The sequence below is a fragment of the Budorcas taxicolor genome, chromosome 9 (assembly GCF_023091745.1).
Source record: "Budorcas taxicolor isolate Tak-1 chromosome 9, Takin1.1, whole genome shotgun sequence".
In the NCBI taxonomy this organism is placed as follows: domain Eukaryota; kingdom Metazoa; phylum Chordata; class Mammalia; order Artiodactyla; family Bovidae; genus Budorcas; species Budorcas taxicolor.
The window spans coordinates 69,548,869-69,620,957 of record NC_068918.1 but is presented as its reverse complement, the minus strand read 5'-3'; positions in this window follow the sequence as shown (position 1 = coordinate 69,620,957).

The following is a 72,089-nucleotide window of genomic DNA, read 5'->3' as shown; positions in this document are numbered from 1 at the left end:
TTCTTTTGTCAGAACTATAAGCAGGGTACTAATAAAATCTCTGAAAGCCTAAAGGAAAGTTGCACTTAATTATGGAATTGCATGTCAAGCTTTAAGAAATAACCATATAGTTTCCCATGTCTACAAAAAGTCTGACATGACTGAAGCAACCTCACATGCACTGTACATGTGCTTATGAACCTGTGAGTGCTTGCCTTCCTGTGTGCATGGTCAGTTGTGTCTGACTCTTTGTAACCCCATGAACTGTACCCTGACAGTCTCCTCTGTCCATCAGATTTTCCTGGCTAGAATACTGGCTTGGGTTGCCGTTTCTTCCTTCAGGGGATCTTCCCAATCTGCGGATCGAACCTGGGTCCTTTGAGTCCCCTACTTTGGCAGGCAGATTCTTTACCACTAGTGCCACCTGGTTATGAGTAGAATTGGTAAGTTTTTCCTCATATTAGAATGCTGGGAATAAAAGGCCCCAAGATTAACATGTAACACAAGACTTCAGGCAATTCAATAAGGCAAGAAAAAGAAGCAAGTTTTGTTGTTATAAATAATAACCATTGTCTTTAGATTCTTCGTCAAAGAAAATTGCATAAGATGGAAAAATGTAAGGAAGAAGGAAGGAAAGAAAGAGAGAGACAAAGACATGTGAGTTATGAGTTTATGAGGTAATCTATTTAAACAAAAACAGTGAACATATCTTAAGTAATATGGTAAGCATGACAAAAGTATAAACCTAGCAGGAAACAGGCATTGCATGTATAATGGAAAAGGTAATATTTCGTTAAGAAAGATGAAAGTGTAAATAGCATGAAGTATGTAGTATTTATAAAATTTGCCTAGTTTAAAGCTGTCAAATCTTTCAAAATTAATATATGTTTTAAAGTTTTAATGAAAATGCTATGGGAACTTTTTTATAATTTAATAAATATATTTAAAACAACCTGGAATGATGACAAAGAATAGAATATGGACAAAAACATTTTGAAATAATTATTAATTAGATACAACTTTCCTTAGTAGATAGCACAATATATTTTTAAAAAACAGCAAACAAAAATCAGTGGTACTAGAAGAGACAAAGCTATAAAAAGAACACAAGAGAAAAGATGATGTACTCAGCGTAATATGCTAGAACAGATGGGGAATTATCTTAAAATGAGGTCATTGCGACATGCTATATATCAGAATAACTTTTGGATAAATAATGTAATGTAGAAAGCTAAGTCATAAAGTTACTAGAATGAAAATATGGAGTATGTTTGTATAATTTTGCTATCATAACCATAAAGGTACACCTTCAGAAAATACAGCACTAGGTTTGACAATGTGAAAAATCAAAAATGGTTATATATCAGGAAGCACCATTAACTGCTTTAAAATGCAAATGAAAGAATAGATAGTACATTTGTAACATTTGCTGCAACTTAATTTTCATGCATAAGCAGTATTGCCAATCAATAAGAATTCAAATATTCAAATGGTCAATAGACACAGCAAATCATAAGTTAAAATGTATTTGGGTAATGATCATAACAAAATTTTCAATGTCATCATTAAAATATTCAGAAAGCATAATGATTCAGTGCCTGGGATTCAAATATGAGCAGTCATAAGTTTGAGTTCCAAGTTTGACATTTACTAGAGATGTCACCCAATTGAATTAAAAATGTATCTCTTTGAACTTCAGTTTCCTCAAATGTTTTATAAAGCTTAAATGATGTAACTGATGTGAGAGTCAATAAACTACTTTACACATTGCATATTTTTACTTTGTATTTATCATGTATTTATATATTCAATTATGTATTAATTATTTTTTTTTTAAAATGAGGTATCTTCATTTGTCAAACTGGTAAATATTTTATTGTATTGATAATGCATTACATTATTATATAAATTTCCAGTTGGTGTAGGCATGGGAATTCAGTATTCTCATATAGTGAGAAGGATTTTCATTTTCACACATTCCTCTTAAGAAATTATAAATTATGTCCACAAAAGTTTTAGCTATGAGAAAATAAAAAGCATTATTGTTTTCTTACAGTTGTTGCTGTTGTTCAGACACTCAGTCATGTCTGAATCTTTGCGACTCCAGAGACTGCAGCATGCCAGGCTTCCCTGTCCTTCACCATCTCCTGGAGATTGCTCAAACTCATACCCACTGAGCAAGTGATGCCATCCAACCATTTCGTCCTCTGTTGCCCCTTCTGCTCCTACCTTCAATCTTTCCCAGCATCAGGGTCTTTTCTAATGAGTCAGCTCTTCTCATCAGGTTGCCAAAATATTGGAGCTTCAGCTTCTGCATCAGTCTTTCTAATGAATATTCACAGTTCATTTCTTTTAGGGTTGACTGGTTGGATCTCCTTGCAGTCCAAGGGACTCTCAAGACGCTTCTCCAATACCACAGTTCAAAAGCATCAATTCTTCAGTGCTCAACCTTCTTTATGGTCCAAATCTCACATCCATACACGACTACTGGAAAAACCATAGCTTTGAGGATATGCACCTTTGTTGATAAAGTAATGTCTCTGCTTCTTTTTGACATGCTGTCTAGGTTTGTCATAACTTTTCTCCCAAGGAGCAAGCTTTTAATTTTATGACCTCAGTCACCAATCACTGCAGTGATTTTGGAGCCCAAGAAAATAAAGTCTCTCACTGTTTCCCCATTTATTTGCCATGAAGTGATGGGACTGAATGCCATGATCTTAATTTTTTGAATGTTGAGTTTTAAGCCAGCTTTTTCACTCTCCTCTTTCATTTTCATCAAGAGGGCTCTTCAGTGCCTCCTCACTCTCTGCCATAAAGGTAGTGTCATTTGCATATCTGAGGTCATTAATGTTTTTCCCAGCAAACAAACTGGTTTCCAGCTTGTGCTTCATCCATCCCGGCATTTTGCATGATGTACTCTGCATATTAGTTAAATAAGCAGGGGGACAATATACGACCTTGATGTTCTTTCCCAATTTGTAACCAGTTCATTGTTCATGTCTGGTTCTACCTGTTGCTTCTTGATCTGCATACACATTTCTCAGGAGGCAGGTAAAGTGGTCTGGTATTTCCATCTCTTGAACAATTTCCACACTTTGTTATGATCCACACAGTGAAAGGCCTTGGCATAGACAATAAAGGAGAAATAGATGTTTTTCTGGTATTCTCTAGATTTTTCTATGATCCAGTGGATGTTAGCAGTTTGACCTCTGGTTCCTCTGCCTTTTCTAAATTCAGCTTGAACATCTGGAAGTTCTCAGTCCATGTACCATTAAAGCCTATCCGGAGAATTTTGAGCATTACCTTGGTAGCATGTGAGATTAGTGCAATTGTGCAGTAGTTTGAATATTCTTCGGCATTGTCTTTCTTTGGGATTGGAATTAAAACTGACTTTTTCCAATCCTGTGGCCACTGCTGAATTTTCCAAATTTGCTTGCATTTTGAGTGCAGCACTGTCTTTATAGTGTTATTTGCTAAATGTGACTTCATGACATACTAAGTGTGTGATGTTAAACAAGTTAGTTACCTTTCTAAGCCATGAGTTCTTCATTTTCAGAGTAGGGGATAACAATCATGCTTTTTGAATAGAAATAATTTAGTTATTAGTTTTATTTTTAAGTGGTTAATAAACATTAGTTCTTATTTCTCTTTTCAATAATAATTATTTTCATCATTATTTTTATTATTTGTGAGTCTCCCAAATAGTTTTGGCTTCTTGAAATAACTTAAGGGATTTCCAACTTGTTGGAGGGCTCCCCAGGTAGTGCTAGTGGTAAAGAACCCACTTGCCAATGCAGGAGAGGTAAGAGATGTGGTTTGATCCCTGGGTTGGGAAAATCCCCTGGAGGAGGGCAGGGCAACCCACTCCAGGAATCTTTCCTGGAGAATCCCCATGGACAGAAAGCCTGGGGGGCTACAGTACATAAGGTCGCACATATTCAGACACTAATGAAGCCACTTAGAATGCACATGCATGCCTACAATTAGTTGGATCATAATCTATTACTAAACAAAATGATGAAGAAGAATTTTCAAAGAACTCTCATGCAATCCACAGAGGATGTTCAGGTAGCCATGGTGGGGAGAGGTAAGCAACACCTATGTCAAGGAACATGACTTTCCCCTTCCTCACTTCCTCCAGAACAGGTCTGTGTCTACTCTGGTACCTGTTAGAGTCCTCCTTCAGATTTGTTTGTACAAAGAATTCTACCAGTAAAATATAAAAGCTACTTGTTTAGAATATAAGTTGAGACAGAACATGTATATGACATATTATTAAGTTTTAAAGATCAGATTGTCAAACATGATAGAGCATGTGATAGAGGAAATAAATACTATGACTGTTCAACTGGGGGTTGTTATTGTTTTCTTCTTTGGGAGCATCACCTAATTTCTGATGGGTATTTTATTATATGAATAAGGCCTATGAAAATCATTATAAAGAAGTAAAGAAATAGTCTTTAGAAAATATTAAGAAACAAATTTCATGTTTCTTTTACAGTTACATGGGATAATTACTCAAAATCACAATCAGACTAGTAAAGATCTTTAATCTTTTTATATTGAACAATGATGGATAACGGCAAAGAAGAAAGCTTATATTTTCTGAGTTAAAACAGAAATACATATTGGGATAAAAATATTTTAGTGTTACAAATGTTATTTCTTATATTCTGAGGCAAACTTTATAATCATTCTGAGTTTTGGATTCCTTGGCTGTGAAATGTAATTAAATGACTGATTTATGGGGTTTGGAGATTGAAAATTATGTAGCAAAATGGCCAAGTTCATCATAATAGGCACAAAAGAGAGACCAGTTTTTACTTTACACCTTGTCTATCTTAAGAAATAGAAACTTTAATAATACTCAAATCTCAAAATTTAATTGTCTTTAAAAGTGTAAGGACAATGACTACTTTATAAGGTATTTGGCTTTCAGTTTATTGTAAGCTGCATACATGTACTCAGTATATCATGATGTTACAGTTTCAAAAAAGCTCTGTCAAATTACAAAATATTGGTAGAAAGAATCTCAAGAGCACTGATTGTTGATTTTCATGAATTTTCTCTTTCTGCTTGACTTACATTTTCATGGATAGCTGCCTATATTACTGAAAGATGGCTGTTTGTGTTTAGTATAGATTTGTTCTTGTTAATATTTTATTAGTTGCCATCTTTGGTTTTAGTGAAAGACTTCTAACTCTTTTATTTTCAGGCTTGAAACTTGAAATGCTTAGGGAAACTATTTGTTGTACACAATAGATTTGTAAAGTAAAGTATTGGGGCTCAAGCTTCCATGTGGCCACCAGCCTTGCGCAAAGTATGTTGGCAGAATCCTACACACCTGTTTGGCTCATTTGTGTTCTCTCTCACTATTTTCTCTCTCTTACTCTTGTTGGCCATCCCAACTGAATGGTGACATTTACTTTTTAACTTTTATTAGACAGAAAATAAACCTTACTTGAACAAAAGCTTCTTCTATGATTTTGAAATGTGGCTTAAAGAGAACTCACATTGGCACAGTAGTTCCAAACACATTTCACCAAGATTTAAAATTTATTTAAAAATTGTATATCATAAATTAAATCTGAGATGTCTCAATTTCTAAAGTGTGAAATAGTCTAGTATATATATGATCCACTGTGAAAACTGCCTACAAATTACATCGCATTGAAAAGGTGCCAGTGACTAGGTTAAAGTTTTCTCATGTGGCTATATTTTATCCCTACAACATCTTCATGATTTTGAACCCCTGTTTTATAGATCATAAAACTGAGATTCAAGACACATAACCATAGTTACACAGCTGGTGAATAACAAAGCTATATTTGAGTCAATATTTTATTACAGACGTAAAACAAATTTGAATATTGATCTTTTTCAAAGTATAAGATATTTGAAAGTGAAGATCATCAAATTAATGAAAGACCCAATCTTTGACTTCAAATTTGAGAAATGACATGTTTCTCATTCTCCTTAGTTGTTCAACTTCTGATGACAGAAATATATGTTAATGATGATGTTTGTGCAACTGTTCAACAAAGAGATATATTTTGGAAGTTCACTTCAATGACAGGAGTAAAAGAGTCACTATTTCTAAAAGAATAGAGAAAGGATTTTAAAATAGAAACTCGAGTTTTCATTTTTATAACAGAGAAACAGAGTGATTCGTTTCATCCCCTATCTGTATCTCTTGCTGCACAGGATGTCAACATTCCAAGACCTGGTACAGGAGGGAGCAGCAACTGACTAGCATCCTGGATTCACAGACGTATCCGGAGTGGGTGAGTTCAATGACAATTTGCAAAGTTATATTGTATTTATCATTTCATTTTTTATCAAAAATATCCCAAGTCTCATATTTAGGCAGGGTAATTCAGAGTGCTAAAGAGTTAACCAAATGAGATGGGAGACAGTTATGTTTGTAAGAGAGAACAGAGAAAGATAGTCTATTTTAGCTCTACAACTGGCATTTTGTATCCTGTAAAGCAGAATATGATTAGTTACCAGAAAATTTAGTGGGTGTTGCAAGCATTGCTAAAATTACATTTTAAGAAAAATCCTTTGATCTCTTGAAAGCAGTGATCTGTATAAAAATAAAGTCATTTGCATATTATATATGCAAAATTCACCTCTGAGGAAGAAAAGAATAAGACAATTAGTTTATTTCAATATTTTGGCTTGCAGTGAAGTGAATTTGTTCTGGGTAAAAGAGAACATGATCAACTATAATATTTGCAGTTTTAATAGCTTATATAATTCTGTTTAATTATTAATAGTATAATCGACTCCTGAGGACAGAGTTTGTAGCTCTTGAACTGGGTAAGCAAATAAAAACTCTTAGAAATGCATTTACATTTATCAGCAATATATTTACACCTAAGATAGTGGTTGAGACTTAGCCTCCTAGAAAACTTCCAAATGTAATCTGAAACCAGCCCCATACTTGGAGGAAAGGGAGACCAATGAAGGCGATAGACCACTCTAGGTTGGCAGGCTTAATAAGCAAAGGAATTTAGTTATAAGCTTGTCTTGGGTAAATGTAAGATAGATTTCCATATCCATACATCAAAATCTTAAAGTTCTGAGAACCTTTAACTGGGCTCAGTCATATATATCATCCAGATGATCGCACCCATGATTATCCCAAGGCTGTATCCTTGGGGCAGCTTCCAGGAGTAGGGAGAGCAAGTAGAAAGCACATTCTAAGGGCACTAATGAGTTTGAGGATCTTCCAATTGCCTGGGTTCAGACTGAGGATCAAATAAGAGTCAAATGTCTTGCTGACCTCTCCCAAAAACTACACAGCAACAAATCTTATTTTAAAGTTTATTGTGCTGATTCATTGTCTTCAAAATATGATTTTTGCAGTGCAAAAACAAGAACAGAGATTAGAGAATCTGTTTAATTTTGTTAAGTCACATAGGCCAATAAAATAACTCACTCTGTCTAAGATTAAGCAGATATTGGCATGAGTTATAAAGTTTGATTTCATTGTTTGATCAAATTAATTTGGAAATCACTACCCCCATTCTTTTTTATAACTGTCACTGTACATTTATGTCTGTACATTATTTCCTAAAGCATGGGTAATTTAAGTGGGGGGGGGGGGAAGGGGAGGGAGAGAAGTATGTTGACTATGTTAGTGTGCAAATTTGAAAAATCTTTAAATCAAATTGTTTACTTAAAGTTATGTTTCTTTGGAGCAATGGAGAGAGAATAGACCCCATTTTATATCACTGGATTGATTATTCACTAATAAATTTTAGTTTCATACAGTGTGGAAAAATCTTTCCATTCTGACTTTACAAACACCTTTGTGTTCGCACGTGCCATAAGGTTTACTAGAGACATAGTTTCTATAAGTCACTGAAGGCTGAAAGGCCTACAACTGAGGAAGGGTGAGAGGCAAATTTTAAGATAATGATGTAAACCTTAAAAGGCTGTATAGAGGGAAGGAGGGTGTAAAATGGTGGTCCTGAAGAAGCATCAACAATTAAATTCATCTAGAGGTTGAAATCTTTAGTACAACATACTGATTTATTGCTCAGATCCACCCTTTGTGACACCTCCCTTGCCATTGATGCACTTTCCACCAAACTTTAAAAGAAAATCTTGCTTTTAAGAAGCCATTTGAGAAACTCCCCTGATGGTCCAGTGGTCAAAAATCTATCTTGAAATGCAAGGATGTGGGTTGGATGGCTGATTTGGGAACTAAGGTCCCACATGTTGGTGGAGCAATGTATCCAGCGCATCACAATCATTGTGGCAGCACACAACGAAGACCTTACATGCTGCTGCTGAGGCAGCTAAATAAATACGTAGATAGATAGATAGGCAAACAGAAAAACTACTTGCTAAAGGACTTAATGTACACCTTAAATTCAGCAATATGTTAGCAACATAGTTTATAAATATGATCCATTCATTTTCTTTTACATGTCATTTTATTAAGACAAAAAGAAAAAAAAAAGAATGAAACAGCTAAACTAAAGTGGGTTACACAAGTAACTTACGTTTTATGGACTCCAAGATTAAATTTGTTCTTATCATCTAAAAAGGTCTGTTTAGTCAAGGCTAAGGTTTACAGTAGTCATGTATGGATGTGAGAATTGGACTATAAAGAAAGCTGAACACCGAAGAATTGATGCTTTTGAACTGTGTTGTTGGAGAAGACTCTTGAGAGTTCCTTGGACTGCAAGGTGCTCCAACCACTCCATCCTAAAGGAGATCAGTCCTGGGTGTTCATTGGAAGGACTGATGTTGAAGCTGAAACTCCAATACTTTGGCCACCTGATGCAAAGAGCTGACTCATTTGAAAAGACTCTGATGCTGGGAAAGATTGAGAGCAGGAGGAGGAGGAGACGACAGAAGATGAGATGGTTGGATGGCATCATTGACACAATGGACATGGGTTTGTGTGGACTCCAGGAGTTGGTGATGGACAGGGAGGCCTGGCATGCTGCGGTTCACGGAGTCACAAAGAGTTGGACATGACTGAGTGACTGAACTGAACTGAACTGATCATCTAAAAGTTCGCTATGTTTCAGACAATAAATGCTTCATTTTCGTGTTTTCATTGATATTGACAAATCTTACTAAAATTTTGCTTTTGGTCGTTTTTGTTTTAAGTGTGGAATTAAACAAAAAACACAGTGGCATTGTATTTCCTTTTCAAATTATTAAGTCAGAAGTTCATTTCATTGAAACAAAAATCCTCCAAAAGCATGAATTAAACAAGTCTGGGAGATAATGAGATGGATTGTAGCCACCATTTTCCAATGCTACTTTAAAAGTTGTTGCTCACAGGAATTACTTGATATAAAAAATAAGAATTTACTCTTCCTTTAACTTTACCCAATTTCTGTTCTTTTACCTTGCTCCTACATGCTTTATTTCACATACATATTATTATGTAGCCTCAGAACTTGAGAATTTCTATCATTTTTGATAAAGCATTACATCTAATTTTGTCTAGAAACTGTGTAGAATATACAATACCAAACTTCCATTTTTGACAACAATATTAGAATCACAGCCATATGATAGAGTTTGAGTAGAAACTAACTACTTTGTAGAAACAGGTTGCAGAAGATTAAAGGATCACTAACTTGTTAAAGTTTGATATAGCATGGGATAGTTGCATACATTATAGTATGGAACATAATGTATATAAAAAATGCTTTGGAAAAAATGCTTGTGTTTTTATGTTTACTCAAGTAATCTGTCCCATAATCTATAGTAGTGCTGTGAAGGGACAATTTTTTAGCCAATTAGGAAACTAAATTCCAATGGGATTAAGTCATAAAAAAAGTAAAATAGGATATTCTCCTCTACATTAATTTTAATTGGAAACCCCATGTTGTAATATTTATACATCTTGATCAATAAATCATGTATTGAGATTTATAGAGACTATCACTATCATTTGTTTTATCATTCATTGAAATATATAAAATATATTTTACCATTGAACATATATAGACTTTATAATGTATTGAAAAGAGGGTGAAACGATGAAAATATAGCATAAATAGAATTATATTATGTAGAACCTCACCAGTTTATTTCTTGTGTTGACATTTCCAGAGGTTTGAAAGCAAAATCAATGAAGATATATCATGACAAAATTGTCCCAGTGCATGTCACATGATAATCTAGCAACCTTTATTGTATATTTTGTTGATTAATTAGCAAATAATTCCAATTCAGCAGCAAGTCTTATGCTTCATTTCTCTTCCCCAAACCAACTTTTTCTACAGATATTTAAGATATATTTAGTTTACTTTGAATTGTGTAACTGCTAGGAAATGACCTAAGTAGATATTTCCTGTGGAAAACAGTAAAGCTCTTATTTTAATTTGGATCTAACTTAAGCTATAAATAACATTTGAATCTGGAGAAATCTTAAATGACTTAGCATTTTATACATAAATTTTGCCATAATAGGAGTAAGATAATGAGGAAGTGCCAAGGAGTGGATATATACGAAGGAATTACTATACATATTATTCCTAGAGACTTACTTGTTAGTTTTACAAATATTATTGAATTTTTAAAATTTATTTCTGAACATTTATATAGTCTGAAAATATATATAATCATATCACAGATTGTGTACATTGTCAAATTATGATCATGTTCTGCTGCTTTATTGCATTTCTAGAGTTTACATTTGCATTGGCCCCAAGTAAAGGACAAATTACCTCATGGCAAGCTGTGTAAATAAAGCTTTTGCAGCAATTTACATAAGGATGAGTAGTGGGGAAATTAAGTCATCAAATAGCACATAGTCTTTAAACTCTGCAAAACTCAATAGACCTGTTCTGTAGGTTTCATACCATAATCATTTCAATAGCAGATGTGTTGTTACATTTAATTTTATACAAGTAATGATGATATATGATAAAGGATTTCACACTGCAAAATTTTTATTGTATTTTATTGAATACAATTCAATTCACTGGATCTTCAAACACTTCCCTGATAGTTAAAACTATTGTTTTTTTAATGGCCAAAAACTGGCAGTGATAAAATTATACTCAAATTATAGGTCAACATGCTCAAAATGGGATGAGAAAGTGAAAAACCACCATTTCATAATTTAAAGTTCATTGGTATTTGTTCTTTTAAAAAAAAATCCAAAAATGTATACAAAGTTAATGTTGTTAACTTGAAATTTATTGGTTTAGTTGGAAGTTTTAGTATTTAATTTGAAATTGTGGTTTCATAGAGTTTCAGAGCTAGAAGTGAAATAAGTTTTATTTGTATATATTTAAGTAATAACATAAAACTTAACAACACTTGGAAGTAAAGAGTCCTTGGTTTTGTGTGTGCATGTGTGTGTGTTTAACTAAAAGGGCTTGAAGTTAATAAAGGTAAAAGAGAAAAGAGAGAGTTCTAATTATTTTGCCTTTCAAAGTAGACCAATATTTGCTAATTTTGTTACTTGTTTGTTTCAATTTTCATAATCAAAAGCAATAAAAGCCAATATATATTTTTAACATAAGTGCATATTCATTTCAAGGCTTCCCTGGTGGCTCAGATGGTAGAGAATCCACCTGTAATTCAGGAGACCCCGATTCAATCCCTGGGTCAGGAAGATCCTTGAAGAAGGGAATGTCTACCCACTCCAGTATTTGGTGGTCAGAGGAGACTGGTAGGCAGCAGTCCCTGCTCATTTCACAGATAACAGAGAAAAGCAGAGGAGACAATATTTTCTTCTCTCTGCAAGAAATTTAAGGGAACCCAGTAGGTAGGACAGAAGGTATCAGTACAAGTGGTAGAAGCAAGTCAAGTGACTTAACATTACTGGAATTAAAAGCAGAGATATATGTCCTGTGTGTATTAGAAACTTGTTCCTAAAAAATGAAATCAGTGGAAAACTATCATGCGTTCCCTAACCATACATACTATCTGAATTGCTATAACAGCCTGCTTTAATTGGAAAAGAGCAAAGCTCTTTAAGACAGGACTTTGACAAGATATTTTGTAATTCGCTTTGAATAGAGCATGTCCAGTCTCAGTAGCCCATAGACATATCTCCAGCATAAGCATCAAGACAATTCTTCCTTTCCCATGACTTTCATTCCCTTAGCTAGTTGTTCACTACCATTGCAGCAAATATCACACAATTTCAAAGAGCCAAAATTACTTTCTAATACAGAAATGGTAGACTAGAGAATGTTTTTCTGAGCCCTGCCCCTCAAATTCTGTATCTGTTGTTCAGTTCAATCACTCAGTTATGTCTGACTCTTTGCGACTCCATGGACTGCAGCACGCCAGGCTTCCCTGTCTATCACCAACTCCCAGAGCTTACTCAAACTCATGTCCATCGAGTCAGTGATGCCATCCAACCATCTCTTCCTCTGTCATCCCCTTCTCCTCTTGTGTTCAATCTTTCCCAGCATCAGGGTCTCTTCTAATGAGTCAGTTCTTCAAATCAGGTGACCAAAGTATTGAAGCTTCAGCTTCAGCATCAAACCTTCCAATGAATATTCAGGACTGATTTTCTTTAGGATGGACTGGTTGGATCTCCTTGCAGTCCAAGGGACTCTCAAGAGTCTTCTCCAACACCACAGTTCAAAAGCACCAAAACCTCGGGGCACAGCTTTATTTATAGTCCACCTCTTATATCCACACATACTGGAAAAGCCATAGCTGTGACTAGATGGACCTTTGTCGTCAAAGTAATGTCTCTGCTTTTTAATATGCTGTCTAGGTTGGTCATTCAAATGGGTATATCTTTTCCTTACCCCTTTGCTTTTTGCTTCCTTTCTTTTCACAGCTATTTGTAGGGCCTCCTCAGACAGCCATTTTGCTTTTTTGCATTTCTTTTTCTTGGGGATGGTCTTGATTCCTATCTACTGTACAATGTCACAAGCCTCCATCCATAGTTCATCAGGCACAATGTCTATCAGATCTAGTCCCTTAAATCTATTTCTCACTTCCACTGTATAGTCATGAGGGATTTGATATAGGTCATGCCTGAACGGTATAGTGGTTTACTCCATTTTCTTCAATTTCAGTCTGAATTTGTCAATAAGGAGTTCATGATCTGAGCCACAGTCAGCTCCTAGTCTTGTTTTTCCTGACTGTACAGAACTTCTCCATCTTGGGCTGCAAAAAATATAATCAATCTGACTTCGGTATTGGCTATCTGGTGATGTCCATGTGTAGAGTCTTCTCTTGTGTTATTGGAAGAGGATGTTTGCTATGACCAGTGCGTTCTCTTCATAGAACTCTATTAGCCTTTGCCCTGCTTCATTCTGTACTCCAAGGCCAAATTTGCCTGTTACTCCGGGTGTTTCTTGACTTCCTACTTTTGCATTCCTGTCCCCTATAATGAAAAGGATATCTTTTTAGGTGTTAGTTCTAGAAGGTCTTGTAGGTCTTCATAGAACTGTTCAACTTCAGCTTCTTCAGCATCACTGGTTGGGGCATAGACTTGGATTACCGTGATATTTAATGGTTTGCCTTAGAAATGAACAGAGATCATTCTGTCATTTTTGAGATTGCATCCAAGTACTGCATTTCAGACTGTTTTGTTGACTATGATGGTTACTCCATTTCTTCTAAGGGATTCTTGCCCACAGTAGTGGATATAATGGTTTTCATTCCAATCCCAAAGAAAAGCAATGCCAAAGAATGCTTAAACTACCACACAATTGCACTCATCTCACAAGCTAGTAAAATAATGCTCAAAATTCTCCAAGCAAGGATTCAGCAATAAGTGAACTGTGAACTTCCAGATGTTCAAGCTGATTTTAGAAAAGGCAGAGGAACCAGAGATCAAATTGCCAACATCTGCTGGATCATCGAAAAAACAAGAGAGTTCCAGAAAAACATCTATTTCTGCTTTATTGACTATGTCAAAGCCTTTGACTTTGTGGATCACTATAAATTGTGGAAAATTCTGAAAGAGATGTGAATACCAGACCACCTGACCTGCCTCTTGAAAAACCTATGTGTAGGTTGGGAAGCAACAGTTAGAACTGGACATGGAACTGGTTCCAAATAGGAAAAGGAGTACGTCAAGGCTGTATATTGTCACCCTGCTTATTTAACTTATACACAGAGTACATCATGAGAAACACTGGGCTGGAAGAAGCACAAGCTGGAATCAAGATTGCTGGGAGAAATATCAATAACCTCAGATATGCAGATGGCACCACCCTTATATCAGAAAGTGAAGAAGAACTAAAGAGCCTCTTGATGAAAGTGAAAGAGGAGAGTGAAAAAGTTGGCTTAAACCTCAACATTCAGAAAACGAAGATCATGGCATCTGGCCCCAACACTTCATACTAAATAGATGGGGAAACAATGAAAACAGTGGCTGATTTTATTTTGGGGGCTCCAAAATCACTGCAGATGGAGATTGCAGCCATGAAATTATGACACTTACTGCTTGGTAGGAAAGTTATGTCCAAACTAGACAGCCTATTAAAAAGCAGAAACATTACTATGCAAACAAAGGTCCATCTAGTCAGGTTATGGTTTTTCCAGTGGTCATGTATGGATGTGAGAGTTGGACTTTAAAGAAAGCTTAGTGCCAAAGAATTGATGATTTTGAAATGCGATGTTGGAGAAGACTCTTGAGATTCACTTGGGCTGCAAGGAGATCCAACCAGTCCATCCTAAAGGAGGTCAGTCCTGGGTGTTCATTGGAAGAACTGATGCTGAAGCTGAAACTCCAACTTTGGCCACGTGATGCAAAGAACTGACCCATTTGAAAAGACCCTGATCCTGGGAAAGACTGAAGGCAAGAGGAGAAGGGGACAGCAGAGGATGAGATGGTTAGATGGCATCACTGACTTGATGGACATGGGTTTGGGTAGACTTCGGGAGTTGAAGATGGACAGGGAGGGTTGGCATTCTGCGGTTCATGGGGGTCGCAAAGAGTCAGACACGACTGAGCGACTGAACTGAACTGAACTAGGCTGGTCATAGCTTTTCTTCTAAGGAGCAAGTGTCTTTTATTTTCATGGCTGCGGTCACCATCTGCAGTGTTTGAAGCTCAAAAAAATAACGTCTCTCACTGTTTCCAATGTTTCCATATTGATGGAATGCATGTGTGTAAGACTCTGTTTTATTTAACTTTTCTGTGTTTCATTTTGTGCCTGATACACACACACACATACACACACATGGGTTCTGTAATGATTTTTATGATACTAATGACAGAGCTTGTGACAACAAGCTCTTATAATTTACCACAAGAAAAAGATAGTACAAATATAAAATGTTTCAGTTCAGTTCAGTTCAGTCAATCAGTCGTGTCCAACTCTGCGACCCCATGAATCGCAGCACGCCAGGCCTCCCTGTCCATCACCAACTCCCGGAGTTCATTCAAACTCATGTCCATCAAGTCGGTGATGCCATCCAGCCATCTCATCCTCTGTTGTCCCCTTCTCCTGCTCCCAATCCCTCCCAGCATCAGAGTCTTTTCCAATGAGTCAACACTTCGCATGAGGTGGCCAAAGTATTGGAGCTTCAGCTTTAGCATCAGTCCTTCCAATGAATACCCAGGACTGATCTCCCTTAGAATGGACTAGCTGGATCTCCTTGCAGTCCAAGGGACTCTCAAGAGTCTTCTCCAACACCACAATTCAAAAGCATCAATTCTTTGGCACTCAGCTTTCCTCACAGTCCAACTCTCACATCCATACATGACCTCTGGAAAAACCATAGCCTTGAGTAGACGCACATTTGTTGACAAAGTAATGTCTCTGCTTTTTAATATGTTCTCTAGTTTGATCATAACTTACCTTCCAAGGAATAAGCATCTTTTAATTTCATGGCTGTTTAAAAATAGTTAATTGGCTAATAAAACATAAGAAAAACATTTCAAACAGATAGAAAATATCTGTTACTAAGTGAATTAAAAGCCCTATCAAGTAGGCTTGAGGTATAGCTAGAACATTGACAGATAAGTATGAAGTGAAGGAATTCCATATAGAAGGAACATGAGCAAAATCAGAAGAGGTAATATATGGACAATTATTAAATGAACTAGTTGGTCTAGAAAAGGTAAATGAATATATGTAATGTTCATTAGGTAATGAACTGATGAATAAATATATTTGAATGACCTTAAGTGTAAGGAGAAGGGCAGGGTCTTCACCTTGAGAGCAATAGACTGTTGATGAAGGATATTCTATGGGAGTAAAATACAGTTGAGCTTACCTTTCAGATGAGCATGTTGGGGAGACATAAAGGAAATGGGATAGGAAGAGAGAAGGTATAAGAAAATTGGAAACTGTACCTAAACAAAGAAAAATCATGAGAACATAATCTATGCAAAGTTAATGAAAATTTGAAAGATAGTACCAATGAAAAATACTATAGAGGCCAAGTGCATAATGTTGCATCTGGCCCTAAGTGATGAATGAAAAGGAGATGACACAGACGTCTGTGGGTTTTCAGAGTAAACAACTTAGAGAATGACACAAGAATTAATTTTTAAATGGTCAGGATATAAACTAAAAGGACAGATGAACTATCATTTGAACATGTCCTGTGTAAAATAGTATTGGTAAACCATCTGGAAATGTCTAGCAGGAAATTTGAAATGACAATCTAGAAATCAGGCAAATGTATTAGGATTTGATCACTATATCAAAGAATCAATTACTCAACATGATTCTTGAGATGGGGTAGTGCTTGTCCTCCCCAAGGGAAAGACAGAACCATAAAATATGGTTCAGCCCAGCATATTGAATACACCTTGCTCCATTTTTTATTTGCTTTCTGTGAGAAGAATCCCCCTCATTCATATTTTTACATACTTCCACACTTTCACTCAATACACACAAACGTGTTTCTGCACACAGGCAGACTCCTGCACACGTATGAATGTTTTCATCATCTTATTCCTGTTGGTTCAATAGGCAGCATGCTTTGTGCCTGAAGTTCTACAACATTCTGGAAGGCTGCGTAGTTCGATGGGGTCGGAATGTCAATTTAAATTAAACTCACAGATGAGTTGATGGACACTACCTCAACTGTCTCAGGCAGAATTTTGCTTCGCCAGAGAGAATCTGACAGCTGCTGTTTAAAAGAAGCCTCACTTCCACTCATTTCCTTATTGTGAAATGTGAATTTCCTTCCTGAGACTTTCTTCCAAGTTCTTGATCCCAACCCTAGAAATATGCATATCAAGTTCCCGGGGCAGCTATAGTATTGAAACAGCTGCATGATTAACCCAGCAATCATTCTTCCACCTTTCCATTCCTATAGCACCTGCACTTCTGCTCTTCTGGCAACTTTATGCTCATACTGTCTTGCAAAAGAGTTGCCTTTGGTCTTCATCTCTGCTGCTAATATTGTAAACACTGAAAAAACAGTAGACTTCCTAGTGCTTAACATACAGAAAGGGTTTAAAATAATACATACTTGACAGATGAATAAATGACTAAGTGAAAGGAAACCTTTGTGCATTTTTTAATTGTTTGACGTTAATGCCTTACATACATTGTTTATAGAGGTTCTCAAGGCAATAATACTGAAGTGGTTTGCCATTCCCTTCTCCAGTGGACCATGTTTTGTCAGGTGGGAGGAGAAGGGGACAACAGAGAATGAGGTGGTTGGATGGCATCACCGACTCAATGGACATGAGTTTGAGTAAACTCTGGGAGTTAGCGATGGACAGGGAGGCCTGATGTGCTGCAGTCATGGGGTCACAAAGAGTCAGACACAACTGAGTGACTGAACTGAACTGAGATATATTACTCTTAGCTCCATCAGGCTATTCAAAAGTCAGATGAGATTCATACATCCAAGAAACCTAACAAGAAAGAAATTGCTAAAACTTGCTTCTCTCTAGGGCAGCCTATTGAAAGGTACACTATATTCCTTTAAAGTTGAAAATAGATAGTGAAGAATATATATTTTCAAAATGTAATAAATGGTGAATAGAGTCAAAGTAATATTTTAAACTGGGGGTTTCCCTGGTGGCTCAGCAGTAAAAAATCTGCCTGACAAGGAGATGTAAGTTCGATCCCTGAGTTAGAAGATCCCCTGGAGAATGGAATGGCAACCCACTCCAGTATTCTTGCTAAGAAGTTCCACAAACAGAGGAGCCTGGCAGGATATAGTCCATTGGGTTGAAGAGTCAGGCACAACTTAGAGACTAAACAACAGAAGCAACAATATTTTAAACTCTGCATTGTATGATATAAAAAATAATGACAGAATGAATGTATGTGTACATGACAGTGAGGTGAGAGTTAAAAGGTGTGGGTATCACCCCTGTGGTTCCCAGAGAGTGCTTGCCCTCTTATCCTTTCCTTTCCCAGGACCCAGATTTTATGTCCATCATTTTCGCTTTTTTTCTGTGCTTTTAGCGCAAAAATTTGTATTTCTGAACAAATCCCACGTTGTTGTGAATAGTAAAGTAAAGGATTGTGCATTGTAAATTCTGTTCTAGTTTACTTTCTTCCCTAATCATTATGTTCCTAATATTCATCTACATAATTACATGCATGTATATCTATTTTTCTGATTTATGACTTTATCCTAATATATCTTCTTAGTAGTATTGCTAAGCATTTTGGTTGTTTTGAATAGTTGCCAGTATATCGTGCTGCTGATAAAATTTTTTTCACTTGTTTCCTGGTGCACATGTACAAGAGTGGAATTCTAAGATCATAGATTACGAACATTTTAAATGTTCTGTGAAAGTAAAAGTTAGCTGCACAGTCACGTCCCACTCTTTGTGATCCCATGGACTGTAGCCTGCCTGGCTCCTCTGTCCATGACATTCTCCTGGCAAAATACTGGGGTGGGTTACCATTTTCTTCTCCAGGAGATCTTCTCGACCAAGGGGTAGAACCCCGCTCTCCTGCACTGAAGATTCTTTACCAACTGAGTCATTAACCCAAAGGCAATGTTCTGTATGATGCCACATTTTATCCAAAGTGGCCCATGGATCTCCATTTCCAACAGTATTAGCTAAATGCTCCCCTTGCTCCAAATCCTCAGCATTTGTTATCTCCAGACTCTTGGTGTTTGCCAGTCCAGTGGGCACAGTGCCTCGTATTATGAATTTGCACATGTTCCTGATTACATATCAGATTGGAAATTTGCCCACAAGTTTATGGGTTATTTGTGTTTCCTATTATATGAAGTGCTTGCTTTTTACATTTTCACACTTTTATCTGACTGTGAATTTTCTCTTGATTCATAGGAGGTATTCACTCATTCTGGATACTTACACCGATTACTGCCGTGTGCTACGTACATTTTATCCCAGTTAGGAGCTTTACTTTTTACTCTACAGTGGTTGATACTTAATATAGTTGAAATCATCAGTGATGTTTGGTTTAATAAATTCTTCTTTATTTCAATTCATGATGATATTATCCTAAATCATCAACCAAAATATTGCTCTTTTCACCTTTCTGTCATAAATATGTATAGGTACAGTCAGAGGACAACTTTTATATTTTCTCCATATAGGCGACTAATTGTGTCAGCAGGATTTGTTGAAAAGTATATTCTTTTTTACAGATCTTGAGTGAAATAATGTCATAAATCAAGTATACATATATGTGTAGTTCAATGCCTTTGTTGGATTTTCCTATTTGTATCAATACCATACTGTATTATTAATTATAGACATAATAATTCTTCATAACTGGCAGGGCAAATTCCACCCACACCATCCCCATGTTATACTTTATCTTTAATATTTGGCCATTCCTTCTTATCAGTTTAGGATCATCCTCTTGAGTTTCATATGCAAAAAGAAGAGATAATAAGTGAAAAAAATGTAATTCTATGGGCTCTTTAATTATAATGGACTTGGATCTATAAATAACTGAGATTAGAAATGAGAGTTACAAGTTTTTAATAATGTTATGTATTTTTTCACATTTTTTAACTGAATGAGACAAGTATGTATAAACGCAATTGATTATTGTACTTTGATTTTGTAGCCCACATCTTTGAAAATTTTGCTAAAATTTCCTAGTCCCTTGTAATAACTTCTCAGGAATTTACTTTTGTTTTTATACATTGATAATCATATATTCATATAGTACCCTTCTATTTTAGTTTTGTTTGTTTTTCTTTACAATAGTATGTTGCCATTAATATGCTCACTTTCTCTCTCTCTCAAAGTTGCTCAATCATGTCCAACTCTTTGCGACCCCATGGACTGTAGCCCACCTGGTTCCTCTGTCCTTGGAGTTCTTCTGGCAAGACTGCGGTAGTGGGTAGTCATTCCCTTCTCCAGGGGATCTTCCTGATCCAGGGATCAAACTCCAGTCTCCTGCATTACAGGCAGATTCTCTACAATCTGAGTCATTAGGGAAGCACCATTAATTACTAGTTCTCAGCATTTGGTATAATGTTGAAGAAAATAGTGGGTCAAAAAATTTTGCCTAGTTTCCTGAAAGCTTTCAGTGCTGTTACATTACAAAAAGTGTGCTATATGCATTTCTTAAATAACTTTACAACATTAAGAAATATTCTTCTGTTCCTGCATATATAACTGATTTTATTATGATTAAACATTGCATTTTGACAAATATTAGTCATCTATTAAAATAGCCATAATAATCATTAAATTGTAATACATTAATTTAGTTTAAAAATGTTAAACCCAACTTGTAGGACTTGAACATAATGTATTACCTTTTATGCAATGCTTGCATTTGTTTTCCTAATAATTTGTTAAGAATTTTCATAATTATGCTGTACTAGCAAGAGGGATTAGAGTATACTTTATAAGTTTTAAGATAGGACAGCCTAGCCTTTATTTCCCATACTTATCTTATTGTATGTAGCTTTGATTTTAATGTTCCTTATTGATTCCTTTTATTTACAGGCTGGGCTTCCCAGGTGGCACACTGGTAAAGAATCTGCCTGCCAGTGCAGGAGACAGAGACGATGCAGGTTCAATCCCTGGGAAATGGCAGCCTCCTCCAGTATTCTTGCCTAGGAAATTCCATGAACAGAGGAGCCTGGCAGGCTACAATTCCATGAAGTCACAAAGAATCGAACATGGACGTGTCTGAGCCACTGAGCACCCACGCATACACCTACAGTCTAGCAGTTCACTGTATCTCATAAGGTTTGTTGTGTTCCATAACACTGGCATTGTTCAGTATTTAATTTTATCAGAGAGCATACCATATGACATCATTGACTGGTGAAATATTAGGTGCTTTTTGCTGAAAACAAAACAGAGATGGATTATAAGTGTTCTTCCACATGTGAGAATGTGTTCTATGTATTGCATGAATCTTTCAGACTCCTTGATGAGGCTGTGGCAGATGTGGCTTATTGTGATATAATTATATTACTATTGGGCTTCTCAGATGACTCCAAATCTGCCTACCAATGCAGGAGACTCAGGAGACATGAGTTCAGTTGCTGGGTTCAGAAGATCCCCTGGAGGAAGAAAAGGCAACCCGTCCAATATTCTTGCCTGGAAAACCCCATGGGCAGAGGAGTTTGGTGGGCCATGGGTGGTCTGCTACAGATCATAGAGTCAGACACAACTGAGTGACTGAGCACACTCACTACTATTAATTGTTAAATGAAAAACATAATAAACTGGAAAAATGTTGGACAAACTGGAATGTGTTGTCACCTTACTTTAATCCAACTTATTATGTGCCAGGAACTTTTCTAAGCAATTTTAATTTTATTTCTAAGTTTCTTGTGTTTCTAAGAACTTTGAATTCGATAACTGCCTTGTGAAAGATGCAGTATTATTTACTTTTTGTTTTTTTTTTTGGTAGATGGAGAAATTGAGTCATAGAAAGATAAAGTACCTTGCCCAAGATCTTAGTGATTGTAAATGATGGAACTGAGGATCAAGATGAGTCAAGTTTTGGACATTACACAGTTAATTCTTATTTTTTCCCTATATTTACTTCCCTCTGGTTCCCTTGAGTATATTTTTATTTTATTTTTTAGATTCTTATAATGGAAATTTAGATTACTGTTATGAGGACTTTCTTTTTTCCCCTAAAATAAACATGTAATACTCTGATGCCATAAATGTTCTCAAAATTACATAATATGTCACATTTAAAAAGAAAAAAAATTGTAAGGACAACTTTTTTTTTTAGTTGGTAAGTTGTGTCCTACCTTTTGTGACACCATGGAGTGTAACTCACCAGACTCCACTGTCCATGATATTCTCCAGGCAAGAATACTGGAGTGGGTAGTCATTCACTTCTCCAGAGGATCTTCTTGACCCAGGGATTGAACCCAGGTCTCCTGCATTGCAGGCAGATTCTTTACTATCTGAGCCACCAGGGACCAAATAATGACTAATTATTTTACTGCATTACTGAAGGGGTACAAACATACATCAATATGTGACATTCTAATCCTTAAATGTTTTTATATACCTTGATTCAAAACAAATGAACAAAATTAAGGAAATTCAAAATAAGTATATTAACTGAATGTGACACATGAGGATGTTTTTCTTTCATGAAATAGCTACTCATAGTAAGCATACAAAATGAAATGATCCAAATAACTGTGGTGTGCTTTTGTTGGGCTCTGCATGCCTATATTACACAGCCCATATGCCATGTGATGACTCAGCCCTTCAAGTGCATTTGTCTATGTGAAAGTTTCTTTGTGTCTAAGTCCAATTACATCTTCTTAATTAAATGCATACCACAAAGCCAAAAAGATAAACAAAGGAGGCATTGAAATTTAATATATGAATGTATAATTGTGTAGCTCAGTTATCAATGAATTCTGTGCGTCTTGTGTTTTGCTGCATTATGAAGGTGAAGGCATTTTTGAAATATAATTTCTTCTGTATAATTCTTCTGTCTCCTTGCTCCTCCCATCACTCGATGACATATATCTTTGAACATATAGTAGTTACTGACTGTCATTACAATAATAATTCATCTAGTCTGTAAGCACCTCTTCAGATTAATTCAAATTACATTACAAGCTGTCATCTTTTCTAGTAATCTAGAATCCTTTGTGTGTCTACATCTGCCAAACTATATGTGGGTAAGCTGAATAATGGCCCCTAAATACGTCTATACCATAAACACAGGAAAATATAAATGTTACCTTTATGGCTAAAAGAACCATGTGGATGTAATTAAGTTAGGATCTTGAGATAAGAAAATTAACCTACTTTAATATGTACCCCTTTTTGACCACTCCCAGTTTGCCTTGATTCATAGACCTAACATTCCAGATTCCTATGCAATATTGCTTTTTATGGCATCGGACTTTACGTCCATCACCAGTCACATCCACAACTGGGTGTTGTTTTTTATTTGACTCTGTCTCTTCATTCTTTCTGGAGTTATTTTTCCACTGAGCTCCAGGAATGTACTGGGCACCTACCGACCTGGGGGATTCATCTTTCAGTGTCCTATCTTTTTGCCTTTTCATACTGTTCATGGGGTTCTCAAGGCTAAAATACTGAAGTGGTTTGCCATTCCCTTCTCCAGTGGACCACATTTTGTCAGAACTCTCCACCATGACCTGTCTGTCTTGGATGGGCCTACACAGCATGGCTCATAGTTTCACTGAGTTAGATAAGGCTGTGGTCCATTGGTTAGTTTTCTGTTATTGTGGTTTTCATTCTGTCTGCCCTCTGATGGATAAGGATAAGAGGCTTATAGAAGCTTCCTGATGGGAGAGAGTGACTGAGGGTAAAACTCAGTCTTGTTCTGATGGGTGGGGCCATGCTCAGGAAATCTTTAATCCAATTTTCTGTTGATGGAAAGGGCTGTGTTCCCTCCCTGTTGTTTGACCTGAGGTCAAACTATGGTGGAGATAATGAAGATAATGGCAACCTGCTTCAAAAGGTCCCATGCAAGTACTGCTGCACTCACTGCCCTGACCCTTCAGCAGGCCACCACTGACCCACGCCTCCGCCAGAGGCTTCTGGACACTCATGGGCAAGTTTGGGCCAGTCTCTTGGGGAGTCACTGCTCCTTTATCCTGGGTCCTGGTGCATACAAGATTTTGTTTGTACCCTCCAAGAGTCTGATTGAGTAATGCTCAAAATCCACCAAGTCAGGCTTCAACAGTACATGAACCATGCACTTCCAGATGTTCAAGCTGGATTTAGAAAAAACAGAGGAACCAAGATCAAATTACCAACATATGCTGGATCATCAAAAAAGCAAGGAAGTTACAGAAAAACATCTACTTCTGCTTTTTTGACTACACTAAAAGCTTTGACCTCGAACATGGGCTAACTCCACTCCGCCGCCACCCCTGTGGTGCTGGAGAGACATTTGCGAGTCCCTTGGACTGCAAGGAGATCCAACCAGTTCATCCTAAAGGAGACCAGTCCTGGGTGTTCATTGGAAGGGCTGATGCTGAGGCTGAAACTCCAACACTTTGGCCACCTCATGCAAAGAGTTGACTCATTGAAAAAGACCCCGATGCTGGGAGGGATTGGGGGCAGGAGGAGAAGGGGCTGACAGAGGATGAGATGGCTTGATGTCATCACTGAATCAATGCACATGAGTTTGGGTGAATTCCATGAGTTGGTGATGGACAGGGAGGCCAGGTGTCCTGTAATTCATGGGATCGCAAAGAGTTAGACATGACTGAGTGACTGAACTGAACTAACTGAACTTAAAGCTTTGACTGTGTGGATCAAAACAAACTGTGGAAAATTTTCAAAGAGATGGAATACCAGACAACCTGACCTGCTTCCTGAGAAATCTGTATACAGTTCAAGAGGTAACAGTTAGGACTGGACATGGAACAACAGACTGATTCCAAATCAGGAAAGGAGTACATCAAGGCTGTATATTGTCACCCTGCTTATTTAACTTATATGCAGCGCACATCATGAGAAACGCCAGGCAGGATGAGGCATAATCTGGAATCAAGATTTCTGGGGGAAATATCAATAACCTCAGATATGCAGATGACACCACCCTTATGGCAGAAAGTGAAGAAGAACTAAAGAGCTTCTTGATGAAAGTGAAAGATGAGATTGAAAAAGTTGGCTTAAAGCTCAACATTCAGAAAACTAAGATCATGGCATCTGGTCCCATCACTTCATGGCAAATAGATGGGGAAACAATGGAAACAGTGAGAGACTTTATTTTCTTAGGTTCTAAAATCACTGCAGATTGTGACTACAGCCATGAAATTAAAAGATGCTTGCTCCTTGGAAGAAAAGCTATGACCAACCTAGACAGCATATTAAAAAGCAGAGGCGTACTTTGTCTTCAAAGGTCTGTCTAGTCAAAGCCATGGCTTTTCAGTAGTCGTGTATGGATGTGAGAGTTGGACTATAAAGAAAGCTGAGCCCCGAAGATTTGATGCTTTTGAACTGTGGTGTCGGAGAAGACTCTTGAGAGTCCCTTGGACTGCAAGGAGATCCAACCAGTCCATCCTAAAGGAAATCAGTCCTGAATATTCATTGGAAGGACTGATGCTGAAGCTGAAACTCCAATACTTTGGCCACCTGATGCAAAGAGTTGACTCATTGGAGAAGACCCTGATGCTGGGAAAGGTTGAGGGCAGGAGGAGAAGGGGATGACAGAGGATGAGTGGTTGGATGGCATTACCGACTTGATGGACGTGTGTTTGAGTAAGCTCTGGAAGTTAGTGATGGACAGGGAGGCCTGGTAGACTGTAGTCCATGGGGTCACAGAGTTGGATACTACTTAGAAACTGAACTGAACTTAACATGTACCCCAATGTAATCATGAGAGTCTAGTAAGTTTCAGATAGAGAGGAAAGGTTAGTGTGTTGACCCAATGATGGGTGCAAAAAATAGAGTGCTGCATTTTGAAGATAGAGCAAGTGGCCACAAGCCAAGAATAAAGATGGCTTCTAAAGGCTGAAAATGATCAGGAAAAGATTTTTTCTTTCAGATCCTCCAAGATGTCAGAAGGAACCAGTCCTTTTAACATCTTGATTTTAGCCCAGAGAAACTAATTTTAAATTTCTGACCTCAAAAACTTTAGAAAAATAAATTAGTGTTTTCCTAAGCTAGCAAGATGGAAAAGGAAATGACAACCCACTCCAGTATGGAGTGGACTCATGTCCTGGGGAAGCCCATGGACAGAGGAGCCTGGCAGGCTACAGTCCATTGGCTTGCAAAGAGTCAGACATGACTTAACAACTAAATAACCACAACCAGGCCAACAAGAAGGGGCTAGCAATCTACTCCAGTATTCTTGCCTGGAGTATTCCATGGATAGAGTAAGAAGCCTGGCAGGTTTCAGTCCATAGTTTGCAAAGAGCTGGACGACTAAGCATCTAACACTCATTTTCAAGCCAGTAAGGATTCCCAGATGGTTCAATGGTAAAGAATCCACATGACAATGCAGGAGATGATGTGAGTTAGATCCCTGAGTCGGGAAGATCCCCTGAAAGAGAAAATGGAAACCCACTCCAGTATTCTTGCCTGGAGAATCCCATGAACAGAGAGGCTGGTGGGTTACAGTCCATGGGGTCACAAAAGAGTTGGACACGACTCTGCAACTGAACAACAAGAAGCTAGCAAATTGGCATCAATTGTTTATAGCAGCCGGAGAAGGCAATGACAACCCACTCCAGTACACTTGCCTGGAAAATCCCATGGATGGCAGAGCCCGGTAGGCTGTAGTCCATGGGGTCACGAAGAGTTGGACACTTACTGAGCGACTTCACTTTCACTTTTCACTTTCATGTATTGGAGAAGGAAATGGCAACCCACTCCAGTGTTTTTGCCTGGAGAATCCCAGGGACGGCAGAGCCTGGTGGGCTGCCATCTGTGAGGTCGCACAGAGTCGGACACAACTGAAGCAATTTAGCAGCAGCAGCAGTTTATAGCAGCAGTAGGAAACTAATACACTATGCCTTTTCAATGTCCCTTGTGTCTAGAAGCCATTTGTTGTTCTTTGCCTGATTAATTACTGATTATATCAGATTGACACAGTCTCCCCACATTTTTCTGCTGGAAATCCTAGGTAGGAAGTTATCTGCTTGCTTAGTTCTAGCTCATGCCTTTATCATAGCACTTACCTAATTTTCTTTAAAATTGTCCCTTAAGGCTCTGCCCACTTAAAATATGCATAATGCTCTGATGACAAAACAACCTTCTTACTCATATTCTTGGTTTGTTTAGCAACTAGAATAGAATTTGGAAAAGAGTCAACAGTAAATCTTTGTATAATTGAATTTCTTATATAAGATTTTCAAGTGTTTTAGAGCATATGCCATTTTTGAGAAATTTTAAATCAAAACATTTAATCTAATGAGATTGACATGTATACACTATTATATATAAAATAGATAACTAATAAGAACCTAATGTATAGCACAGGAAATTCTACTTGGTGCTCTGTGGTGACCTAAATGGGAAGGAAATCCAAAAGAGGGAATATATGTATATATGTAGCTGATTCACTTTGCTATACAGCCAAAACTGACATAGCAGTGTAAAGCAACTATATACTCCAACTAAAAAAATAATAATACAGTGCCAAGGTCAAGAACCTGACCCCAGGGTGAGCAGCCCTTATCTCTATTTTTAGTTCCAGAAGAGTTAATTCCTCAGGTTAACTCCCGCAAATGAAGGCTTGTATGTGCCAGGCCTGCTGTTTCTTTGTTCTACTCCATCCACAGCTGTGACAAGAACAGAGTAAAAGGACAAAGTAGGTGATTAAGCAGTTAATACCACTAGGGGATTGTAAGCAGAGAAAATGTGGGAGACCCCTGTAAGTTGATGATTACTCCAGAAAATAGGTTTGCTTCACTACAAAACCAAGCAGGCTTACTTAGTAACAAAACCATGCAGCAGAACCACAAGGTATGCCCCTCAACAGTAAAACGGTGGTGGCATGACACCCACATCTTGCCCAGTGAGCTTAGTAAGTTAGTGATCCCTAGGACATGCTCTCTGCACACAGAAAAAATGAAAATTTGTACACCTAGCTTTACCATGTAGAAACGGAAAACTCCTTTGCATCAGGAGGAGCTGATGATGAAAGCATGCCATCTACTCAAGAGACACAGAGAAGGTCTTCTCCCTCTCCCCACTTTCCTTTGTTTATAAAACTGGATCCCAGTAAGTTCTTGGGGCACAAAACTTCTCACCTGCCTGCTTGTAAACCTCCCATGCATCTTGTTCTAAAAAATCACTTATCTATCAAATAAAATAATAAAAAAAATAAAAATTTTAAGAAAAACTTAAAGTGTAAAAATTTAAAAATTTAAGTTTGACTCTGAGTCAAACAAGATGATTTATGCATACATACATATATGCATATCTATCTATATTTACAAAAAGATATTCTAATTTTCAGTGGCATCCAGCTTCAGAAAATACTGATGATAGATGATCTGGATGCTAGATGGCAAGTGGGAGAGATAATCCAGGATTGGTAGCCTCAGTTTAACTGACTACACTATTTGCTGTTCACCTGAAACTGTCGCAATATTGTTAAGTGGCTATACCCCAATACCAAATGTTTTTGGTGTTCAAAACATAAAAATAAAATAAAAATTTAAGTGACTACAGTAACGACCTCAAGAGTTAGAAAGAACAGTAGAAATGAAAAAATCAGATAATCCTAATCCTTCAAATATTGATACACATAAATTAGAAACTCTTGAATAAAAAACAATATTCTGAGTTTTCTGAAGAGCCCATTGTTTCATTTATGTGCTTATTTGTCTTCACTCTGATGAGAATAGATCACACTATTTGTTTATTGAATGAATCTCTTAAAAATAAATAATGTAATTTTCCTTTCTTGCTTAGGAGTCAGAAAAACAACAATATGTGGAAAATGTAGTTTTTAAAAATTTATAGCTTCAAGTTGACTCTGTTTATTGACACCTGAAATTATGTCAGCCATTATCTTTGCTTTGTCTTTTATTCTTGTTGTGGATAGAGTTCTTTCTGTTATGTACCTAGAGATAGTATCAAGGAGCCAAGTATAAATTCTAAGAACATCAACTGATTAGAAGAATCTAAAGTGAGTCAGGGAATATCTCAGGTAGATTTCAGTGGACATGGCATTGCGTCTGCTTCTGGGACTGATTTTGTGTCAGTTTTGACAACCACAACGTTATAATAAAGGAGAGCACCAAAAGAAGAGGAACAAAGGCTTGTTAGGTGACTATGGAGAAGGAAATGGCAACCCACTCCAGAATTCTTGCCCGGGAAACCCCACGGAAAGAGAAGCCTGGCGGGCTACAGTCCCTGGGGTCACAAAGAGTTGGATATAATATAGCAACTAAATAACAACATGACTATGCTTTGTGGGATTATTCTTCCCCAGGGACTGTAATATTGCAAAATTTAACTAAATATTTTGTATGGGTAAAACGAATTTTGTAATTCAAGTTATACTGAGTAGAGGCCTATCAGTTCAGTTCAGTTCAGTTCATTTGCTCAGCTGTGTCCGACTCTTTGCGATCCCATGAATTGCAGCACGCCAGGCCTCCCTGTCCATCAGCAAATTCTGGAGTTCACTCAGACTCACGTCCACCGAGTCAGTGATGCCATCCAGCCATCTCATCCTGGGTCGTCCCCTTCTCCTCCTGCCCCCAATCCCTCCCAGCATCAGAGTCTTTTCCAATGAGTCAACTCTTTGCATGAGGTAGCCAAAGTACTGGAATTTCAGCTTTAGCATCATTCCTTCCAAAGAAATCTCAGGGCTGATCTCCTTCAGAATGGAGTGGTTGGATCTCCATATCCATAAGTATTTATTGCTATTTAGCTGCATGATATTATTGCATTAAAACTGTTGTATTGCTAATGGTTAAGGATGCAAACACCAACTCAATGAAAAGTCTTCTTTGTAATCATTGGGGTTTTCAGATTAATAAGCTCTCAAATAGTTTAAACACACGTACAAGATGGCATGTTTATGAAAGCATTTTGGTTATTTGAATAATATTTGCAGGAGGATTTTTGAGAATGTGGGAGGAGGTGCTAAGGGCACTATTTCCTATTTGCTTATCTGTATATTGTCAAACAAAAGTTTTTAGAGCTAAAAATTGTCATTTAGACTCCAATTTTCACATATACAAAGTGCTATACCTGTGTATCCTGCCCTAGAAGCTGCAAAGGCAGGCATCTATCTAGATAAAAATGTTTCAAAAGGTCACTTTCAGTACCATTATAAATGCACGACATGGAAATTCCCATCATTGTTTGACCTGTAATAAGCCATTCTGTTTTGAGAAAAACATTATTATATCATAAATTAAAATGATGGAAATTAAAAACTGCATTAAGCACTGCAAAATATTATCTTCTGATCTCTCAAGACTGTAGCCTAAGTTAGGAGATTATATACTATTATCAACCTATAGGTCTCTTCCACACTGAGATGCAGATGAGAAAGAGAGCACATATTTATTGGAAGTCCCCAGCCTTCAGCTTTTCCTGAGAACTGTAAGATGAAAAAGTGCATTTTATCTGAGCATGATGAACTATGGAGTACTATGAGTAAGAGAGAGTGAAGGGTGAAGGCATGGGCTCTAAAGCCACCATAGCCACTTGTCTTGAAGCACACTTATCACAAAGGAGTTTACTTGGCAAACTTGTGCAAACATTTTGTGAAAAATCCACATATCTATCTGCTCATACTTCAGGGGAGAAACCAGAGAAGATATGATTCTGCATCTACAATTATTTAGCCAAGTTACAAAGAAGTGATAAGCCCACTGTCTCTCCAGCTACTTTGTCTTCACCATCAGCAGCATCAGATTAATGTGCAGAGAAGAATGCTGCTGCTGTTTAGTTGCTCAGTCCGGTCCAACTCTTTGTTACCCTTTGGACTGCAAGGTGTAGAGAATGTGATATGCACAGGCCTGTACAATTCATGGGGTCGCAAAGAGTCGGACACGACTGAGCAACTGAACTGTACTATAATAAACAGGGCTTCTTTGAAAAATAAGAATGACTTTCTTATCACCCCCAGGTGAAGGGCTGGGAGCAGTAAAAAGTACATCTTGGAAAAACATCTTGAAAACAACATGTTGAAATACTGATGTGACTGATGGAAAATGATTAGTGAATGTTCCCATAACTAGAGCCTTGAGGGAATTGCTGAGAAAGAGTGTCACTAGCCTAAGGGCTAAACAGAGTCATGAAAGGCCTGAAGGTTTGACATTGAGGACTGTGCATTGTATATCTTTATTCCTGATCTGAGATTGTAAAGAACAGATACCTCTAGGACATGTACAAGGAAGTAGATATGAACAATAAAAGGCATGCAAGGATTAGGATCTGGGCTTTTGCCTATGAAGCGCATCAGCCTCCTGAACCCCACCTTATTTCTGAGTCTTATTTTTCTTTATTCTTCTGCAGTACTACTCCCTCAGGTGGGTTCTTTGTTTGGGCTGGTCCTGACACAAATCTCCTCTACCCATGGGATTTCCCAGGCAAGAATACTGGAGTGGGTTGCCTTTTCCTACTCCAGGAGATCTTCCCAACCAAGGATCGAACTCAAATGTCCTGAATTGGCAGGAAGGTTCTTTATCACTGCACTACCTAGAAAGCCCATCTGCTCCTAAATGTGGAAGAAGGTATTCAAGTTATAAGATGAAACGGTGATTAACTAGGTTTCATTTATCCCTCCCCTTTAATGTTCCACTCACACTACCCAGGTCTACCTCATTGAGTTTTCAGAATTTTTTGCTTCAGATTTTCTACTGAGGTGAAGAACACAGAAAGAATGAGATTGTCTCTAGACTTCCTGTTCCAAAACAATGCACTGAAGCCTACAACAAAGATTGTAGTTTTATTAAAGTTCACTGTTTTAATATGCAAAAACAATGCTAGTTTGAAAATTAAGCTGTTGAATTTATATGTGAAGACCATTCACAACATTCCTCTTCCATAATTTTAATCTATGTTGTGGTCTGCCGGAATGTCTCTTCATTTAATTCCTGATATTCCCGGGTAGGATTAGTGGTAAAGTACCTGCCTGTTAATGCAGGAGACATAAGAATAGCAGGTTCAGTCCCTGACTGGGGAAGATCCCTTGGAGGAGAGCAGGGCAACCCATACCAGTATTCTTGCCTGGAGAATCCCCATGGACAGAGGAGCCTTGTGGGCTACATACAGTCCAGAGGGTAGCAAAGAGTTGGACACAACTGAAACGACTTAGCACGCTCATTGGTCATTTTTGTTCAAATATTTTTCTTTGTCAAAGTTGCTAGCAGTTTGCTAATTTTATTTATTTCAATGAACCAGGTTTTGGCTTCAAAGAGTGTCTTTTGATTTCTTTTTGTTTATTTGTTTTATATTGTATTGATTTCTGATTTTATTATTCTATTTCTTCTACTTGCTTTGCATATATTTCCATCTTATTTTCCTAACTTTTTAAAAGAGGAACTTAGATTATTGTTTTGAGATTCTTGTTCTTTTTGAATATAAACATTTAGTGCAATGGATTTTCCTTTAAGTAAATGATCTTATTGAACTAGTCAAGACCTTCACTAAGATGTTGATATGGTACAAGGTGGTAATAATGCACATACTTGTTTATTTTAAAGGGAATGTATCTAATTTCAACATTAACAATGATGTGAGGCTTTTGGAGATAAGCTTTAGAAGCATACAAGCATTTATTAATCTAACAGTTTGCACCATATGTGGGTGTGGAATTTTGGCAACTGCGCTTACTGTTGTTTTTATATCATTCTGTTTTTGTTTTCTCCCTTAGCTGGTAAATCTTGTTAATTATTCAGTTTATTTGTGGATTTTCTAAACTTAAGCAATACTTCCACAAACCTGTCCATAATAACATATACTCATGCATTATTTTTTTTATTTTGCAATTGTCAGAATTTGATTGCTAGTATTTTATTTATGACAGTATAAATGTACATGAGTAATTGTGTGTTGTAATTTTCCATTCTTGGACTGGCCTTGAATGGTTTTGGTGTCTTCATAGAATGGTTTGGAGAGTATTTGCTAGAAAAGTTTGTGTAACTTGGCTCTGAGATTCCTTCAAAATTGTTGGAATCTGTGCATAAAATAGTTTTGATTTTTATTTTTTTTCTGGGAAAAGCTGTAAATTCAACTCATTTCCTCTATTTTTCTTCAGTTTTTAATTAGCTGTATTTGCTAGATTTTGTCCACTAAATGAAAGTTTTCAAATTTATTAATATAAATTGCTTTATTAACATTGCAATGAGTATTATATCTATAGTTTTCTTTTGTTTAATATCTACTAGAATTTATTAATCTCCCCCCAGTAAGTATTTCTCCCCTTCTCATGAATTTTTCAAAATTTCCATTTTAATATTCTTTGTTAAAATTTTAGCATTGTTGTTCTTTTTTTAAAAAATAATGCATTAATTTTTTGTATCTGTGTCTTCTTTCCTTTTTTACATTTGGTTTTGTTTGGTTCTTTTTCTAACATTTTAAGTTGAAACTTAGGTCTTTAATTTTTAGAAAAAAAATATTTTTTCAGATACAATCATTTAAGATTAGAAGCAATTTATTGAAGAAACATTTTCATGCAGTTCAGTTTTATATATTGTGTTTTCACTAAAACTCAAAGTAAATTTGTTCGTTTGGATTTTGTCTTCACTTCATGGTTATCTATAAGTGTGCTGTTAATTTTCAAATACATAAGGACTTTTTATGTCCAGTTTTATTGACATCCTACTCAATATTTTACTTGTTTCATTTGCTCCTTTGTATGACTTCATAAAATATGGGTTCTATGACCATGTAGGTCTAAAAATAATGTTTATTTTCAAATTGTTGGTTGCTGGATTCTCTATATTAGTATTAAATAAAACTAGTTCAACATATTGTTAAGGTCTTATATATCTCTGATAATTTTTGTCCTAGAACAATCATAAATAAGAGAAGAGCATTGAAATATCACAATATGATAATGCTTACTTTTCCTCCTATAGTTCTATGTAATTCAATATAATTTGAGTCTATTTAATTATATGATCACTAGTTTAGTGATATTATATGTACTAGTAAATCAGAATGTCATTTTGTAGTAACAGGTACTGTACTTTTCCACTTTGATTAGAATTTTCTTGATACATCTATTTTCTTCATTTAACTTTCCATAATTTCATTTTTTAATGTTTTAGGCCTCTATTAAATAGTATATAGGTGAATTTAATATATCTGACAATCTCTGGCTTTAAATTAGTGACTTTAAAAAATTTGCATTAATTGTAATAGTCAATTTAAATTTTCCCTTATCTATTTTTTGCTTTCCTTTGTGAATTTCATTTTTGCTCCTTTTTTCCCTCTACCATGACCATTCAGGATTGATTTAGGGTATTTTTTTTTTAATCCTCATTCAGAAATTTTGCAGTCTTATTTTCTAAGTTTAGTGAAAACTTTGAATATTATAATGAATATTTAAAAACTAAAATTATTACCTTATGTATCTTTCTTAGCAACATTAGGAAACTAGAATATTTTTGACTATAGTTACTGGTTTCTAAATTTACATAATTTTACATTCTTTATTGTAGTTCTTTTTTTCTTTAACTCTGTAATATTAGGTATTAATTATTATTTTATATGCTTTGTCTAGCTCTGCTTAAATGTTTGCCAATTTATTTTCTGAATATTTTCTTTTTCTGCCAGGATGTCATTTCTTCAGATTTGTTTCATTTTGGCTTTCTCATTGTTTTAAAAATCCAGTTTTTTGGTTCAGTGTACTATCTTAACTAAAATGTTCAGTTCAGTTCAGTCGCTCAGTTGTGTCCGACTCTTTGCGACCCCATGAATCGCAGCACGCCAGGCCTCCCTGTCCATCATCAAATCCTGGAGTTCACTCAGACTCACGTCCACCGAGTCAGTGATGCCATCCAGCCATCTCATCCTGGGTCGTCCCCCTCTACTCCTGCCCCCAATCCCTCCCAGTATCAGAGTTTTCCAATGAGTCAACTCTTCGCATGAGGTGGCCAAAGTACTGGAGTTTCAGCTATAGCATCATTCCTTCCAAAGAAATCCCAGGGTTGATCTCCTTCAGAATGGACTGGTTGGATCTCCTTGCAGTCCAAGGGACTCTCAAGAGTCTTCTCCAACACCACAGTTCAAATGCATCAATTCTTCAGCGCTCAGCCTTCTTCACAGTCCAACTCTCACATCCATACATGACCACAGGAAAAACCATAGCTTTGCCTAGACGGACCTTAGTTGGAAAAGTAATGTCTCTGCTTTTGAATATGCTATCTAGGTTGGTCATAACTTTTCTTCCAAGGAGTAAGCGTCTTTTAATTTCATGGCTGCAATCACCATCTGCAGTGATTTTGGAGCCCCCCAAAATAAAGTCTGACACTGTTTCTACTGTTTCCCCATCTATTTCCCATGAAGTGATGGAACTGGATGCCATGATCTCCGTTTTCTGAATGTTGAGCTTTAAGCCAACTTTTTCACTCTCCTCTTTCACTTTTATCAAGAGGCTTTTTAGCTCCTCTTCACTTTCTGCCTTAAGGGTGGTATCATCTGCATATTTCTCCCGGCAATCTTGATTCCAGCTTGTGTTTCTTCCAGTCCAGCGTTTCTCATGATGTACTCTGCATAGAATTTAAATAAGCAGGGTGACAATATACAGCCTTGACGTACTCCTTTTCCTATTTGGAACCAGTCCACTGTTCCATGTCCAATTCTAACTGTTGCTTCCTGACCTGCATACAGATTTCTCAAGAGGCAGGTTAGGTGGTCTGGTATTCCCATCTCTTTCAGAATTTTCCACCGTTTGTTGTGATCCACACAGTCAAAGGCTTTGGCATAGTCAATAAAACAGAAATAGATGTTTTTCTGGAACTCTCTTGCTTTATCCATGATCCAGCGGATGTTGGCAATTTGATCTCTGTTACTCAATCTAAATTTTCCTATTAGGTGTATATTTAGTTTTCTCTATATATAAATATGTCTGGAAATTTATCAAAGATAAACTATTCGATTATTGCCTTTTTTTCTCTTAATTCTATTTCCTCCTTGAAAGAGCCCAAATAAATAATAAAAAAATTTCAGTTCACCTTGTATATATCTTATCATCTTTTTCCTATTTCCTAAACCCTATGTTCTGAAAATTTCTTCTAGCATATTTCCTCCTCAGCTGAGGTCATTTGTCTTTATCTCATTTATAAGGTTTTATTTTTATTTCAAATCTGTATATTTTCATTTTATCATCCTTATGGTTTGTTTTAAATCTGCCTGATTAATTGTTAATGGTACCCACTTACTTTGATTAAATAATTCACTCATTTGTTTCATCTAAACATTTAATCCATGATTAGGTCATATTTCTAAACTAGTGACTTTATTTTCTAAATGTTCTTGATAGTTTAAATCTATTTTGTTTGTTTCTGATATATCTCATTCAAGGTGGCTTTTTTCCTATATACATAGAGATCATCATTTATAATTTCTTTTGAATTTTGGAAGACCTGAAGGTATAAACTGAAGCTGTTTTTCTACAGAGGGTGGCTGAGTTGGGGTTGGTGAATAGGCATAGAATATGTTATCAGTGTCCTTCAGAGTCTTAAGTTTACTGTGGAAATTGTTATCAATTCTTGCTCATTAGGCTGATGCTGATATTGGCATTTGCTTTCAGAGTAACTAACATATTGCATTTGCTTGGAGAAGGCAATGGCACCCCACTCCAGTACTCTTGCCTGGAAAATCCCATGGACCGAGGAGCCTGGTAGGCTGCAGTCCACGGGGTCGCTAAGAGTTGGACACGAGTGAGTGACTTCACTTTCACTTCTCACTTTCATGCATTGGAGAAGGAAATGGCAACCCACTCCAGTGTTCTTGCCTGGAGAATCCCAGGGATGGGCGAGCCTGGTGGGCTGCCATCTATGGGGTCACACAGAGTCGGACATGACTGACGCTACTTAGCAGCGGCAGCAACAAACTATTGGTGTCAATTTATAAGTTTTGTTTGTTCTGGAGCAGTGTATCTATTATGTTTTATAGACCCAGAAGTGTATTAAAGTTAAATGCATTCTGCTTTATACATTTGTAAAACAAATACTCTATGGATCACTAGTTGGCCATATTCCCAGGGTAAAGAGATACACACCCACACACACATAGCACACATAAAAAGAGAGAAGAGGAAGTTATACTGCATTGTGGCTTCAGGGAATTTGCACCTTTAGCTCTTTCTCTTTGCAATGATCTAAACCTCCAGACTTCCCCTTCTTCCCCACCAGGCACACACGAACGCACCCCTCACCTCCCAGGACATTGCATAGTCCTTACCCATATTTTCAGATTTCTCTCACTGTGCTAGATTAGGTCCCACTATTGTATGTTCTCATTGTAACTTTTCCTCCATAGCATACAAAACTGTAATTAGATAAATGACATGAACAAAGGAGCTCTTTCATCTCTTTAACATCATCATATCCTTAGCAACACAGCTCCTGTCCTCATTAATATTATTAAGTGAACAAGTTAAAGGAAGTGGACAAAGAAATATAACAACTAGTAGAGATGGCATTTCCATAAATACTAAATTTGAGCTCATTCAAATTAGATGAATCTACTGAATTTGAAAAGTCTCTTCACTATTGAAAGTACAAAGCACACATAAGTTCCAAAATGCCTTGGAAGCCAATGTTATTTAAAATCTAATTTTGATTAGCTAAACAGCAATCGAAACTGAGAATTCAGTTGTAAAAGACCATATTAAGGCTGTTCTGTAAAATATGCAGAAGGTGTATATCCTACTAAAAACATTCCTTGAATATATCTCCTAGAGAAATAGATACCTGACTTGTATAGATTTAATAAATAACAGACATAAATAGTTACTATAAATAATAACACTGATTATCCTGTGTAATCAAACCCTTCACCTGCTGAGATATGCAGTGCATTTATGCAGATCAGCTGTAGGCCTTTCATCCATGAAATTATAGAATGTATAATGTGATGGGCCATGATATATTCAGTGTAATTGCTTATTTATAAAAAGAGCTATCAACAGCCCACTTTAAATAAATTCAGAAATCACCGTAGGGCATTTAGAAATGAATATTTTATATGACATTTTAAAAAGATTATGAGCATTTCTTTGAACAGTAAAATTAATGGCTGTTTCGCTGTTTAAACTCATCCAATGTAGATTCAGGATAATAGCATATAAACTGTAATTACTGTATTTGTGTTTTAATTAGGAATAACCATCTACCTTGCTAGCAATGCAAATCTTTTACCTAAAATGTCAATAAAGGGAAAACAAATTAATGTGTTAAATATCCTCATGGATCTTTTGAAAGCAAGTATATTTAATAGTAACTGTCTGTATGCTTATCTGTCTACCTACCTACTCACACATCTATACTTTATCACATAGTTTTAAGTAAATTTCCCACAAATAATCAAACATTTTGAACCTCAAATGTAATATTTAAAAACCTAACACTATTAACATAATCAGAAACAACTCACATTTTCAGTCTTTAATCTTTAGTATAAATGAATTTTACAGGAGTCTGAGCTGCAATACAAAGTTAGAATTAACATTAAATCCTCATATTTCCAAACTCAAGGTGAGAGAAGGTCAAGAATAATGATCTTGGAGTCTAGAATTAACTAAAGAATATTACTGAATCATTCACAATAGTTATTGTCCCAGCAGAAGAAAGGGCACACTAAAATTTGTGAAATACTGGAGGATAGAAATAATTCTTTTTATAAAACAATTCATCAGAAATTGATTAAAAATCCTCAGAGAGCCACAAAGTTATCTACATATTCCTGTTTATTCTTTGAGCAAAAATTATTCTCAATGCATTCTTTTGTACATGTTTTTTTGCCATGTTGACATTAGAAATCATTAAGATGATAACAGATGTTTTTAAATATATCTTAAATTTTTTTCTGCTGATATTAGTATGTAATCTCATACATAGATCTTTGGTTGTCACGCTTAGAAGTAAACCCAGTGCTGTGAAAGATATAGATGACATAGAAAACAGTATCTGAGGATCTCTTTTATTCCTCAAACAATTTCTACATTTAGAGAGTCTTTGAAAGCTTTCTTTAAAAATCATAGACATATTTACTCTAAAAGTAAATGATGTTCTGGTGAAGTATCAAGTTTACATTATCAAGATAGGCTCAGAAGAACAACTTATAAAAAGCAATCAGATTCATACTATTTATTCTATTCATACTATTTATTACTGTAATTACATATTACTTTAAAACTAATACTGAAGATAAAGGATGAAGACAAAGTGAATAGGAACTCTAAAACATATGGAATTAACATCAACTTTGTGAGAATCCAGAAATAAGGCGATAGGCAATGGCATCTATTTGCATCAGATATTTGACTTCTTTTTCATAAGAAATGCAACTGATAGAATTGTAGGAAGTACAAGCTCTAGGACAGTTAAACTTGTCTATCTAAGAATTCCATGAACATGAGTGAGAATCAAGCCAATTAAAAGTAAGTACCTATAGCTGATTTACTTCATTTTGCAGCAGAAACTAACACAACCTTTTAAAGCAGTTATACTCCAATTAAAAAAAAAAAAAAAGACTTCCCTTGTGGCTCAGATGGTAAAAGCATCTGCCTACAATGCAGGAGACAGGGATTCGATCCCTGGATAAGGAAGATCTGGTGGAGAAGGAAATGGCAACCCACTCCAGTACTCTTGCCTGGAAAATCCCACGGATGGAGGTACCTGGTAGGCTACAGTCCGTGGGGTCACAAAGAGTCGTACACAACTGAGCGACTTCACTTTGACTTTCACTAAAAACAGAAAGGGGGTGGGGGGAGCGGTGGAGAGTACCTATAGACACAAGGATTCTGAAACATGTATAGGTATTAACTGCCAAGCAGGAGATATGGGTTTGATCCCTGGGTCGAGAATATACACTGGAGAAGGAAATGGCAACCCACTCTAGTATTCTTGCCTGGGAAATCCCATGGACAGAGGAGAATGGTGGGCTACAGGCCATGTGGTTACAAAGAGTTGGATATGACTTAACTACTCAGAAATACCAACAATAATTTAAACTAGTTTCTCTAGAGAGCAGTGAACAGTGAAAGTCTCAAGTTCTTTGATTATACAGAGGCTTACAGGACTTCCAAAACCTGGAGAAACTAAGGAGTGAGTGCTTGGGTATACTTGTCTCAGTGTCCTCTGTCCCCATTCACATACTATGCAGGATTATTTGACTAATTTGAAACTAGATCTGTCCATAAGGGGAAAGGAAAGAAGGAAAAAGAGATATCTTCTCCTTCAAATTGAACCCTTAATATTTATTTCAGTTTGACACCTCTTTCTTCCAACAATTAAATTCAAATAGTAAAGAAGACCAAAATAGAAATTGATTTCAAATTATTAAAAAATAGATAAAAATCAGAGTGAGCCTATTAATTTCATTTTCTCTGTATGCATTCTAAAAACCACTAAACACTTTCTTATTTTCAATCCATTAATTTATATAACTGCTGCTGCTGCTGTTGCAAAGTCACTTCAGTAGTGTTTGACTCAGTGTGACCCCATAAACGGCAGCCCACCAGGCTCCCTGTCCCTGGGATTCTCCAGGCAAGAACACTGGAGTGGGTTGCCATTTCCTTCTGCAATGCATGAAAGTGAAAAGTGAAAGTGAAGTCACTCAGTAAGTGTCCAACTCTTAGCAACTCCATGGACTGCAGCCTACCAGGCTCCTCTGTCCATGGGATTTTCCAGGCAAGAGTACTGGAGTGGGTTGCCATTGCCTTCCACAATTTATATAACAGTGTAACATTAACTTTATGATATTATATTTTAACAGGTTCTCAAATATTGCAGAACTGAGTACAAAGTAAAGAGATATATAAAAATGGAATGGTGATCCTTTTATATTGGAAACATACAGAACATGTTTCTCATTATATACTTACGAATTATGTTTGAGTTTAACTTCTGTGTGTTCACATGTCCTATAGGACAATAGTAAATAAAGAAGAAGTTTTGCATGAGCATAGGAACACTTTCCATGGTTATACACCCAGGCTCAGTGCAGAAAAATTAAGCAAAATTGCCTATCTCCCAGTTTCTCCTAGAAGGAATTTGACTACATACTTCCCTAGCTGCTGCCTGAGGGTCTGACTTTCTGACTGAATCCTCCCCAAAATAAATGGTTCTTGGAATATCCTCAACTACAGGGAACCACTAGTAACAAAGATGATGGCTTGGGCAATCACAAAGTTTTGGGAAACATGGATGAAAACGGAAGGAATTATGTGAGGTGAAATAAACCAAATAGAGAAAGACCAATACTGCATGGTGTTATTTACATGTAGAATCTAAAAAACAAAGTCAAACTCATATAAATAGCAAATAAAATGGTGGTTGCCAGTGGCTGGGAACTGTGGGAAATAGAAAAAGTTTGGTAAAAGGGTACAATTTTTCAGTTATATGATGAATGAGGTCTGAGGATCTAATGTATCTCCTGATAACTATAATTGATAATACTGTATTACCTAACTGAAATCTGCTGAGAGAGTAGAGCTTAAGTGCTCTCTCTCTCTCACACACACACACAGATTAAATATGAGATGTGTTAATTAACTGTGACAGTTCTTCCACAATGTGTACATATATCATCTCTCTTCACGTTATGTACTTTTAAACATATTGCAATTCCAATTGTACCTCAATATAGAATTTTCTACATTTTTTATTTCCTGTTGATATAAGGGAAATTTTCTGTGGAAAACTAAAGAACAGTACACATGGACTTCAAGATTATATCAGGAAGGTTGAAAATGTCATATGACCAACCAACATGGAAAGAAAATTTTTCATTTTGCATGTTTTATCATAATGTACTCACAAGATTTGCTTCCTATTTTAATATGCTCTTTAATTTCCTGTTTCTTTGTGCCTGGATGGGGGTGGTAGTGGGGCAAATAAAGTGACTTGTGAAATAATATATTGTGGAATGAAACTTTATTTAACTCCTATTCACACACACACACACACACACACACACACATACACAAACAGTATTTGACATCTAATACATATTTTTCATGTAAGAGTAGCTTTTAACCTGTGATTTACACTAATTTTTTTTGGAACATAAATACTACAACCATCAGAGAATTAAATAAAGCATGACCATTTTTCCCAAAGTATTTTTAATAATGTTTTAAATATAATGTTTTAAAAACAACAGAAATGAGAACACCTTGCTTTTGGCTAAGTGAAAATGATTTTAAACTTCTGGCTTCCAGAAACTGTGAGAGAATAATTTTTTATTGCTGATTTAAGCCACCAAGTTTATAGCGTTTGTTAGAGTAGCCACAAAAAACTACTCACTAGTTATTATTACTCACAAACCTTTGTACAGGACGTCCTTATGGTACACCAGTTAGGATTCCTTGCATCCCCTGCAAAGGGGTTGAGTTCCATCCCTAGTGAGGGAACTAAGATTCCACACGCCATGCAGTGCAGCCAAAATTAAAACAAACAAACAAACAAAACCTATGCACAAATTTAGGTTGATCAAGAACTCACTGCTTTAAAATTTGAATCCAAAAATAGACTGTATGTATTCATTCCTGTAATACAGTATCAGGCATTCACTTTTTGATGAAGTATTGAAACTAGTAGTTCTTTTTCTAAAGCCCGAGAAAATCAATAAAGATTTCAGACCTCAAGTAATACATCAACCAGACAAGACAAATTCAAAATAGCTCACCTTGTATTAATGGGGGAAGAAAGTATATTTAGTTTCCCAAAGCAATTTCAAAATGAGAAAAAAATATAGCACTTAAACATAGATGTGTGAATGCAGTCCTTCTGCTTCTAAGTCTGGGGGGATTTTTAAAATTCTAAATCGTGCATTTAAAAATGTAGACTTTATAAAAATATAAATTTAAGTTATAAATATTTATATTACAAAGTTTATGCATTGTTTTATATTATATTTAGCACATTTTATGTAATATATTAAAATAATTTTGCCATCATTTAGAAAGTTGTAACTTTTTTCTACTTTTAGCATTAGGCTGATTTGTAAGGTTTTCTAGAAAAGGAAATGAAAACCTCAGTTTTCACAACTGGCAAAAATGTATTTACTTGAACTCATTTATCTTCCTTATAAAGAATATCTGTCCTTGGATATTTTAAAATATGTCAGCAACAAGGACTTGTAGAAAAAAACACTACATGAAGCGTGTGAAAGTCTGAATTTATAGTTCTAGTTTTAATACTGTTTACATGAAAACCAAGAAACCTCAGTCTTTTGGAATTTCTGCTTGATATCTATAATACACAGAAACCTCTTTATCTACTTGTAGGATTATTATAAAGATCAAATAAACTAATATGTAAGTCTTTTTAAATCTATATTAGAGTCTACAAAATAATTGTGAGAAAATATCAGTGTACTTATATACTTGATAATTATCTATCAAAAATTATTATGTAATACAATGAAAATTAGAGATACCGAGGGAACATTTCATATAAAGATGGGCACAATAAAGGACAGAAAAGGCAAGGACCTAACAGAAGCTGAATATATTAAGAAGAGATAACAAGAACACACAGAAGAACTATACAAAAAGATCTTAACCACCCAGATAATCACGAGGATGGAATTACTCATCTAGAGCCAGACATTCTGGAGTGTGAAGTCAAATAGGCCTTAGGTGGCATCACTACAAACAAAGCTATTGCAGGTGATGGAATTCCGGGTGAACTGTTTCAAATCCTAAAAGATAATGCTGGGAAAGTGCTGCACTCAATTTACCAGCGAATTTGGAAAACTCCGCAGTGACCACAGACCTGAAAAAGGTCAGTTTTCATTCCACTCTCAAAGAAGGGCAATGTCAAAGAATGTTCCAACTACTGCACCATTGTACTCATTTTACATGATAGCAAGGTCATGTTCAAAATCCTGCAATCTAGGCTTCAACAGTATGTGAACCAAGAATTTCCAGATGTTCAAGCTGGAGTTTGAAAAGACAGAGAAACAAGAGATCAAATTGTGAATATCCATTGGATCATAGAAAAAATAAGGTCCAATAAAACGTCTACTTCTGCTTCATTGACTATGCGATAGCCTTTGACTGTGTGGATCACAGAAAATGTGGAAAATTCTTAAAGAGATGGGAATACCAGACCACCTTACCTGCTTCCTGAGAAATCTGCATGCAAGTCAAATGTAACAGTTAGAACTGGACATGGAAAAATTGACTGGTTCAAAATTGGAAAGGTGTACAGCAAAATTGTATAGTGTCACCCTGCTTATTAAGTTTACATGCAGAGTACATCATGGGAAATGCCAGGCTGGATGAAGCACAGCTGAAATCAAGGTTGCCAGGAGAAATATCAATAACCTCACATAAGCAGATGACACCACCTGTGGCAGAAAGCAAAGAGGAACTAAAGAGCCTTTTGATGAAAGGTGAAAAGCCTTTTGATGAAAGGTGAAAAGAGAGAGTGAAAAGTTGGATTAAAACTCACCATTCAAAAAACGAAGATCATGACATCCAATCCCATCACTTCATGGCTAATAGATGGGAAAACAATGCAATCGGTGACAATCTTTATTTTCTTGGGCTCCAAAATCACTACAAATGGTGACTGCAGCCATGAAATTAAAAGAAGGAGAGCTATGACAAACTAAAACAGCATATGAAAAAGCATAGATGTTACTTTGCCAGCTAAGGTCCATATAGTCAAAGCTATGGTTTTCCTGTAGTCATGTATGAATGTGAGAGTTGGGCCATAAAGAAGGCTGAGTGCCAAAGAATTGATGCTTTTGAACTATGGTGTTGAAGAAGATTCTTGAGAGCCCCTTGTCCTGCAAGGAAATCAAACCAGTCAATCCTAAAGGAAATCAGCCCTGAGTATTCACTGCAAGGCCTGATGCTGAAGCTGAGGCTCCAATACTCTGGCTACCTCATGCGAATAACCAACTCATTAGAAAAGATCCTGATGCTGGGAAAGATTGAAGGCAGGAGAGAAGGGGATGCCACAGAATGCAGTGGTTGGATAGCATCACCAGCTCAATGGACATGAGTTTGAGTAAGCTCCAGGAGATGGTGAAGGACAGGGCAGCACAACGTGCTGCAGTCCATGGGGTCACAAAGAGTCGGAGAGGACTGAGCAACTGAACAACAAAAACAACAAAGACAATGACTGTCTGACACAGAAAATAGCATATTAATTGCATATTTAATTTTTTTAAATAGATATCTTTATTTGCATGGAATTATGCTGCTACTGTGGGAAAACATCACAGCATGCTATTGTTAACTTGTACTTGAACATTCTAAGAAACTTACACTGAGGTAAACAAAACTCATTTTCCTGCCCTTCCATCATATATGATATTGGTGCCATCTGTTTCAATTCCATGTATGTAGGACCATATGAGATATGTTGTTATTATTATTGTTTTATGTATCCAAATTTCATTTGGATTTACCTTCCTTTTTAACATTGGTTTTCTTTTCATTCAGAGTTTTGCTAAAATGAATAAAAAGTCTCCAAAAGTTAGTTTTCTTTCTAACACTTTTTTGTTTTATTTTTTTAAGCTAAAAAAAAAAAAGATATATTTACTCAGTCTTCTTCATTAGCATATCTTCTTGAGTATAGAGTTTTATATGGCAGTTTTTTTTTTCAGTATTATTGACACTATTCATTCACTAGTATCTAGCTTCCACTGTTGATATACTAAACAGAAAGTCAAACTGACCTTTGAATAAAATTCATATTTCTTTTCCTCAACCCTTTCAAGGAATTTCTATCTTGCTTTTTTGTAATTTAACAAAAATTGACTACAATTCTAGTTGCAGTTTTCTTTCTTTCTTGGAATGCTTAGGCCCATTGAATGTATAAATTGTTATCTTCTTAAAAGTCTGAACATTGTCACTTTAATTCCATATATCCAGGATCCTGTGAGATATGTTATTATTAGCATTTTATAATAATAATAACATTATATTAATACAGTGTTCTGTAATCTGGAAATTGGGTTCTCTGCTTCAATCTCTTTCTTTCTTTTGTAAATCAATTAAATGTATTTAGAATTTCTCACTGGATATTTTGTTTCTCTTACCTAGAAACATTTAAAGACTTATTTTTTTAGAATAGTTTTAGGTTCACAATAAAATTAAGAAGAAAATACAGAGAGTTCCTAAATATGTCCTGCTTCCCCACATGCATAGCTTCCCCCATTATCAACATCCCCTAGCACAGCAGTATACTTATAATTGATGAACTTACATTGCTACATCTTTACCACCCCAAATCCAAAGGTTATATTATGGTTCACTCTTGGGGTTGTACATTCTATGGATTTGGGCAAATGCATGAAATGTATCTGCTGTTATAATACATAGAGAATAGTTTCATTGCTCTAAAAATCCCCTGCAGTCTGTGTGTGTATCCCATTTCTCTCAACACCTAGCAACCACTGATTCCTTTGACTGTCTCCATAGTTTTGCCTTTTCCAGAATGTTATATAGTTGGAATTATAGAGTATGTAGCCTTTTCAGATACTGTCTGAGGCCAGGGGTGGCAGCTGAGAGGAGCTACCCCGCGTCTGAGGCCAGGGGCCACAGCAGGGAGGAGCCACCCCACGCTGGAGGCAGCTGGGTGGAGCAACTCGAGGAGCAGTGGCTGCATGGGGGCAGGAGGGCCTAGAGGAGCTATCCCACATTGAAGGTCAGGAAGGGCTGTGGTAAGGAGATACCCCTCATCCAAGGTAAGGAGTAGCAGCTGTGCTTTGCTGGAGCAGCCGTGAAGAGATACCCCATGCCCAAGGTAAGAGAAACCCAAGTAAGATGATAGGTTTTGCAAGAGGACATCAGAGGGTAGACACACTGAAACCATACTCACAGAAAACTAGTCAGTCTAATCACACTAGGACTACAGCCTTGTCTAACTCAATTAAACCAAAACAGGCCCGCGTGGCAACCCAAGATGGGTGGGTCAAGGTGGAGAGGTCTGACAGAATGTGGTCCACTGAAGAAGGGAATGGCAAACCACTTCAGTATTTTTGCCTTGAGAATCCCATGAACAGTATGAAAAGGCAAAATGACAGGATACTGAAAGAGGAACTCCCAGGTCAAGGTGCCCAATCAGTGGAGAAATAACTCCAGAAAGAATGAAGGGGTGGAGCCAAAGCAAAAACAATGCCCAGCTGTGGATATGACTGGCGAGAGAAGCAGGGTCAGGTGCTGTAAAGAGCAATATTGCATAGGAACCTGGAATGTCAGGTCCATGAATCAAGGCAAATTGGAAGTGGTCAACAGGAGATGGCAAGAATGAACGTCGACATTCTCGGAATCAGTGAACTAAAATGGACTGGAATGGGTGAATTTAACTCAAATGACCATTACATCTACTACTGTGGGCAGGAAACCCTCAGAAGAAATGGAGTAGCCATCATGGTCAACAAAAGAGTCCGAAATGCAGTACTTGGATGCAATCACATAAATGACAGAATGATCTCTGTTCGTCTCCAAGGCAAACCATTCAATATCACAGTTATCCAAGTCTATGCCCCAACCAGTAACGCTGAAGAAGCTGAAGTTGAACGGTTTTATGAAGACCTACAAGACCTTTTAGAACTAACACCCAAAAAAGATGTCCTTTTCATTATAGGGGACTGGAATGCAAAAGTAGGAAGTCAAGAAACACCTGGAGTAACAGGCAAATTTGGCCTTGGAATGTGGAATGAAGCAGGGCAAAGACAATAGAGTTTTGCCAAGAAAATGCACTGGTCATAGCAAACACCCTCTTCCAACAACACAAGAGAAGACTCTACACATGGACATCACCAGATGGTCCACACCAAAATCAGATTGATTATATTCTTTGCAGCCAAAGATGGAGAAGCTGTATACAGTCAACAAAAACAAGACCAGGAGCTGACTGTGGCTCAGATCATGAACTCCTTACTACCAAATTCAGACTGAAATTGAAGAAAGTAGGGAAAACCGCTAGACCATTCAGGTATGACCTAAATCAAATCCCTTATGATTATACAGTGGAAGTGAGAAATATATTTAAGGGCCTAGATCTGATAGATAGAGTGCCTGATGAACTATGGAATGAGGTTCATGACATTGTACAGGAGACAGGGATCAAGACCATCTCCATGGAAAAGAAATGCAAAAAAGCAAAATGGCTGTCTGGGGAGGCCTTACAAATAGCTGTGAAAAGAAGAGAAGTGAAAAGCAAAGGAGAAAAGGAAAGATATAAGCATCTGAATGCAGAGTTCCAGAGAATAGCAAGAAGAGATAAGAAAGTGATCAGTGCAAAGAAATAGAGGAAAACAACAGAATGGGAAAGACTCGAGATCTCTTCAAGAAAATTAGAGATACCAAGGGAATATTTCATGCAAAGATGGGCTCGATAAAGGACAGAAATGATATGGACCTAACAGAAGCAGAAGATATTAAGAAGAGGTGGCAAGAATACACAGGAGAACTGTACAAAAAAGATCTTCATGACCCAGATAATCATGATGGTGTGATCACTAATCTAGAGCCAGACATTCTGGAATGTGAAGTCAAGTGGGCCTTAGAAAGCATCACTACAAACAAAGCTAGTGGAGGTGATGGAATTCCAGTTGAGCTATTTCAAATCCTGAAAGATGATGCTGTGAAAGTGCTACACTCAGTATGCCAGCAAATTTGGAAAACTCAGCAGTGGCCACAGGACTGGAAAAGGTCAGTTTTCATTCCAATCCCAAAGAAAGGCAATGCCAAAGAATGCTCAAACTACTGCACAACTCACTCATCTCACATGCTAGTAAAGTAATGCTCAAAATTCTCCAAGCCAGGCTTCAGCAATACTTGAACTATAAACTCCCCAATGTTCAAGCTGATTTTAGAAAAGGCAAAGGACGAGAGATCAAATTACCAACATCTGCTGGACCATGGAAAAAGCAAGAGAGTTCCAGAAAAACATCTATTTCTGCTTTACTGACTATGCCAAAGCCTTTGACTGTGTGGATCACAATAAACTGTGGAAAATTCTGAAAGAGATGGGAATACCAGACCACCTGACCTGCCTCTTGAGAAATCTGTATGCAGGTCAGGAAGCAACAGTTAGAACTGGACATGGAACAACAGACTGCTTCCAAATAGGAACAGGAGTACGTCAAGGCTGTATATTCTCACCCTGCTTATTTAACTTATATTCAGAGCACATCATGAGAAACGCTGGACTGGAAGAAACACAAGCTGACATCAAGATTTCCGGGAGAAATATCAATAACCTCAGATATGTAGATGACACCACCTTTATGGCAGAAAGTGAAGAGGAACTAAAAAGCCTCTTGATGAAAGTGAAAGAGGAGAGTGAAAAAGCTGGCTTAAAGCTCAACATTCAGAAAACGAAGATCATGGCATCCAGTCCCATCACTTCATGGGAAATAGATGGGGAAACAGTGGAAACAGTGTCAGACTTTATTTTTTTGGACTCCAAAATCACTTCAGATGGTGATTGCAGCCATGATATTAAAAGATGCTTACTCCTTGGAAGAAAAGTTATGACCAACCTAGATAATATATTCAAAAGCAGAGACATTACTTTGCCGACTAGTCAGGGCTATGGTTTTTCCCATGGTCATATAGGGATTGTGAGAGTTGGACTGTGAAGAAGGCTGAGGACCGAAGAATTGATGCTTTTGAACTATGGTGTTGAAGACTCTTGAGAGTCCCTTGGACTGCATGGAGATCCAACCAGTCCATTCTGAAGGAGATCAGCCCTGGGATTTCTTTGGAAGGAATGATGCTAAAGCTCAAACTCCAGTACTTTGGCCACCTCATGCAAAAGAGTTGACTGATTGGAAAAGACTTTGATGCTGGGAGGGATTGGGGGCAGGAGGAGAAGGGGACAACAGAGGATGAGATAGCTGGATGGCATCACTGACTCGATGGACATGAGTCTGAGTGAACTCCAGGAGTTGGTGATGGAGAGGGAGGCCTGGCGTGATGCGATTCATGGGGTCTCAAAGAGTCGGACACGACTGAGTGACTGAACTGAACTGAATGTATGTGTAGGTGGGTCTTGTTGTTTTAATTTGCATTTTCCAAATGACTTATGAAGTAGAACATCTTTTCACATGCTTATTTGCCATCTGTATCTCGTCTTTGGTGAGGAGTCTGTTAAAGTCTTTGATCTATTTTTGATTGAGTTGTTTCTTTTATTTTTGTTGAGTTTTAAAAATGTTTTGTGTATTTTAGATAACATTTCTTTATCAGACGTGTCTTTTGCAAGTGTTTTCTCCCCATCTGTGGCCTGTCTTTTAATTCTCTTGATGTACTTTTCATCCTTTGCTTACTTTAGTCTATATTCTGGACAATTCTTACTTACTCTCCAGTTTCTTACTTCTCTCCTTAGCTATTTCTAGTCTGGGGTGACATCTATCTATCAGATCCAATATTACTTCATTTTATTATTAGAATTTCTATTTGGTTCCTTTTGAAATCTGCACTCCAGATTCCCTGAATAAATATTTTATTCAAGATTTTCAGTTATTTATTTAACAATAGAAATAATAGTTGCTTTACAATCTCTGATGCATTCGAGATATGATTTACAAAATTGGTTATATTATTTTCTATGTCTCACTATGAGGCCTTCATTCTACAAGAGCCTGGTTTTCTTGGCTTATCAGTTCAGTTCAGTTCAGAAGCTCAGACGTGTCCAACTCTTTGTGACACCATGAATTGCAGCACGCCAGGCCTCCCTGTCCATCACCAACTCCTGGAGTTTACACAAACTCATGTCTATTGAGTCGGTGATGCCATCCAGCCATTTCATCCTCTGTTGTCTCCTTCTCCTCCTGCCCCCAATCCTTCCCAGCATCAGGGTCTTTTCCAGTGATTCAGCTCTTCACATGAGGTGGCCAAAGTATTGGAGTTTCAGCTTCAACATCAATCCTTCCAATGAACACCCAGGACTGATCTCCTTCAGAATGGACTGGTTGGATCTCCTTGCAGTCCAAGGGACTCTCAAGAGTCTTCTCCAACACCACAGTTCAAAAGCATCAGTTCTTCGGCGCTCAGCCTTCTTCACAGTCCAACTCTCACATCTATATATGACCACTGGAAAAACCATAGCTTTGACTAGACGGACATTTGTTGGCAAAGTAATGTCTCTGCTTTTCAATATGTTGTCTAGGTTGGTCATAACTTTTCTTCCAAGGAGTAAGCATCTTTTAATTTCATGGCTGCAGTCACCATCTGAAGTGATATTGGAGTCCAGAAAAATAAAGTCAGCCAATGTATCCACTTTTCCCCCATCTATTTCCCATGAACTGATGGACCAGATTCCATGATCTTAGTTTTCTGAATGTTAAGCTTTAAGCTGACTTTTTCATATTCATCAAGACGCTTTTTAGTTTCTCTTCACTTTCTGCCATAGGGTGGTGTCATCTACATATCTGAGGTTATTGATATTTCTCCCAGCAACCTTGATTTCAGCTTGTGCTTCTTCTAGCCCAGCATTTCTCATGATGTATGATGCATATAAGTTAAATACTCAGGGTGACAATATACAGCCTTGTCATACTCCTTTCCCTATTTAGAAACAGTCTGTTGTTCCATGTCCAGTTCTAACTGTTGCTTCCTGACCTGCATGCAGATTTCTCAAGAGGCAGGTCAGGTGGTCTGGTATTCCAATCTCTTTCAGAATTTTCCACAGTTTATTGTGATCCACACAGTCAAAGGCTTAGGCATAGTCAATAAAGCAGAAATAGATGTTTTTCTGGAACTCTCTTGCTTTTTCCATGATCCAGTGGATGTTGGCAATTTGACCTCTGGTTCCTCTGCCTTTTCTACAACCAGCTTGAACATCGGGGAGTTCACAGTTCACGTATTGCTGAAGCCTGGCTTGGAGAATTTTGAGCATTATTTTGCTAGCGTGTCAGATGAGTGCAATTGTGCGGTAGTTTGAGCATTCTTTGGCATTGCCTTTCTTTGGGATTGGAATGAAAACTGACCTTTTCCAGTCCTGTGGCCACTGCTGAGATTTCCAAATTTGCTGGCATATTGAGTGCAGCACTTTCACAGCATCGTCTTTCAGGATTTGAAATAGCTCAACTGGAATTCCATCACCTCCACTAGCTTTGTTTGTAGTGATGCTTTCTAAGGCCCACTTGACTTCACATTTCAGGATGTCTGGCTCTAGGTGAGTGATCACACCATCATGATTATCTGGGTCGTGAAGATCTTTTTTGTACAGTTCTCCTGTGTATTCTTGCCACCTCTTCTTAATATCTTCTGCTTCTGTTAGGTCCATATCATTTCTGTCCTTTATCGAGCCCATCTTTGCATGAAATATTCCCTTGGTATCTCTAATTTTCTTGAAGAGATCTCGAGTCTTTCCATTCTGTTGTTTTCCTCTATTTCTTTGCATTGATTGCTGAGGAAGGCTTTCTTATCTCTCCTTGCTATTGTTTGGAACTCTGCATTCAGTCGTTTATATCTTTCCTTTTCTCCTTTGCTTTTCGCTTCTCTTCACAGCTATTTGTAAGGCTTCCTCAGACAGCCGTTTTGCTTTTTTGCATTTCTTTTCCATAGGGATGGTCTTGATCCCTGTCTCCTGTACAAAGTCACGAACCTCCGTCCATAATTCATCAGGCACTCTGTCTATCAGATCTAGCCCCTTAAATCTATTTCTCACTTCCACTGTATAATCATAAGGGATTATTATTTGCTTATAGGAGTCATTTATTATACTTAAGTGTAAAGAACATTCCTGCCAACACAGGAGACATAAGGATTAGATCCCTGGTAGGGAAGATTGCAGGAGAAGGAAACTGCAAATCAATCCAGTATTCTTGTCTGGAGAATCCAGAGGACAGAGGAGCTGGTGGGTTATAGTCCTTAGGGTTGCAAACAGTTAGACATGACTGAAGCAAAATAGAACATAACAAAATATATTGTAGGAGTGAATTGTATAAAATATAGGAATAAAAAAGTTAATAGAGTTCACTGTCCCTTCTTGAAAGATAATCTTTTGTTTCTGTTAGGAGACTGGAAATGTTACTTGTCTTACTTTAATTTATAGTCAAGGCTTAAGATTGCCTTCAACCCCACGCTTACACCCTCACAAGAGATACAAAGGTGAGCAATGGACACTTTACTTTAGATCTTTCTTTTTTTTATTATTTTTATTTTTACTTTATTTTACTTTACAATACTGTATTGGTTTTGTCATATATTGACATGGTTATATATTGCATGGTATATTGGCAGTTGAATAAAACTATTAATGGAAAGAAAGTATTATTTCAGCTTGGCTAGGATTACATAAAAAATTAATTTTAGGTTCAAAGCCTGGATGGGAAAATAAATATTATTAGAGATTAATATGAATCTGCTGGAATATTCTCATAGTTACTACTATCAGAGACCAAAAGAATGTACAATAATCACTTTAGTATGCATTTGAATCCAAAGGCTTGAACCTGAGAAGATGTTTTCCCTTGTTAGCTTTGATTTTATGAAGGTCAGAGAAGATTTGGGCTGAATTCAAGTACTGAATTCAAGACAAGTCATGCACTAGTTCTTAAAATGCATAAGAGTGCATGTCAAGAAGACTTGGCTAGCAAGTGGGAAGAGAAGTATGAAGAGGAAGAAACATTTCACGTGACAATTATGAGGCAGGAAAATGGACATATAAAGTATTTTTTAGATACATAATATGTTAAAATTATGTCAGTTTGTCGAGGTCACCCTCAAGGATTTTAGAATTCAGAGAAGAACAACATCCCTCCTCTTTTTGTTAAAGTGTTGGCCAAACATGAAAAGCAAAGTTGCCCAGCTGACAAAGTAGTACAACATATATTCTAGTCCTGTAACTTTTTCTATTATTCTTTGTTATTTTCAAACTTCTTCATGACCTTAATCAACTTACTTAATCCCCCTTTAGCTCATATTCTCTACCAAGCTATAATTATTCCAAATGATATCTCTGCTTTCTAATTTTCAGTTGTAATATTATCAGGTGCATTCATGTTCTATTATGCATGAAGAACATAGAAAAGTAAACCAACCAAAAATACTTTCAAAGTAAAATATATCATTCCCACTTGCAAGAAGTTCATAGTCAGAAAAGGGAAAAGTATAGATCTGTACATATTTTAAAAGAGTCATCCAGGAGAGAACAAGATGGTGGAGCAGTAGGTGGATGTGGAGTACATCTCGCTCCATGGATACATCAGAAATACACCTTCAGATACAGAAGTGCATGCAGAACACCAGCTGAGAGCAGACAAGAGTACCTGACCAGTGGAAAATAATATATAGAACCATGCAAAACTCAGTAGGATTAAGGAGATAGGGGGGAAAACAGGAGTTTAGTAATATTGGACCTGTCCTTGGCAGTTGGGAGAACTGAAGCAGGGGTCCAATCCCCACATTAGGGCAGTTGTCTGAGTCAGAGGACAAACATTTAAGGCTGAGAATGAAACATCTGATCTGTGTCAGCCTAAATGGAATGAGACTCAGACAGTCCTTGCCTCAGCCATACATACCCTGGACAGTGATGCAGGTCCCCTCGAAGGCTCAGTGGCTGGGAGCTGAAGTTTAGGGATTGTGGAGCAATCCTAGGACAAGGGCTTCTGTTGACTGCTGAAAGTTGGATTGAGGGGATGTGAGGGAGGAGATGGGTGGGAAATGCCTGTGGAGGAAAGCCAGGCAGCCATGGAAGCAAGGTAATATGGCTGAGTCATGCATAGGGGGTGAGCCATCACCATAACCGCTCTCTCCCCACAGACCAGCATCAGCAGCTGGACAATAGAGAGTCTGGCCCATCAAACACCTGACACACTGAACTACTGAGTAGGACCCCACCCAGGGTGTTCCTTTAAGTGACTGGTGCACTGAACTACAGAGTATGACCACAGCCAAGAGGGCCCCTCTATGTGCTTGACGTGCCAAACAACAGAGAAGGAACCCATGCAAGGGAGTCCTCTAAGTGCCTGAACTGGCCAAAGAGACCTTCTGATCCTCGGCTACAAGAAGCTTGAAAAAAGACCCTGATAGAGCCATATCTCCTACGGTGTAGGCAGTCTGTGTCCTTGCACACTTGGTGCCACCAGGGTCCCTGCAAAACAAGCAGCTGTGCCATCTTCATGCTCAACCCTCACTGGGGTAGAGTTGCCACAGGCAAAATGAAAAAAAAACAACAACAAAAAAAACCCTTGCATCTATGCATGCAGGGTCATTTGAGTTGTGTCCAACTCTTTGCGACCTTGTGATCTGTGGCCTGCCATGGATCTCTGTCTAGGGGGTTCTCCAGGCAAGAATACTGGAGTATATTGGCCAATATTGGTTGTCATACCCTTCTAGAGCACTATATTTCCTGATGCCGTAGCCACCAACTCCCCTGAGTACCTCGTGCTGCCAGAACCCCTGCAACCCAAGTAACTATACCACCTCCACACCTGGCACTCACTGGGGCAGACCCAAGTCCAGGGAAGCCTCAGGAGCAAAACTCAGTGGATGACCCACATGCACAGTTGGAAATTAAACCGCAGTTGAAAACCAGGGGCAGTTTGGCTAAAGAAGACCCAAAACCTTCCCACCAGCTGTACAAGCTGCAGATTAAAGCCACATGATCAACTAGGCTGACTCTGTCTACAGAGTATATAAAATGACATTGAGAGCTCCCACAAAAGAAAACACAATAGTTCTGATAGCTGTGAACATTGGAGGCAAGAACACACAGAAATAGGACCAGAGTAGAATCTCAGCCAGAGAAGGAAATGGCAACCCACTCTAGTATTCTTGCCTAGAGAATCCTGTGGACAGAGGAACCTGCTGGGCTGCCATCTATGGCATCTCACAGAGTTGGACACGATGGAAACAACTTAGCAGCAACAGCAGAATCTGAGCTGCTCCCACAGGAGGTCCAGAGACCAACACAGTGTTGGAGGGCATCCTAGGGAGGTGAGGTGGACTGTGACTCCCAGTGAGGGAAAGGACTCTGAGAGCAGTGACTCAAGAAAAACTTTTATTATTCTTATATTTTGACTAGTTCTGTAGATTCTTTTGATTTTTTTGCCCACTCCCCCATACCGTTATAGTTGTTGACTTTATTGGCACTATAATTAAGCTTTTGAGTTTTCACACTTTTTATTGTTATAAACCTTGGCCTCTACATTGGGCTTTTGCTGTTCTGTGGAGTTTTCTCTCTTTTTTTTTTTTTAATTTAAATTTTAAATTTTTTAAAAATATATTATTTTTATACATTTATGTCTTTGTTTGCTTTTCCTACTATTCTGTTCCCCTTACAGTTAATCTTTAATGTATATAAATCTTCTTTATCTACCTCTATTTAACTTTGCATATCTATTCTTTCTTTCTTCTCAACATACGTGTTAGTTTTGTTTTCATTGCTTTATTCCCCACTTGGCACCTTGCTTTAGTTTTGTTTTCCAGTTTGCGCTTTAGTTAGTTTTGTTCTTAACTGGTAGATGTAATATTTGGTTTCCTTTGTTCAACAGGTCAATTATTGTACTTTATTTTTGTTAGACTGTTTATATTTTGCTTATGGGTATATATATGTGTGTATATTCCATTATTTTCATTATTATTTGCCTGATTTTGTAATGGCCATTTGTCTGGGGGTCACCTTTGGTTTGTCATTTAAAGGCATTTGTTTTAATCTCACTTAATGCCATAATAAACCTCTTGCAGAATCTTCCTTCCTGACCACGGATCAAGCACTGAGACTTTGGAGTGGGAGCACTGACTCCAAGACCCTAGACTATCAGAGAACTAACCCTAGGGAGTATCAAACACTGAGAACTCACACAAAGGAAACCATTGGAATGCAAAACCCGGCATCACCCAACCACCAGTAGCACCTGTGCAGGATGCCTCAGCTAAACAACAAACAAAACAAAAATGCAAACCAAATCATCAGCAGACAGGATTGCCACCTCCCTTAGCTTTGCCCATCAAAAGAAAAACAAACAACAACAACAATAACAACAACAAAGAAAAAACTCAGCACAAATCTCACCCTATATGAAGCTTACACAAGCCACTGGCCTAGGCTCAGGAGGGCAGAAACCAAAAGGAAGAAAGAATTCAGCCTTGAAGCCTGGGAAAAGAAGACCTCAAAAACAGTAAGTTTAAAAAAGAATAATGAAAAGGCAGAGAAATACTACACAAATGAAGGAACAAACTAGAAAAACAGAAGTCCAAATAAATGAAGAGGAATTAGGCAAACTACCTGAAACAGTATTCAGAATAATGATAGTAAAGATGATCAAAAACCTTGAAAACAAAATGGAGAAAATGCAAAGGTCAATTAACAAAGACCTAGAAGAATTAAAGAATAAATGCACAGAGACAAATAACACAATTACTGAAATAAAAAAATATTCTATAAGGAATCATAAGCAGAATATCTGAAACAGAAGAATGAATCAGTGAGCTAGAAGGCAAAATGGTGGAAATGACTTCTGAGGAGCAGAAGTAGGTAAAAAGAATGAAAAGAACCGAGGATAATCTGAGAGACCTCTGGGACAATATCAAATGCACAAACATTCGAATTAAAGGGGTCCCAGAAGAAGAAGAGAAAAAGAAAGGGTATGAGAAAATTTTTGAAGAGATTATAGTTGAAAATTTCCCCAACATGGAAAAGAAAATAGTCCAAGTCCAAGAGGCACAGAGTCCCATATAGAATAAACCCAAGGAGAAACATGCCAAGACACATACTAATCAAACTAACAAAGACTAAACACAAAGAAAGAATATTAAAAGCATCAAGGGAAAAGCAACAAGTAACATTCAAGGGAAACGCCTTACATTTAACAGCTGATCTTTCAGTAGAAACTCTGCAGGCCAAAAGAGAATGGCAGGATGTTGAAAGTACTGAAAGGGAAAAATCTACAACCAAAATTACTGTACCCAGCAAGGATCTCATTCAAAACTGATGGAGAAATAAGAAGTATTTCAGACAAGCAACAGTTAAGAGAATTCAGTGCCATCAGACCAGCTTTATCACAAATGTTAAAGGGACTTACATGGTCAAGAAATGCAAGAGAAGCAAAAGATTACAAAATCAACCCCAAACAATTAAGAAAGTCACAATAGGAACATATACATCAATAACTACTTTAAATGTAAATGGACTAAATGTTCCAACCAAAGGACACAGACTGGCTGAATGGATACAAAAACAAGACGCATATATACACTGTCTACAACAAACCCACTTCAGACCTAAAGACACATATAGACTGAAAGTGAGAGGATGAAAAAAATATATTCCATGCAAAACAGGAAGCAAAAGAAAGCTGGAGTAGCAATCCTTATATCAGACAAAATAGACATTATTTATGCACCCAACATAGGAGCACCTCAATATATAAGACAAACACTAACAGACATAAAAGGAGAGACTGACAGTAACACAATAATAGTAGGTGACTTTAACACCCCACTCACAACAAAGGACAGGTCATCAAAACAGATTAATAAGGAAACACAAGTCTTACATGATACATTAGATGAGATGGATCTCACTGATATCTTCAGCACATTTCATTCAAATGCAGAAGAATGCACCTTCTTCTCAAGTGCACATGGAACATTCTCCAGGATAGACCACATCTTGGGTCACAAATCAAACCTCAGTAAATTTAAGAAAACTTAACTTGTATTTAGCATCTTTTCCAACCACAATGCTATGAGACTAGATATCAATTACAAGAAAACACCTGTGAAAAACACAAGCACATGGAGATTAAACAATACATTTCTAAATAACCAACAGGTTACTGATGAAATGAAAAGGGAAATAAAAAATTTCTAGAAACAAATGACAATGAAAACACTACAACTAAAAACCCATAGGATGCAGCATAAGCAGTTCTAAGAGGGAAGTTTATAGCAATGCAATCCTACCTCAAGAGACAAGAAAAATATTGAATAGACTAATTTATACATAAAACAACTGGAAAAAGGAGAACAACAACAACCAAAAAAAAAAATCCAAAATAAGTAGAAGGAAAGAAATCATAAAGTTCTGAGCAGAAATAAATGAAAAAGAAATGAAAGAAATAATAGTAAAATTAATCAACTAAAAGCTGGTTCTTTGAGAAGATAAACAAAATTGACAAACCTTTAGCCAGAATCAAGACAAAAGAGAGAAGAGTCAAATCAGGAAAACTAGAAATGAAAAAGGAGAGGTTACAACAGACAATGCAAAAATACAAAGGATTATAAGAGACTATTATGAACAATTATATGGCAATAAAATGTACAACCTGGAAGAAATGGACAGATTCTTAGAAAAGTTCAGTCTTCCAGGACTGAAACAGGAAGAAATAGAAATTATGAACAACTCAATTACAAGCACTGAAATTGAAGATGTGATCTAAAATCTCCCAAAAAAACAAAAGCTCAGGACCAGATTGTTTAAGTCTATACTTCTAAAACTATTTCAAAAAATTGCAGAGGAAGGAATCCTTCCAAACTCATTCTATGAAGCCACCATCACCCTGATACCAAAACCAGACAAAGACAACACACAAAAAAGAAAACTATAGGCCAATATCACTGATGAACATAGATGCAAAAATCCTCAACAAAATTTTAGCAAACAGAATTCAACAACACACCAAAAAGCTCATACACCATGATCAAGTTGGGTTTCTTCCTGGGATGCAAGGATTATATGCAAATCAATCAATGTCATACACCATATTAACAAATTGAAAGATAAAAACCATATGACAATCTCAATAGATGCAAAAAAAGCCTTTGACAAAATTCAGCCCCCATTTATGATTAAAACTCTTCAAAAAATGGGCATAGAAGGAACCTGCCTCAACACAGTAAGGACTATACATGAGAGTGAGAGTGAAGTCACTCAGTCATGTCCGACTCTGCGACCCCATGGACTGCATCCTACCAAGCTCCTCTGTCCACTGGATTCTCCAGACAAGAATACTGGAGTGGGTTGCCATTTCCTTCTCCATACATGATAAGCCTACAGCAAATACTAATCTCAGTGGTGAAAAACTGAAAGCATTCCCTCTAAGATCAGGAAGAAGACAAAGGTGTCCACTTTCACCACTATCATTCAACATAGTTTTGGAAGTCCTAGCTACAGTAATCAGAGAAGAAAAAGAAATAAAGGAATCCATATCAGAAAAGAAGAAGTAAAGCTCTCACTGTTTGCAGATGACTTGATACTATACATAGAAAACCCTAAATATAGCATCAGAAAATTACTAGAACTAATCGGTGAATTTAGCAAAATTGCAGGATACAAAGTCAATACACAGAAATCACTTGCATTTCTGTATACTAACAATGAAACATCAGAAAGGGAAATTAAGTAATCAACCTCATTCACCATTGTAACAAAAATAATATATCTAGGAATAAACTTACCTGAGAAGACAAAAGAACTGTACACAGAAAATTATAAGATACTGATGAAAGAAATCAAAGACAACAAAAACAGATGAAGAAATATTTCATGTACCTGGGTAGAAAGAATTAATATTGTGAAAATGACTATACTACCACATTCAATCTACAGATTCAATACAATCCCTATCAAATTACCAATGGCTTTTTTCACAGAACTAGAACAAAAATTTTCACAATTCATATGGAAACACAAAAGACCCCGAATAGCCAAAGCAGTCTTGAGAAATCAGAACGGAGCTGGAGGAATCAATCTTCATGACTTCAGATTATACTATAAAGCTACAGTCAAGACAGGATGGTACTGGCACAAAAAGAGAAATATATACCAATGGAATAAGATAGAAAGTCCAGAAATAAACCCATGCATTTATGGGTACCTTATTTTTGACAATGGAGGCAAGAATATACAATGAGGCAAAGACAGCCATATCAATAAATGGTGCTGGGAAAATGGACAGCTACATGTAAAAGAATGAAATTAGAACACTTCCTAACACCATACACAAAGATAAACTCAAAATGGATTAAAGACCTAAATGTAAGACCAGAAACTATAAAATCTTTAGTGGAAATATAGATAGAACACACGATGACATAAATCAAAGCAAGATCCTCTATGACCCACCTTCTAGAGTAATGGAAATAAAAACAAAAGTAAACAAGTGGGACCTGATTAAACTTAAAAGCTTTTGCACAGCAAAGGAAACTATAAGCAAGGTGAAAAGACAACCCTCAGAATGGAAGAAAATAATAGCAAATGTAACAACTGACAAATGATTAATTTCACAAATATACAAGCAGCCTATACAACTCAAAACCAGAAAAACAAACAACCCTATCAAAAAGTGGGGGAAAGAAGGCATACAAATGGCTAACAAACACATGAAAAGATCCTTAACATCGCTCATTAGTAGAGAATTGCAAATCAAAACTACAATGAGATATCACCTAACACTGGTCAGAATAGCCATCATCAAAAAGTCTACAACAATATATGCTGGAGAGCGTGTGGAGAAAAGGGAAGGCTCTTGCATTGTTGGTGGGAATGTAAATTGATACAGCCACTATGGAAGATGGTATGGAGATTCTTTAAAAACCTAGGAATAAAACCACCACATGACCCAGTAATCCCACTCCTAGACATATACCCTGAGGAAATCAAAGTTGAAAAAATACATGTATCCCATTGTTGATTGCATCACTATTTACCAGAGCTAGGATATGGAAGCAACCTATCCATGGTTGCAATCAATGGAAGCAATCAATCCATGACAGATGAATGGATAAAAAAGTTGTGGTACATATACACAATGGAATATTACCCAACCATTAAATGGAATGCATTATAATCAGTTCTAATGAGATGGATGAACCTAGAACCTATTATACAGAGTGAAGTAAGTCAGAAAGAGAAAGAGAAATATTGTATTCTTCCCTGGTGGCTCAGACGGTAAAGCGTCTGTCTACAATGAGGGAGACCCGGGTTCAATCCCTGGGTTGAGAAGATCTGCTGGAGAAGGAAATGGCAATCCACTCCAGTGGATTGCCTGGAAAATCTCATGGACAGAGGAGCCTGGTAGGTTACAGTCTATGGGGTCGCAAAGAGTTGAACACTACTGAGCGACGTTCCTGAATGCATATATATATGAAACCTAGAAAAATGGTACTGAAGAATTTATTTACAGGGCAGCAGTGGAAAAACAGACATACAGAATAGACTTATGGACAGGGGGAGAGGGGAAGAGAGGGTGAGACGTATGGAGAGAGTAACATGGAAACTTACATTATCATATGCAAAATAGATAGCCAACAGGATTTGCTGTATGTATCAGGAAACTCAAACAGGGGCTCTGTATCAACCTAGAGGGGTGGGATGGGGAGGGAGATGGGAGGGAGTTTCAAAAGGGAGGAGATATATGTATACCTATGGCTGATTCATGTTGAGGTTTGACAGAAAACAGCAAAATTTTGTAAAGCAATTATCCTTCAATTAGAAAATAAATAAATTTAAAAAAAAAGACTAAGAGTCATTCAACAAGCAAGTGTGAAATGGACATTTTCAGCCCAATTTCAAATGAAATGTTCTTGATCTGTTTATTGGATGTTTTTTCTTTACATTGTTCACATATTATGCTAATTTATTGACATCTAATTATGTCATACAATCTCCTCCATATTTCTCCTTCAGTATGCAGAACAACCATGAATCCAGGTATTATTCCCATTTTGTAAATGAGGGATTGAATTCTAGAAAGCTTAGTTAAATTACTCAAATTCGCTTCACCACAACTGTTCTAAAAAATAAATAAATAAAAACACGAAAATGAGAAACAGTGTCTACAACTTGCTTCTTATTATGCTTTGGTTAGATTTTCGTGGCCTTACTTTCTGTTTGGCAAGTGCTAAACATGTGTAAAGTCAAATACTTTGAGTCAGCTCAAATTATTTAAAGAATTAGACCATATATTTTCAATATTTTTAAATGAATGAATGGAGTTTAATTGACATAAACAAATCCATAGTTTCTGCCTTCTGTCCCTCAAATTGGAACCCTCTCTTTCTCTCTCCTATATATTTTTTGTACAAGGATGAAAAAAAAAGAAAGGGAAACAGTAATTTTATAATTTTATTTCTTTATATTTTTAGTTGTGCTGGGTCTTCATTGCTCTAAGGGCTTTTCTCTAATTGTGGTGAGCAGGGGGCTATGCTTCAATTATGCTTCATGGGCTTCTCATTGCTATGGCTTCTCTTATTGTGGAGCATGGACTCTAGGAATGTGAGCTTCAGTAATTACAGCTTCCGGGCTCTAGAGCACAGGCTCAGTAGTTATGGTACATGAGCTTAGTTGCTTTGCAGTGGAAGAGATCTTGCCGAGCTAGGGATCAAACCCGTGTCTACTGAATTGGCAAGCAGATTCTTTACCACTAAGCCACCAGGGAAGACCTGAAACTCAGTAATTTTAGAATGAAATGTATTTGTTAACTATAGGTACACACTTTCCAAGACCAGGTTTTTTCCAGAAGTTAAATAAATATGTAATTAGATAGGTTTGTATTCCTAGTGTCTAACAAGGTGTTGTAGATTCTCCTTAAATGTTTATTGGCTTGATTCAATGTCAGTAGAAGGCTAAAAGGAGATCCCAAGGTGTAGAAAAACACAAATACAAGTAAGGAAGACATGTGCATGCATATGATAATAGTTCCCATGTACTGTAAATACCAAGCTTCCCAGGTGGTGCTAGTGGTAAAGAACTGGCCTGCCAGTGCAGGAGACATAGGAGACAAGGGTTCAATATTCTTGCCTGGAGAATCTCACAGATAGAGGAGTCTGGTGGGCTAAAGTCCATAGGGTCGCAAAAAGTTGGACACAACTGAAGCAATCCAGCATGCACACACTGTGAATACCATACAGAAAGCTGCTTGTTCTTAATGCAAACTGATGGTAATCTCACCATCACCACCACTCTTTCCTATTTTCAACTCAGTCAAGCAGCTTTCAAAGGCAAGCTTTGCAGCTCCCAGGGAGGAGGCATGCAGTCATAACTTCTTAGCAGAGTGGTCTAACTACACTGAGCTTTTGACAAACTCCAGACCATCCCCGCACCAACTGAGCATTTGGTGGGGGGAGTGGGAGCAAAAGCTGAATGTACCGTGATCTCTACATCAGCCTCTGGGCTCCCTTGCTGTGGCCCCAAGCCTACTGTAGAATTCAGATAGTTCCTTCTTCTCCCCTTATATAGACAGTGGCACAGTTTCAAAAATAGCCTGTGCTTTTTTAGGCCTTTAAAGATATCATCAATCATTGTCTTCTATGGTAACGCTTCAATTACCCAGGAGGAAAAAAAAAAAAAAACAACCAGTAGCCATGGAAGTGATATCCTGATGTGCTGAAAATCCCAGCAAAAAAAGGGCACCGTTTGCATGTTAGCCATGTAAGCAACATAAGAACTGTGATGAACCATTAATAAGCCTCTCTTATGCTTTCTAAGTATTCAGGAAATGTGCCGCCTGACAGGCTAGATCTTTATAGGATTAGCTTAATGGTTTGTCACTTTCTGCCTTGCTTGCCACCCTTCTGCCTTTTTCATGCTGAACAGTATTGTACTGAGTATGCTGTGCGGCCATACACGCCCAGTGTTTCTCCATGATAAGCAACCCTATTTTAGGCACTTAACAGCTCATCCATGTTAAATGACAGCCAACAAAAATGAAGCCCTAGAGTCATCACCCTCTTTACACATCTCGCCCATTTCTTACTGCAGGGTGGTTTCTAATTGGCCACTCCCAGGTGATCACCCAGAATAATAAATGCCCAGGGGCATAGCCCCCTCCTTTCCACACTGTTTGTATCTTTGGGAAAAGAGCACATGCTCATCGTGATGTCAGCTTGGAGAAGCATACAGGTGCAGCTTGTTTGAGAGCAACTTCTGTGAGGCCAAGGGGTTCCAACATGAGTTAGGGAAAAACCCCATAGGACAAAAAATATTTTTAACACACTGAGGTTCCTGTATGACCCACTTCTGCTGCAAAGAAATGTATGGGCATTTATTATTAAAACAAGTGATTTTTCTATAGCTTCTTATGCAAGCAAAAAAAAAAAAAAACATTCAGTGCCTATGGAAAAAGTTTAATAGAGGTTTTGAATATTTAATGAATACAAAATATTAAGCGGGCAGATTTCATCTATTACCACTTTTATTGATACATTTGTGCAGACCCACAGAATATACATGGTGGCATTATTTGAAATATGAAAGGTTTCCCATTGCCATAAATTTGTAATTAGAGTTCTCAGATTATTACCTGTGACTGCTTTATAAGTACACCAATTCCCTTGACACATTTGAGGTACCTACTGCCTGCACCACTGACTTTATGAAGGTTCACAATATGTGAATATCATGGGATTTAAACTTGTTTTATATTCCAGGCAAAACCCTCGCATATACACCACCACAAAATCACATCAGATTGCTCTTTACTCCTGAACACACATACACCCATTATTTATAGCACTTCAGGGGTTCTTTTCCAATTGTTTTAATTTGCCTCAAGGGGTTGATAATGGGATAAAGAGCTTTTCACTGTTCAATCACATGTTATGAACCTAGTTTGAGTCTTTAATGACCACTAATGCTGACTTTGAAAACTTTGTTGTCTGCAATCCATTTTTTTCGTTGAACTGCTAGTGTTTTAAACAACCTGTTTTTTGAATAATATGTTTTTCATGGTAATGACATTTTGAATTTAATGATTGGCTAAAAAATTGGATAGTGATGATTTGCTCTATTTTAGACCTTTATGATTTATCTTCTTCAAATTGTAAAATTAGGGAAAGATTTAATTCACATCATATAGAATCTATATCATGGAGATCAACTGACTAGACAAAGCTAACCACAGCCCAGTGTCTATTCAAACACCAAGTACTACGTACAAGCTTGCTGCTGCTGCTGCTGCTGCTAAGATGCTTCAGTCATGTCCGACTCTGTGTGACCCCATAGAAGGCAGCTTAGTTCACTACTAAAAATTAAAGTACTAAAAGTCTCTGCTAAACACTAAAATATCTTTGAATAAGATTCAAAGAAGTCAGTACGAGTTTATCAGGAGACTGCTACACTAGTTTATGATTACATAGCTTTAATATAACGGTCCAAATGGATTTCAGATAACAGAGATTGATGCAGGTGTGGATATATAGAAACATATGATTAAGAGGCAGAAATACACTTTTCTTTACTGACTTTGAAATGGATAAACCAAGATCTGGTGGGAGAAAAAGATTCCATCAACAATTAAATATTATAGAAATAGTAACTGTTTAAAAGTCCATAATCTACTTTAAGGACTTTTCTGATGGTTCAGATAGTAAAGAATCTGTCTGTAATGTGGGAGACCAGGGTTTGATCCTTGGGTTGGGAAGATCTCCTGGAGAAGAGAATGGCTACCCACTCCAGTATTCTTGCTTGGGAAACCCAGTGGACAGTGGAACCTGGCAGGCTACAGTCCATGGGGTCGTAAAGAATCAGACATGACTGAGACTAACACTTTCAACTTTCATCTATTACAGAATATATTTCAGTGATTTCTATTAGTTTCACAGGTCTTCCCTTACATCATCAAGAAAGATACTTTTAGACTGAGTTGAGAAAGGAAACAAGAGAAAATTTTGTACTTATGTTCCCACCATAAGAAATGGAGACTTATTAATACCAATCTGAAGCTTGAAAAATGTTGCTAAACCTTTGTCAAATAGATCTGTCTCTGAAAAGTGACACTTTGTGAATCTCATGGTATCAGTTCTCCACATGCCACATTCTATCTCACTCAGCACTGACCTGTCAATGGACAAGAAAGATTTAGGTGGAAGATTAAACTGGGAGCAAAAAAGGAAGGACATTTAAAATAAGATTATAGAGAGAGATCAAAGTGGAAGATGATATACCAAAAAATAAATAAATAAATAAACATGAAAGTCTATGTGTTACATAATTAGATCAGAAACTGAAAGAATTCATAAGGGGCAGAAAGTGATAAAGAGTTTTGACTCAATGCTGTTGCTATTTGTCTCGTGAGTCTCTGGCATGAAAACTGGATCTTCATCAAAGTAAGACCTACTTCACTTTGTTACAATATGGAATTACAAGTCATCACAAACATTCAGTCACTAAATAATGAGGGCATTCATCCTAGACAGGGGTTGGCAGGAATGTGACTTAGTAGAAATAGCCAAGGCAGGGAGATGAAAAAAAGAGCAATCAAGATCCTGAAACCACTGTAAAAATGTGTGAGTGAATTTAGCAGTAGCCAATTCATGTATAAAAGCCAATTCACAGAAAAAAGATAATTTTTAGACTTTCAGACATTGGTGGAATTTTCAGTACTGGAATGTATTTTAACTTTACTTTGCCAGATGAGTAATTTTGAAATGTGTAAAATCATGAAAGAATTGATCAAAGCAGCATGGCTTTATGTAAATAAATAAATGAATGCATATATACATACACATAAACACACACACTTCATCTCTGATCAACACCACTGTTTCTCACATTTTTTCCCTTCCTGCCACAAGGTAAAATTTCTATGATAACTGGTTGATAAAGGGTCAATATTTCTCCACCAAATTGTCCAAAGTTGAAAATGCATAAATTAATGCAAGCATATGTATTTTCTTCTAGTTTCTAGCTGGTAGGTTTGTTGGTTTAAATGGAAAGAAAGGTCTTGACAAATCTTTTCCTCAAGATCATTTCTAGATAATAGTCATGGATTAATTTTTAATTGTCAATGTCTCTGCAAATTGGTATAAAATAAAAATAATTTCCTTACAATTAGAAGAGAGCAACCTCATTCTCATTCCAATTTTCTGAGGACACTGCTTTTCTATTTAAGCTTTTGCCCTCAGTGCCAGGCATCCAGGGACACTTACAAAAATGTTTAGGGTTGATATATATAGTACTGTGTCAACAGGCCCCTCAGAGGTCAAGAAAGTTATGATAATGGTTTTCTCAGGGTTAGTTCTTGTACTTAATGTCCATCAGCTAATAGATTATATTTTCTTTCTTGGGATTTATGGCCTAGTTTATGGTGGATTGTTTTCTGAGTCATCCTTTGATTATAAGGTAGATTAGATTTGTTTTCTAGTTTCAAATATTATCCATCTGTTGCATGACACAGATTACTTTAATTCACATGTCACTTTGATTCAAAAACTTGATGTCCTTTTATAAATTGTGCCATTAACAAATTAGTTATTTAAGAATACATCAAGTTTCTTTTTGAAAATGGAACATGATCACTATCCACACCATTTGACCAAATATCCTTTTCTTTTGTTTCCCTTAACATTTATAAGGGCAAACAGTGTAAGTAGATATCTAGTATATCATAATATCTAAATACAACTCTTTCTTTTTTTTTTAACAGTAGTTACTGGAGTTAGTAAAGACACAGGCGTTTTTAAAATTTGAGTATATTTTCTAATGTTTCCTTTTACAAGAAATCAGTTGAAAATAAAGGTGAAGTAAGACCTGGAATGTAAGCACATGAAGCAAGAAAACTTTGCAATTTTAAAATTTTATCTTATTGAGTTTTTGAGCAATTAGATCTAAAATAAATATTTACCTAATCTGAGACATATAGATGTGAATTATCCAGAGAGGAAAGGACATTATATACATTCTAGTTTATATTCTTGATTGTTAGGAAATAGTCCTTTTAGTCTTTCTTATGCTCCTGGACTCTTTGTTAAATACTTGTTACACATGTTTTTACAGGTCAGCTCTCCATCCTACCCTCTGCCAATGGTGGCTCTAAGAAATGTTTTTCAACTAAAATTTGTTTGTCTTGAACTTTTTAACAATTATGTGTTTTTTCTTAATATTTCAGTTTCCTAAAACCACTTATACAGTACAAGATAACTCAACAATTCTTCTAACTTATCAAAGAAAGTACAGATTTTCCCAGTATATTTTTAGTACCCAACAGTGTACATACTTCAATTTATCTTTTAAAGCAATCTATGGACGTGAGTCTGAGTGAACTCTGGGAGTTGGTGATGGACAGGGAGGCCTGGCATGCTGTGATTCACGGGGTCGTAAAGAGTCAGACACGACTGAGCGACTGAACTGAACTGAACTGAACTGCTGCATGACATGTGTGGGGCTTCCCTGGTGGCTCATTGGTAAAGAATCTGCTTTCAATGCAAAAGCTGCAGGAGAACCTGGTTCCAGCTGGATCAGGAAGGTCCCCCCGGCGAGGGCATGTCAATCCACTTCACTATTCTTTCCTAGAGAATCCCATGGACAGAGAAGCCTGGCCGGCTATGTCCCTAGGGTTGCAAAGAGTCAGACATGACTGAAGTGACTTAGCACACACCATGCATAAATGACATTTAGTAATTTTTTTAAGGGCTTCTCTGGTGGCTCAGAATGTAAAGAATCTGCCTGCAAAGTCAAGACCTGGGTTACATCGCTGGGTTGGAAAGATCCCTTGGAGGAAGTCATGGCAATCCACTCCAGTATTCTTGCCTGGAGAATCCCCATGGACAGAGGAGCCTGGCAGGCTACAGTTCATGGGGTTGTAAAGAGTTGGACATGACTGAGTGACTAAGCACAACACAATTTTCTTAAGCAGTATACTTGAGTAGCTGACCTATCACATTCAATAGCAATATTTGTTTATATTATTTTTCTATAGTTACCATGTAAAATATATTTACTATATTAAATACCATGTGTGTGTTCAGTCACTCAATTGTGTCCAATTTTTGTTACCCTATGGACTGTAGCCCACCAGGCTCCTGAGTTCATGGGATTTTCCAGGGAAAAGAACACTGGAGTGGGTTGCCAATTCCTTCACCAGGATTAAAATGCCACACTTCATATGTTTAACCCCTGTTTAGTTCTAAAATGTTTTGTAGGTCTTCATAAAACTGTTCAACTTCAGCTTCTTCAGCGTTACTGGTTGGTGCATAGACTTGGATAACTGTGATATTGAATGGTTTGCCTTGGAGATGAACAGAGAACATTCTGTCATTTTTGAGATTGCATCTAAGTATTGCATTTCAGACTCTTTTGTTGACCATGATGGCTACTCCATTTCTTCTGAGGGACTCCTGCCCGCAGTAGTAGATACAATGGTCATCTGAGTTAAATTCACCCATTCCAGTTCATTTTAGTACGCTGATTCCTAGAATGTCGACATTCACCCTTGCCATCTCTTGTTTGACCACTTCCAACTTGCCTTGATTCATGGACCTGACATTCCAGGTTCCTATGCAATATTGCTCTTTACAGCATCAGATCTTACTTCTATCACCAATCACATCCACAACTGGGTATTGTTTTTGCTTTGCTCCATCCCTTCATTCTTTCTGGAGTTATCTCTCCACTGATCTCCAGTAGCAAATTGGGCACCTATGACCTGGGGAGTTCCTCTTTTGGTATCCTATCATTTTGCCTTTTCATACTGTTCATGGGGTTCTCAAGGAAGAATGATCTCTGTTCGTCTCCAAGGCAAACCATTCATTATCACAGTTATCAAAGTCTATGCCCCAACCAGTAATGCTGAAGAAACTGAAGTTGAACGGTTTTTTGAAGACCTACAAGACCTTTTAGAACTAACACCCAAAAAAGATGTCCTTTTCACTATAGGGGACTGGAATGCAAAAGTAGGAAGTCAAGAAACACCTGGAGTAACAGGCAAATTTGGCCTTGGAATGTGAAATGAAGCAGGGCAAAGACTAATAGAGTTTTGCCAAGAAAATGCACTGGTCATAGCAAACACCCTCTTCCAACAACACAAGAGAAGACTCTACACATGGACACCACCAGATGGTCAACACCGAAATCAGATTGATTCTATTCTTTGCAGCCAAAGATGGAGAAGCTCTATACAGTCAACAAAAACAAGACCAGGAGCTGACTGTGGCTCAGATCATGAACTCCTTATTACCAAATTCAGACTCAAATTGAAGGAAGTAGGGAAAACCGCTAGACCATTCAGGTATGACCTAAATCAAATCCCTTATGATTACACAGTGGAAGTGAGAAATAGATTTAAGGGCCAAGATCTGATAGATAGAGTGCCTGATGAACTATGGAATGAGGTTTGTGACATTGTACAGGAGACAGGGATCAAGACCATCCCTATGGAAAAGAAATGCAAAAAAGCAAAACGGCTCTCTGGGGAGGCCTTACAAATAGCTGTGAAAAGAAGAGAGGTGAAAAGCAGAGGAGAAATGGAAAGATATAAGCATCTGAATGCAGAGTTCCAGAGAATAGCAAGAAGAGATAAGAAAGCCTTCTTCAGCGATCAATGCAAAGAAATAGAGGAAAAGAACAGAATGGGAAACACTAGAGCTCTCTTCAAGAAAATTAGAGATACCAAGGGAACATTTCATGCAAAGATGGGCTCGATAAAGGACAGAAATGCTATGGACCTAACAGAAGCAGAAGATATTAAGAAGAGGTGGCAAGAATGCCCGGAAGAACTGTACAAAAACGATCTTCACGACCCAGATAATCATGATGATGTGATCACTAATCTAGAGCCAGACTTCTTGGAATGTGAAGTCAAGTGGGCCTTAGAAAGGATCACTATGAACAAAGCTAGTGGAGGTGATGGAATTCCAGTTGAGCTATTTCAAATCCTGAAAGATGATGCTGTGAAAGTGCTGCACTCAATATGCCAGCAAGTTTGGAAAACTCAACAGTGGCTACAGGACTGGAAAAGGTCAGTTTCCATTCCAATCAGAAAGAAAGGCAATGCCAAGAATGCTCAGACTACCGCACAACTGCACTCATCTCACAGGCTAGTAAAGTAATGCTCAAAATTCTCCAAGCCAGGCTTCAGCAATACGTGAACCGTGAACTCCCTGATGTTCAAGCTGGTTTTAGAAAAGGCAGAGGAACCAGAGATCAAATTGCCAACATCCGCTGGATCATGGATAAAGCAAGAGAGTTCCAGAAAAACATCTATTTCTGCTTTATTGACTATGCCAAAGCCTTTGACTGTGTGGATCACAATAAACTGTGGAAAATTCTGAAAGAGATGGGAATACCAGACCACCTAACCTGCCTCTTGAGAAATCTGTATGCAGGTCAGGAAGCAACAGTTAGAACTGGACATGGAACAACAGACTGCTTCCAAATAGGAAAAAGAGTACGTCAAGGCTGTATATTGTCACCCTGCTTATTTAACTTCTATGCAGAGTACATCATGAGAAACGCTGGGCTGGAAGAGG